We start from the raw sequence: 72089 nt of genomic DNA, 5'->3' as shown, positions 1-72089 counted from the left end.
TAACAAGCAATAGTCTATGAATAGAAATTCAACTGTTCCATCTATATGCTAGTCTTGCCATTAGATGTCCTCTGTGAAATACTTCCTGAATGATCTGCCTGATAAGTACAGCTGGAGCCCTTGTCTTCTGTTGAAAGATCCTGTTATTCCTCTCAATCCATACATGGTAGAACTGAATATATGTTACATAGGTTAAGAAATAATGATCCTACAGTAGCTAGAGAAAGCAGTAGACAAGAAAGAACAAAAAACTACATATAAAGAAATCTACAAGCTTAAGCATTTCGTAAATCAAACTTAGTTTAATTAAAACTTGAATAGCTCTCTAAACTTAGTATCTAGATTTTATAACAACTAGGTTTTATTTATACTGATCCAAATGGGCATTATTTGTAGTGGTTTGCAATGCGAGAAAAGGCCCAAAATCATACAATATCTTTGGCTTTAGACCCAAATCATACACTATCTTTCACCTGGAGCACTAATAGTCCTTTTTGTTTAATAAAGTGGTGCACTTTTAGTCATAACCCTAACCACCATTACTTTTTTAACGGATGCCTCCTCACGTGCATATCACACTTCCCTCCAAACGTAGACTATTTTCCCTCCAAACGTATATGCTCTGTCTCTCTGTCTTCCTTTCTTCCAAAGAGCATAACACTCAGCCCTATTAAAGCCAAAAGTTGAAATTGGAACAACAAATGCATATCAAGTCTGAATCGTATCTACAGCAACAACCAATTATCAGGAAGTAATAATGTTCTTAAGGCGCAACAGTGATACACAATCACCTTCTTCCTATGGTGAGAATTTTTCTCTATTTTAAGATTGTAGAATTTTTTTGGTTAGAATTTGATTATTGTGTTTCTCATCTAAATTTAATGCACAACATAGCAGAACACGTTTTTGTATTATTTATTTTGATGAAATAATTTTTCGAAATTTGTTGATTTTTTTGGCATCCCTTTCTCTGGCAAAGTAGTTTAGTCTGTTAGTTTTTAATATTGTTAACATTTAGCTTTTAGTTAATTACGTTAGTTCGTTTTCAAAAAACAACCAATACGTATTATTTTTGTCTGCAACAACACCTTATGAAGTTTACTATTTGAAATTTCAGATTCAATAACTGAGTCTTCGCTTGTCACTGTGAAAATTTATCATGGGGGAATTATGAAGCGTACACCAGATAAGCATTACGTTGGAGGAAACATGGATTACATTGACTATGTAAACACGGCAGAATTGAATCTTGTTGAATTCAAGAAGATGGCAGAGATATGTGGTTACGCAAATGATTCGATAACTTTTTGGCATAGGTGTGGAAGGCCTCGTAATAGATGGAAGTTGATCTCTACAGATTTTGAAGCCTACACAGTTGGCAAAAACATCCAAAAGGACAATGTGCTTGAAATATACTTTGAACATTTGGATTCTTACTTTCAAATGGACAAAGTGGATTCAGTAAATCAATCAAATATTGGAGAAAATGACAAACAACAGACTTTGTGTGAAAATTCATCATGTGATGATTTTAGTGACTCGGAAGCTGATTTAGCTGATGATGTTCTAGTTGATACACATGGGAAGAGGAATCAAAGCATTCTGGAACAGAGGGAGCTCCTTAGTGCTGAAATAAAGAGAAAGATGGTTGATATAGAGGGGGATTCTGATTGTGTTGATTCTGAAGACACGGAGAGTTTGGATAGTGATTCTGAAACTGAAAGTTTCAACTTTCCTCAGTACAATCCAAAGACCGATGGAGATAACCCAGTATTAGGTCTAGAATATGTCTTTGAGACAAAGAAGGACTTTAAAAATGCTGTAGAAACTCATGAGATTAAGAATGGAAAGTATATCCGATGGGACAGGAATGATAGTATAAGAATGGAGGCAATTTGCAAACACCATCCAGAGTGCAAATGGAAAATCAAGGCTTCTAGAATGCAAAGAGATAAGGCTTTCCAGATTAGAACTTACGATCCTACACATACTTGTAAGGAGTGGCATCATGAAAATAGAATGATCACTTCATCTTTCATTGCAAGAAAGTACCTCAAAGAAGTTGGATAAAACAGGAAATGGAGAGTGGCGGAATTCAGGGATAGGGTAAGTGTTGAACTAAGAGCTCATGTGACGTTATATCAAGCTAAACGAGCTAAGATGAAAGCGATTGCATTAATTGACGGTGATATTAAAGATCAATATAAAATGATGTGGGACTATTGCAATGAAATTGATAGAACAAATCCAGGCAGCACGATTTACATGAAGCTCACTGATAATGAGGTCCCCAATGAGCCACAGAGATTTCAGAGAATATATATCTATTTTGCTGCTTGTAAGCTTGGCTTTAGAGCGGGTTGTAGAAAAATTGTAGGTGTGGGTGGATGTTGGTTGAAGGGTCCAGTGTATGGGACTCAGTTGTTATCTACAGTTGGCATCGATGGTAACAACAATATATTTCATATTGCCTACACAATTGTAGAAAAGGAAAGCAAAGAGACATGGGCCTGGTTTTTGAATCATTTAGCTGCTGATTTGCATATACATGAGATTGGTTGGACCTTTATGTCAGACAAACAAAAAGGTCTTATTGAAGCTTTTAATGATGTTTTGCCTCATGTGAGCCATAGGTTTTGTGTGAGACACCTTCATAACAATTTTAAAAAGGCTGGCTTTGGCGGTTCCACATTAAAAAAGACACTTTGGGCTGCTGCAAAGTCTTGTACTGTGAGAAAATTTGATGATTGCATGAAAAATATTTCAAAGTTAGATCTTGATGCTGCTACTTGGTTAAATGACAAAGAACCTAGCGAATCGTCTAGGTCGTATTTCTCTTCAGATGCTAAGTGTGACATCTTACTAAATAATGTGTGTGAAGTGTTTAATAGCATGATACTTGATGCTCGAGACAAGCCAATTGTGACACTGTTGGAGAAAGTGCGCTATCTACTCATGGCTAGAATGCAATCTAATAGGGAAAAAGCACATAAATGGAAATCGGGTGATGTTTGTCCTAGGATCAAGGATATATTACACAACAATCAAATTGCAGCTGCTGAATATATCCCTAGAAAATCTAATCACTGGAGCTATGAAATTTTAGGAGCTACAATTACGGACAATTGGGCAGTTGACTTGGAGAATAAATCTTGCAGTTGTAGAAAATGGAGTCTCACTGGGATCCCTTGCAAGCATGATATTGCAGCAATTTGGGCTAAAAAGGATAACATTCTTGACTATGTTCATGATTGTTACAAGGTGGTAACATATAGAAGAATTTATGAAAATTCAGTTCTTCCAATGAATGGACCACAAATGTGGCCTAAGTCAAGTAAAGTTCCTCCTCTGCCTCCAAGGATTATAAAAGATAATAAGAGAGGAAGAAAACAAAAAGTGCGAAGAAAGGAACAAGATGAAGTTGGAGCTAGTCGAACAAAGATGAAACGGAAGCAAAAATCTCTAGATTGTAGTACATGTCACAAACCTGGCCACAATACAAGGACTTGCAAATATAATGTTGTGCCACCAGAAACTACCTCTTCATTTCGCCTGAAACTACATGTAATATCGATTGTTATAATAGCATTTGGTTTTTATTTAATAATCCTAAACTAGCATAAAAATTATGTGTTATTCTTTTTCAGGTTAGAAGAGGACAGGATGAAGTTGTACAAGGAGTAGTAGAACAGGAACAAATGGGATATGCCGAAGTAGAAATTGGACCAGATTTTGTTTGGGAAAATTCTCAATGTACACAACAAAGTGGACCTACTTTTTGAAGCTATAACAGTTTTTTGGGTAAAAACGGCTCATTCTTTATGTATATTTTTGTGCCATTATGATGATTTTCTAGCGACTATATGGTGTTTTTCTGGTGTATTGCAGGTGATGAAAGTTTGCTGTTGTTTTTGCTAATTTATTAAGTTGGTGCAGGAATTGCTTGTTGCTGGTGCGGGAATTGTTTAGCAGCTGTGTTTATTTAGATGTTGTTTTTCCCGGAGCTTGGCTGCTATTTTTTACTGGAATTTACATGCTGTTTTTGCCGAAAATGACAACAATTTGGATGCTGTTTTTGCTGGATTTTGGCTGCTATTTTTGCTGGAATTTACCTGCTGTTTTTGCTGAAAATAACAGCAATTTGCATGCTGTTTAAGCTGGAATTTGGCGGTTGTTTATGACTGCAATTAGAATGTTGTTTTGGTGGTTTTTCGCAGCTATTTTGCTGGTTTTTCGCTGCTGTTTTTGCTGAAAAATGACTGATGTTCTTTGCTGATTTTTGTGAATGGTGCTGAAATTTGACATTAGCTGTTGTTTTACTATTTTTTGGGGGTTGTAAACTGCTTTTGAAATGAAACAAAATGTTGCTGAATCCTCTTATTTCAGTATCAATTTTTTTATGTCAATGCTTAACTGTATATGACCAGTATTCACATTACAAGAAGCTATAATTCACACAAGAATTGTGATTACAATGATCATGACAAAAATAATAATACTAACCATTACTCTAATTGAATTCTTAAGATTAAGACTAATGTAGGGGCAAAACTGAAGCTCTACAAAAGGGACATGATTTTTTTTCCTCTGTAACCACTTCTTGATGCATCCAGAATGAAATTTATGGCCACATTGGAGTGCGCCAATGGTGTTTTCATCTTTATATTCAAGTAAACAAATGGCACATATTTCTTGTTCCTCATTATCAACATTTGGATCACCTTCATTAACATTTATATCCATAACAAGATCATAATAATATGTTCTTGTTTCCAAGTATTCAGACATGTCTTGATGATCCACCAACTCATTATAGTTCTCTTCCTCCTCCTCTTCATTTATTTCTTCATCTTCTTCATCAACTTCATCACCATAGCCATACATATCACTATCAAGAATCGATTATGGGAGTTGAATTGTGTGACGAACGTAGTTATTAATGACACGCATTCGAGGCACCCTAGCTCGTGTAGGCTACACTTCATCGATTGTTCCACTTGGAATATGAGGCGGCTGTTGCGGATCAATATCCATACTAGGAGCAAACTCCGTTCTTGGTCTTGTTTCCAAATTCTCAGATATGTCAACTTCAAACTCTTCTTCTTCTGTAATTTCTTCATCATCAAGAATCGACTCGGATACGTCATTCACAAATTCCTTTTCCTTTTCTTCTATAAATTCTTCATCCCCAAACGAAAAGCGAGTCATGAAATAATCAACGCTCAGTGAAGGCTTAGCCAATGTGGGCACTTCACTTGGCTACTGCAGGTGAAGTGCAGTAGCAACTAAAAAACTACTGCAGGTGGTAATGTCCCATTAGCAAAACAATGATTTTCAAACATGGGAATATAATCATACTGTTGTTGGGGTCTTTATTTAGATCACTTACCCATGACCTTGGGGTCTTTCTCATCCATGTAGAATGAATTCAAATGCTTTCTTCAAAACTCCATTGCTAAAATTTCATGTACAAGATCGCATTTTATTGTCATTCTTCAACAAAACAAACTTGACCCACCTGATTTTCTAGTTGGTCTCACGCATATGTGAATGAAGTTATGCAAATCGGGATGGACGAAGAGAAACAAGAGAACATCGATTCGTTTGTAGAAAAATATTTTAGCAGGGAAGTGTAATATGCACATGAGGAGGCATCCCTTAAAAAAAGTAACGGTGGTTAGGGTTCGCACTAAGAGTGCACCACTTTATTAAACAAAAAGGACTATTAGTGCTCCAGGTGAGAGATAGTGTATGATTTGGGTCTAAAGTCAAAGATATTGTATGATTTTGGGCCTTTTCTCTTTGCAATGCTTTAGTACTCATCAACGCGATTAGTTCATGAAACATGGCCAGCTAAGTACGAAAGGTCTTCTTGCAGTACCAAAATACATCATTTTGCTACTACATAAAATCCTTCTTTCGGTGTCCTTGTGAGAATTCTCCATCAAATGAGTAGGAGAATTATTACCTTGAGTTTGTTCTTTTGGGTTCGTCTCACTATTGTTACCCCTGTTCTTGTCAGTTTATCAGCTACTGCAAAAGCCAATGGGGTCGCTGGTTTTGATGGGTTTTTATGAGTTTTGGGTCATGGATAGTTGGTCAGGGTGGGTCAAATAAAGAGGATAAATCTGGGTGGGGATGGGGTTATAATTTCATCCAATAAAAACAAGCCACGTAATACATTGTAATAAAAGAAATTAATTAAAGAGGGGTCTGTGAGTTTTAAGGATATAAATGAGCTAGAAACATGAGTGGATTTGTATATTTAGCAAAATAGATAGCTGAAGGGTATTTTTAGACATTTCTGTTAGTTCAAGGGCATTCTTGGCCCTTTTCCGTTTAAAATATTATATTACACACCTATTTAATCTGTGACAAAAGGAATGTTACCTTTTCATAAAGAGAAACATTTAACTATTGGGAGGGTCAATGAGACTTTGGATACACGTTGATTTTCATACTCATACTACATTTGTTGCACTCTTTGACAGATACGGATTTCGGTACCAATACAGTTCAAGATTGGTTTCAGATTTGAGGATCTAGCTTTATGGTGAGCCACTTGCCTTCTATCGCAGTGGCCACTTCCTTCATGTCATTTCTTTTATATTATCAGACTCTGTAGTAGAAAAACTCTTGTACTTTTCTTCCTAATTTGCTTATGGCAATGAAACACCAAATCTTGGGGAGCTGGTTGTATTTTCGACATTCGGCTTCCACACTCTATCTTGGACTTGATGTACATTTATGATACTAATAAACTCATTCGCGCTTCGCGCGGTTGATAATAAGACTGTTAAACTTCAATTTATTACATATAAATTTTCGTATCATTTTATTAAATCTTAATAAAATATAGGTATTTTACAAAAATATTAGTAGCCTTCATATTTTCCTGAAAGTATTTTAATAGATCGTAATTTAAAGTACTCGTTTCCGATACATCTCAAGCACAATGCCTTTAGAATCATCAAATATACTGTAAGTAGCATGTTTATATCAATAAGTGTTATCTAAGTTAATAAAAATAAAGTAGTAATAAATTCGTTTATAATTAATGACTCACCTTGATACACCTTATCAATGAGTCTAAATATTTGAATTCCATAATAATACCTCTCTTTATAGAAAGAAATTAGGCGATTATATAAGAAAAATAATAATGTTTCAGTAAAGAAAATGTACTTGATGATAATCTTTTCCATTTACCTAAATACGGATGATATCTAATATCATATTTTATCATAAAAAATATCATTCAATTTAGAAAATGAAAAACCTGTGTATTAAAAATAATGGAGCATTTTTTTTAACTTCTATTATTGGTATCTCCTTTTCATTTCCTTTTCACTTCTACCAGTAATTGTAGAGCCATATATGAGGAAGGCTCTAATTTGAGTTAAAAAAAAAAAGAGTAATTACGTGTATCAAAATGACATAATAGTAAGAAAATATACATACAGGTGAAGAAAGTTGACACGATACCTTTTGTAAGACCATCTCTATTACTCTTACATAATCATCATTAAGTTTGACCGGTCATCTCCAAAGACACTTGGCTTCCTTATATTTCTCGAATTTTCAACTCAAATTTTGAAAAAAGTTATGATTCTTAAGATGACACAAAATAATAATCTAATATTTTGAATTTTGAAATTTAATCGTTTGGTAACATATTGACAAAGAATTTGAAATTTTGTAACTTTCTTAACGATAATGGTTAATTTACATTCTAAAAGAAATACGAAAAACATCTACCCATTCTAAGAGACACATGGTTAATATGAATGCGAGAATGTAGAATATAACATCTTCCAAATAGTCGTATAGCTATAATTTATTTTGGGCATTGTTGTCCATGCTCAACAACGAATATGAACTCTTTAATCACTTAAGTGTCATTATCATGTTCAGCCAATAGTTTTCACCTCCATCTTCCTTCAATAATGCCTTAACTCCACCTCCCATTATCCTTCAATTAGAAACGAAATGAACCCAAACAATTTTTTTCCTCTTCATATAGATGCAACTACTTATGATGATAAGACCCATCTCCTCGAGGATATAATCCCCTATTCCATACCACATTCCTGATCATGTTGTTGCTTGCAATAAAAGATGTGAAATATTAATTATTTATTTTCCACACCACAAGCACATATAGCTATAATTTATTTTGCTGGTGGCGTTGTAAAATGTGAATATTCAAAAAAATATGCAAAGCTTCAATTTTTTAATCATGAACGAATATGAAAGGGAGAGGAGAATAGAAGTAACCTCTTATGACACTACATAAGCATTAAATTTTTTAAAGTAGCCCCGATGTCACTTTGAAACCTTAGGGAAAAATAGTGAAGGAAAAGGGCATAAATACAAGAAAATCGAAAAGACCGGACCGATGAGAACCGAATTAATTCGATTTTTCGGTGTTCGGTTTTTCGGGTTTTCGGTTCGGGTTCGGTTTCGGTTTTCAGAAATTTCGGTGTTCGGTTCGGTGTTCGGGGTTTAGTGTTCGGTTTTTCGGTTTAAACGAAATTTTATAAATTAGCCAAAAAATATTAAATAGTCCGAGGCAAGTTTTATGTTGTTGGTGCTACTTTTCAAAAACTCTTCAAGAGTTTCAATAGTTTTGCACTAACGGTTTGGTGCTACCAAACATAAAAATGGCTACTTGATTTATGTAATTTTGAGCATGCTCGAGCCCAATTTCATATAAATTTTGTCAAGGATTATTGCTTCTAATATTATCATTAGTGCTAAAGAATATTACATGTGGTACGACAACGAATAGACGTAGAATTTAGATTCTTTCATTTACATAGCTCGAGCATCGTATGTCATATATTATTTTATGCACCTATGCAACTCTCGGTAGGTTTCAAAGGATTTACAAAAATGCATACAATGAATGTAGCTTTGCCGATGAAAGTAGCACCTTCGTTTGACAATGAATGATTAGCCTCCAGCAGGGTCAACAACACCAAAGACACATTGTTTCTACAACTTCCGATTTTCGCAGTCGTTTGTATTTTTGGTGCAAGGGGAAAGTACCATGTTATCTTAAATCCGATAGTTGGTCTACCTTGGTGGAAGATAATGTTGTGACTCATATCGAGTCACGTGCATATAAAAAAAAATCGAATTGAAAAAACCGATGAATTATCTGAACACTTCAAAAAACCGAAATCGAAAGAACACAACCGAACTAGTTTGGTTCGGTGTTCGGTGTCCACCTTTAAAACACCGAAACCGAAATAGCCGAACCGAAGTTTGAAAAAACCGAACCGAAAAACCGAACGCCCACCCCTACTTTGAAGCACACAGTAACGGTTATTTTGGAAGATCAATAAACTTTGCACGTTTGGAGAATAGAAACTTTTTACATACATATGGTAACTTTAAATTTTTGTTCTTTCTTAAATGAAAAATTACGATTTAAAAGTAAAAAAAAAAAAATGAGAAAAGGGATAAAAAAGTTTACTTGCATATGAGATTGTCAATTTTCAATTTCATATAGATATATGAATATAAATTTCTTTGCTAAGTACACATGGTTGCTTGTCGTAAAATTGGCCGATTATTTATAAAGAGATTTTGAAAGTGTTCAACCAATAAAAATTACCAAGAAAATAGAAGAGGAAGAAACATGAAAAATATTTAACTACCTTCTTATTAATTATCCAATTCAATTAGAAAACGAAATGAACCCAAACAATTAGGATATAAATAATAAGCAAATTGATTATAGAATAAACTGTTAAGAATATGAAAAGAACCAACAGAAACAAATCACAATTACAATATTATCAACATATATAACTTGTACCACTAAATACTAAACAATTAATAAGAGAAGGGGAAAGAAAGAAAGAATAATGCATTATTCTATAATGTAAAGAACACGAATTGAAGAGCTACAAAAGGATGTTGGATTCACATTCTGGGACCTAATCGAATCAAACATGAAAATACAAAATTAATAGCTCATTACGACAAACAAAGACTTTAAATTCAAGTATTACGATGCAAAAATTGAAAATTGCGACGATAAACAAAAATGAAAAAGCAAAATCGTGTTTCAATTGATTCAAATTAACCTTTCATGGTCTATAGTAAATCCAGCTTACTCATCGCATAATATGCTAGAATTCATCTTAGAATCAACTTTAAATTGATATTATATACAATATTTTATTTTTTTTTTAAAATGAGCACTATGAAGTAGAAGACGAACCTGAATATTATCAATGATGCCGATTGTCGCCTTTGTACCCTGTCATCCATAAATGTGAAGAGATGTGGGTTTTATAAAGTAAGATTTCAATTTTTAATATAATTAGTAGACAACTTTGATATTCTCACGAGATCTTGAACAAGCACGTGAATGAATAATTTAATCACCATTTACCTCAAAGGAAAAATGAAAACCATCTTCCCAAAAAATATGCAAAGCCTTAATATTGTGCTTGTAAGAATTGAATTTAAAATAATCAAGCAATGAAGTGTGTAATTACCACTACAAATCAAAAGCATATAGAGGAAGAAAAAGGAGGTGCAAGAGGCAAAGTTTAGTGCATTGGTTGCCGAAGAAACCACATTCTTAGAGTCACAATATTTCTACGTTTTATGTTATTTCATTGCATAAATGATCATTAAATTAATGACACTGTCTCTTTGGCTTTCTAAACTAATAAAGAGGTGGGTTACGTTATTAAGAAAATGTAATTAAGACTTTTGCATATTCTAATATAGTAACATATAAATAGGGAGGAAAATAGGAAAATGTCAAAAAAAAAAAAAAAAAAAAAAGATAAATAGGATTCTAGGCCATGCAGGTGTCACATCAGCCTTTATATTATATATAATTTTATATTATATATAGATTTCAGTATGTTTGACTTATATGTTATGCTTCCGCATTTCTAACAATGATAACGAATGTTTGATTTGCCTGACTTGGGAATAATTGGGTTGCATCACGGCTAAGGGGGTATTTGTGTCGTGACATCTTTCTTTTGATAGGAAGAAAATGACTCCAAGAGAAATAAATTACAACCAGACCTCTCTATAACAACACCTCACTGTAACAGCTAGTTTTTTTTTTTAACCGATTTTTTATGTTATATTTCACCCCTCTATAACAAATTTTTAACTATAACAGCAACAACCATCTTTATGACAGTACACTCTTTGTGAAATTACCCCCTTATAACAACTATTTTCTTTTTTTGGTAATATAATAATTAACCATCTTTATAGATATAAAATCTCTAGGATTATCAATAATAGGTCTAGAGATTTTGACCAAATATTTTAAAATATTAATACCCTCTCTATGGCCAATATTGTATTTATATTTTTCCTCCTAATTTTGGCCTTTTTTCTACCTTTTTATTTTTTTTCATTTATGGGCTATCTTAAAAAAACTCAAAAGACACTAGCAATTCTAGAAAAAAACTTGTGAGACAAAAAAGTTAATGAGGCTCTTTTTTGTGAAAATTTATGGATACAAAAGTGTAAGACGTGGATCCACTTTTTTTTATCTAAAAAAAAAAAAACAACTAATGTGATAAAACTAACCCCCTTCCTTTTACTTTCTAAACTGTTTCACACAAAACTTTTGATACTATTTTAAAACAGTTGAATGTGTTTAAATGCATTAAAGAGGCAGACCTTAATAACGTAACTGTTTTGGCAGCCTTTCATATTCTGAAAAAAAAAAAAAAAAAAACATTTCATTTTTAAGAAACCTTAATTTGTTTCCTTGGCTCCAAAAAAAAACATACAGATCCAGTTTCATGAACGTGGAAGAGAATGAGAAAATAAATAGTTGCTGACTTATCTTCGCATACTATCTTTTTTTTTGTTTATTGTGCTTTCTCCTTCTTGATTCTCATAATTCCCTTGTGGGAGCATTTTTTTTTAAACAAAAGTATTTGGAACTGGTAACGATACCTTAAATACACATGTACTTTCTATTTGGGACTACACTAGGTATGTTGTTGTTGTGCTTTCTGTTTGACTTATCTTCTCCATTTTTATTTTTTTTCCTAACGATATATTTTGCATGTTTTTACGGATTTCTTACTTCTTTTACTAAGTTTTCTGAACTTTTCGAATGGACCGGGGGTTCTTTCTTACAAAGGCAGGGGCCAGCAGTGAAAAGTAGAAGAATGATTTTATAATATTTGAGTTTGGAATAGAGGGAAGAGTTATGAGAATCGATGTAAAGAAAAAAATGCTGCTATATATAATCTTTTCCTTTCTGAGAGGGAAGATCAATTCACTATAGAAAGAAGGTCTGTTGTTGGTATGTAATGAAAAAAAAATGTTGCTTTATATAGTCTTTTTCTTTCTGAGAGGGAAGATCAATTCAATATAGAAGGGAGCTTAGTTTTTGGTATGTCAAATTCTTCAAACTAATGAATAAGTTAAGTATCAAGAGATTTTATCAACTTCTACAAAAAGTTTGGCCTTTTGTGATTATCATTTATGGTACAAAGAGTTCACATATCTAAAAGTTCTCTTGACCACTTTTACAGCAGCATTGATAAATTCTGTTTATTTTCTTGTAGTTACTGTTAAAAGAAAGAATTTTGCACTAAGAGATTTAGTATTTATGCTAAATCAATTTTTATCCATTTGAACATTATATTCGTTTGTGTATAAGCGTCTATGTATAGATATAATTCACATCATAGAACAAAGCGATGACTTGATCTCTCCTTACGTCCAAGAAACCGTTTCATCTTTTTTCTCATGTTGTTTAGCCCTCATTAGTTTTTCTCTAATAAATTTAAAAGAGAAAACACAACAAAACTAAGTATTTTAAAATCTTGAATTCATTCTGTAGCTAATTTCAGTATTTTTTGTCGTGACGAGAGAGAGGTTGATAGAAGTTGTAAAAAAAAATAGTGAAGCAACAAAGTACTAGAAGTACAATATCTCTCCCTTCCCCTGTCATCAACCAGACATAGTCGCTTAATTAAGTTTAGGTTCCTTCCCTGAAAGATTAAAATTTGAACAAAACAAACTGAGTAGGGATTTTGAGACGTTATGATTCAGTTAGGTTCCTTTCTACATTTATATAAACTCCTTTCTTTTGTACATGTATATTCTCAAAATGAAGTATTTACTTTTCTCGAGTATTTTTAAGATTGTGATTAAGATATGTCTTAATATGTTTCAATAAATAAATCTAAAATTTGTTTTAATTAATAAAATTTGGTATGTTAGAAGTGCATTTTAAACTTTCATTTGATTGTGTTTAGTTGTAATTTTCTATTATTAGTATAATACTAATTAATAAATTCACTTAATTTCTCATGTCCGTGCGAAACGCGGTTGATTCACTAGTATTGTATGAATATATATTTTCATCATTAAAAGATTTCCCTTCTTTATACAAAACATGAGTAATCTTAGGATTTGACATTAAACTTTTCACGTCTAAAAATTAGATTTTATGTATCTTTTTTTGCCCATAACAATCAATTATTATTTAAATGTTAAATGTTGTTATAGGCGTATAATAACCATTGCTATAGCAGCCCAAAACTCTCGAAACCAACGATGCTGTTATAGAGAGGTTTGATTGTACTAACAAATACCGAAACATGTCAAAGCTTTGGGAATCAAGTTAAGAAAAACAACACAATTATAATCAAAGAATCCTTAATTTCTATTTCCATAGCCCAGTGGAAATCAAGTTGCGACTAGCCATACAAATGTTCAGATTCAGTAGACTTCAAAGTTTGAACTAACTAAAGACGTTTCATCTGTGTTGGTTTGTCAAGTGCTATAGGAGAAAAACCCATCACATGCATGTTGAATTTGAACCATCAATGATTAGCAGCTAGAGATAACTTTATATATACTAGCAAACTGTTCCGTGCGAGTTAGTTAATTTGATTTTTATAATTTGTATATTTTGCAAAGGATAATGTGATTTTCCGTAGTGAGTCTCCACATTCTTTTTTCTTTTTCTCTTATTTGTTGTTGTTGTGTTCGCCCCTCTTGGACACTTATATATATTAGAAATTTTTAGTAATGTGGCCAAGTAATATGGGACGGAGGGAGTACTACATTTATTAATTTTTAAAGAACGTGAAAAGTCAAAAGTGAACAAGTAAAAGTGCACTGAGAAAATAAATGTGTCGGAGAATTAAAATTGAAGTGCATACGTGTATATATTAGAAGAGAATAAATATTCACTACTATCACATATATGTCCACTGAGATAAAAAAAAATAGTTGGTTAAAGTGTACAACCAAGTAATATGGGACAAAGGGAATACTTCATTTATTAATTCTTAAAGAACGTGAAAAGTCAAGTATAGTAATATGGCCAAGTAATATGAGACGAAAGGAGTACTTCATTTATTAATTCTTAAAGAATGTGAAAAGTCAAGTAATGTAGCCAAGTAATATGGGACGGAGGGAGTACTTTATTTATTAATTCTTAAAGAACATGAAAAGTCAAAAGTGAACAAGTAAAAGTGCACGGAGGAAATAATTATGTGTCGGAGAATTAAATTTGAAGTGCATAAATGAGAAGAGAATAAATATTCGGCAAGAACGTGAAAAGTCAAAAGTGAACAAGTAAAAGTGCATGGAGAAAATAAATATGTGTTGGAGAATTAAAAGTGAAGTGCATACGTGTATACATGGAACAAGTAAAAGTGCACAGACGAAATAAATGTGTCGAAAAATTAAAATTAAAGTGCATGCGTGTATACATGAGAAGAGAATAAATATTTAGTATTATGACATATGTCCACGTGGGATTTATTAATTCTTAAAGAACGTGAAAAGTCAAAAGTGAACAAGTAAAAGTGCACTGAAGAAATAAATTTGTGTAGGAGAATTAAAATTGAACTGCATACGTTTGTCTATACATGAGAAAAGAATAAATATTTAGTAAGAATGTGAAAAGTCAAAAGTGAACAAGTAAAAGTGCACGGAGGAAATAAATGTGTCGGAGAATTAAAATTGAAGTGCACGCGTCTATACATGAGAAGGGAATAAATATTAAGTACTATGACATATGTAAATATTCAGCAAGAACGTGAAAAGTCAAAAGTGAACAAGTAAAAGTGCACGGAAGAAATAAATATGTGTCGGAGAATTAAAATTGAAGTGCATATGTGTATATATGAAAAGAGAATAAATATTTAGTACTATGACATATGTCCACGTGGGATTTATTAATTCTTAAAGAATGTGAAAAATAAAAAGTGAACAAGTAAAAGTGCACGGAGGAAATAAATTTATGTGTTAAAATTGGAGTCTATATATAAAATAAATATTCGGCAAGAACGTGAAAAGTCAAAAGTGAACAAGTAAAAGCTATATATGTGTATTAAGGGAATAAATATTCAGCAAGAACGTGAAAAGTCAAAAGTGAACAAGTAAAAGTGCACGGAGAAAATAAATGTGTCGGAGAATTAAAATTGAAGTGCATACGTTTATATATGTGAAGGGAATAAATATTAAGCACTATGACATATGTCCACGTGAGATAAAAAAGCAGTTGGTTAAAGTGTACAAGTTATATAGCTTTTGGTACAAGTATTCATTGCGTGTACAATTTATAAAGCTTTGGGTACAAGTAGGTATTGCGGTGTTGGTCCCTCTTAGCCACTTATATATAATACTAGCAACACATGCCCGTGCGATGCACGGGCCGAACATGTCTATTCCCTTTAATTAGTCAATCTTTGAGGTTTGTATTTTGAAAATAACTTTTAAAAACATTGTAATTGTTATTATATGTACAAAATGTATTTTATGTACTATCACTTTAGTTGTAATTAAAAGTCTTTGAGATGGAAAGAGTCGAACCTTTTTATCATTATCATGACAATGAAAGTTGTTCATTGATGTAAAGAAAATTAGTAAGAATATGAGGGAAAATAAATATTTTGGTTCTAAATTTTTTCTTTTAAATTCTTCAATATTTTATATGTATACCGACAGGTTGATATTCATTTCAATTAAGTAACTGTTCAGATCCAAACATAAGAATCATTTTGTTGTATATATTGGATTAAAATATTTTTATTAAATTAATATTAATTGTTACAAAGAAATCAAAATTAGAAAGATATATGTTATATCATTAATCACCAAATTTTAATTCTGAAATGAAAATATAAAGTAATACATTTTATAAATGTAAAGAAATAATAATCGAGATCATAAAGGAGAGTAAATAAGTAAAGTATTGACAATGAAGGAAAACGGGGATAAATGTCACTCCTCCCTTTACTTTTACTTGTCTACATTAACATATCAAGGAAAAAAATCACGGAAAAAAAAAATCTTCTTCTTATTTTACCTCTCACATTAATTATTCATTTTAATCGTTTTAAAATTTATTGAGACTATATACCAATAAATATGGATATTATGATAAAATATATACTTTATTTATTAATTTTCAAAGAACGTGAAAAGTCAAAAGTGAAAAAGTTATGTGTAGGAGCATTAAAATAACTTTTGGTATAAATTTGCATTGCTATTGTTCGTTCTCTCTTCACATTTAAAGTGTTGACAAAGAACAAAATCGGGGATAATAAAAATAGAAAAGAAGATAAATATAGAATAGAAAAATAGACATATATTTTTAGTAATGTGGCCAAGTAATATGGACGAAGGGAGTACTTCATTTTTATTAATTTTTAAAGAACGTGAAAAGTCAAGTATAGTAATGTGGCCAAGTAACATGGGACGGAAGAAGTATTTTATTTATTAATTCTTAAAGAACGTGAAAAGTCAGGTATAGTAATGTGACTAAGTAATATGAAACGGAAGGAGTACTTCATTTATTAATTCTTAAATAACGTGAAAAGTCAAAATGAACAAGTAAAAGTGCACGGAGGAAATAAATATGTGTCGGAGAATTAAAATAGAAGTGCACACGTGTGTACATGAGAAGAGAATAAATATTCAGCACTGTGACATATATCCACGTGAGATTTATTACTTCTCAAAGAATGTAAAAAGTCAAAAGTGAACAAATTAAAGTGCATGGAGGAAATAAATTTGTGTAGGAGAATTAAAATTGAACTGCATATGTCTATACACGAGAAGAGAATAAATATTCAGTTAGAACACGAAAAGTCAAAAGTGAACAAGTAAAAGTGCACGGAGGAAATAAATGTGTCGGAGAATTAAATTTAAAGTGCATACGTACATACATGAGAAGGAATAAATATTAAGTATTATGACACGTATGTCTACATGGGATATAAAAATAGTTGAATAAAGTGTACAAATTATATAGGCTCATGATATAAGAATTTAATGCGGGTACAATTCGTGAAGGTTGTTGTACAAGCTTGGGGAGTCGTGTTCGTCCCCCCAAGCCGCTTATATATAATAGAAATATAATAGAAATGTAAAGAGCCAAAAATGAACAAGTAAAAGTGCATAGAGGAAATAAATTTGCGTAGGAGAATTAAAATTGAACTGCATATGTCTATACATGAGAAGAATAAATATTCGGTAGAACATGAAAAGTTAAAAGTGAACAAGTAAAAGTGCACGGAGGAAATAAATATGTCGGAGAATTAAATTTGAAGTGCATACGTACTATACATGAGAAGGAATAAATATTAAGTATTATGACATATGTCTACGTGAGACATAAAAATAATTGGATAAAGTGTGCAAGTTATATAGCTTTTGGTACATTTTCTATACGAATGTAAAAAGTCAAAGTGAACATGTAAAAGTGCATGGAGGAAATAGATTTGTGTAGGAGAATTAAAATTGATTCTGCATATACATAGATGAGAAGAGAATAAATATTCAGTTAGAACACGAAAAGTCAAAAGTGAACAAGTAAAAGTGCACGGAGGAAATAAATATGTCGGAGAATTAAATTTAAAGTGCATACGTCTATACATGAGAAGGGAAATAATATTAAGTACTATGACATATGTCTACATGGGATATAAAAATAGTTGAATAAGTGTACAAATTATATAACTCATGGTACAAGAATTTAATGAGGGTACAATTTTTAAAGCCCATGGTACAACCATGGGCTGCTGTGTTCGTCCCCTTACGGGGCTTCTATATAATAGAAAACAAGAAATATACACTTAAAGGATATAAATATAGATCTAGTAGTTCTCAACTGATTAACAACTACACTGATAAAAGACTTTGAGCAAACCACACACCACATCCATAAATTGTTAGCTATAAAATTTCAATTTATCTAGCTGTTAATTCAAAATTCCGACACCAATAAACAAATACACTTTTTTGTTGGATTATCGATTACAGTTCAATTTCGAATATCCCTATTACTGTATTTATATTATTATTTACTAGTGATTATTATGTTAGCTTGTGGGTCAAAGATTCGACGAGGAGTCTTCTTCAAGAGAATGAGTATGATGTGGGCTCAGGAGGGTGACTTCAGGTCAACTCATACGCAGTATCGAAGAAAATGAGAGGAAATTAATTAATTGTGGAAGAAGAATAGAAGATGCTTCTCAAGTTTGATATTGTAAAAGAAAACGAGGAACAAAACATACTTGGAGGAAGATATAAACAAACCAAAAAATAAAAGAAAATGGTAGGCCCAAGGAGAATTTTATTTTAACCTCTCCACCTTAATTCCTCTTTGGCAAAATGATACATAAATAGTTGAAATATTTGTAGATATTTTTAACGGTTGGTTATGATTCCAAAGTAGAGGGTAAATCGGAGCCCTAAAAAATAAAACACCCTAAAGTTTCCAAACAAAACTTTTTTTAAATTTATCAACCCCTAAAACCAATAAAATTCTAATTTTTTTTGGAATAATCTTGATACAAAAACATATAACTTTTACGTATAAAATTTCTTTAGTCTTAAGACACACCACTAATAATTAAAGGTGTTTCATAAAAAATAACACAAAATGTGAGAACCAAAATGACATTGTATTAAAATATTCAACAAAAGATAATAAAATCGGTTAAAATAAATATTGCTAATTAATAAGCCATAAAGAAAATGACCATAATTTAAAAATACTAAGTCATGCTAAAATAAGTACGGCTCATAAGTATTAATTACATGACAACAAAAATTGAAAAAACTTAAGTTTTTGCAACACTTAGTGTTATTTTTACTTTCCAATGAATTATGTAAAACCCAAAATAGATATAGAACATTATTGTCATTTCTATGGGTAAATTGAAATTCTTTTGTTAGTATTAGTGTTGAGTTGGTTTTGATTTGTTTTATGATTCTACATGCATAGGATATAAAAACATTGTTCAAAATCCTAAGTTCAAGCGTTAATATGATAATAGATGAAAAACTATGAAAAAAATTAAGAAATATTTAAAATTACATTACAAATAAATATTTTTATGTATAAAATATTTTAAAAATTGAATACGAAACTGTCGGGTTGGTTTGGTTCGGTTTGACTTTTTTTAGCTAAAACCAAACCAAACCCTCCGTTATGAATCGGGTTTTTTTCAACTATTGTAACCAAGTCAAACCAAACCATTAGTCGGGTTTTTTCGGTTTGACTCGGTTTATCGGTTTGGTGCGGTTTATCGGTTTAATTCCTCTTTTGGCAAAATGACATAATGGCGATCTAAACACGCATTCGTTTGTCATCCCGGTATACAAACTTACAATTTTTTCATTTAAACACTCAAATTTAAAAGAATGTATACTATAAACATTTTTAAGAAGCCGTTTGGACATGATTTGAAATTATGGTTTGAAACCATGAGATAAAACCATGATTTGAAATCATGTCTGAGCATGCAATTTGAATTTCTTAAGTTGTATTTTTTCTTATAGACATAAAAACCACACAAGTTGTGAAAATTATCAAAATATTTTCAATTCTTATACAATCTTACCAAATGAGCAAGTCATAGTTCATAACAAAATTAATACGCTACTAAAAAGTTTTTCTAAAAAATACAACACCAATTGATTAAACTTTAGTTCAATAAAAAAGAAACTTTAACATGAATAGCAATGTAACTACTCTTTAATATAATCCTCCCACATGCTAGACTTAAATATAGGTTGGTAAATGGTTGGTGGGAGTAATTGTTAAAAATATCTACTTGGTAAATGGTTGGTGGGAGTAATTGTTAAAAATATCTACCAACTTATGAGTCTTTTTTTTTTTTTTTTACAAAATATAAACTTATGAGTCAAGTTTTATATTTAATTTTGTTGAAACCATGAGATGAAATGCATGTCCAAATACTGATTTCTTCTCATGGTTTCAAAACAGGATTTAAAATCGAAAAAGGGTCAAAAATACCCCTAAACTATTGAAAATGGTACAAATATACCCTCCGTTAGATTTTGGGGTCAAAGATACCCTTACTGTCGATTAAATGGACCACATATACCCCTCCTCGTTAACAGACTTCCAACTCATATAAAAACCTTTTAAAAATTATTATATTTGCTGACATGGAGTTTCCAACTCAAAGTCTTATCATCATTAACAAATTAAAGGTCAGCCTATGCACCAGAACACACTGTACTCGGCTACACACATCATATTCATTTCTTCAACATAGTCATCGTTTGCCAGCTCCAGCTTCATCAATCCAAAAAATAAAAAGTCTATCTCAATCATTCCACCACCACAAAATAGCCAAAAAAGTTCCACTCTATATCCTTCCACCACCAAACCCAGATCTCCCTCAATGATAGACTAGCTCGATTTCCTCTTCAACCACAAAAGCATAAAAAGTTTTCACAATGTTTATTATAAAGCCCCAAAAAGATCGAGCAAAATTCACCAGATTGTTACAAAGATTGCAGAATATATATATATATATATATATATATATATATATATATATATTAAAATAATCACAAATTTAGAATTAGATTGCACAAAGAAAATGGAAGTATTTTTTTTGTGTGTGAGAACGAGGAAGAGAGGTGAAGCAACATTCGAATCATATACTCGAGGATGAATCTTGTTCATCATCTGTGTATCTGTTCTAGTTTAAGTTGGGTTCTTTTTCTTTATCTGGCAGGTGCTTGTAGTTGGCGGCGCAACAACAGGAGATAGAGTCCCCTTTATTTTTTTTACGGCGAGAAAATTGTTGGGTTTACTGGTGAGTGAAGGTAGAGGAACACGAACGAAAGAAGAAATTAAAAGAATTTGAGGAAATGGTGGAGAGCGTATATTATATTACTTGAGAATAGTCATTGAGTTAATCTGATGAAATTGAACTAATTAATTTGTGTGAGGTAATAGCAGTAGATTATGAAGCTGGGTTGTGCAAGATTTGAACAATGTGTTGAATTGAGTTTGGTTTCTTGATGAATTTTGTGCAAGTACCTTAATAATGATGAGGAGGATGATAAATGAAATCTAATCCCAAAAAGGTGAAAAAAATGGAAAGAAATAGGGATGAAGAAGACACGTTGGTGGAGATCAACTAATGTTGCCCAAGTTGGAAACTCCATGTCAGCAAAAATAATAATTTTTAACAGGTTTTTATATGAGTTGGAAGTCTATTAACGGGGAGGGGTATATGTGGTCCATTTAATTAACGACAAGGGTATTTTTGACCCTTTTCCAATTTAAAATCGCATGTCTAAATGCCTACTAAGTGTTTGACCTTATCAATGTGGCAAAAACGTAAATAATGTGGCAATAGTACGTGTTAAAAATGATGATAAGGCATGTGATTACAATATTTTTGAAAAAAGAAAAAGAAAATCCTAATTTCCTCTTCCCAATTGTCTTCTCCCGCTCCTCTTTACCATTCCGATCCTACCTCCCTCTTCTCTTCATCTTCCTTCCCTCCCCCATTATTGTCGTAATTTCCTTAACTTTGAGATGTACTCGTTGAGATTTTTTTTATTTTTTTTAAAGAATAACAGATTTAGAGCGAAGAAAAAGGTGTTGTGGTTATTGATTTTATTGAATGAGAATTAATTTTTTTCTGGATATTAATTGATTTTTTGGGTGTTCACTGGTGGTGCAAATGAGGGTGAAGGTGGCAGGTTGTTTTCCAATGTGGTTGAACGTGGAGAGTGGCATTTGTTAGGCGAGAATAACCTCGTCCTCGAAATGAGTTGCAATGAAGATAAAATGGAAACATAAGGAGAAGGCTTCGCCAGTGAAAGCATCAGCCTTTTTTTTTGGGAAAATGGTTAAATTTACTCTCCAAGTATGGTTTATAGTTTAAATTTGCTCTTCGTCAAAGTTTGGGATCAAATTTTTCCTCTCCGTTAGAATACCTGAAAGTCTGACTTAGACTCCACAACACAAAAATATTAGCCACATCGGATCCACATAGGCTCCACGTAGACTCTCTAACCAAATTCTCTTTTTAACCCATTTCCCAATTCTAATGCTTTTGACCCGTCTCCACAACCTTACTGGTGTTATGGTGTTTCTATGCCAACGGTGCTATGATAAATGGGACTACTCATTAGACAAGGAACTCTTCTTGTGTAATATAAATGAACAATTCGACATTTTTTATTGCTTTTACCTTTTGATTTCACAGACGGCAAAATATCTTGGCAGCATGTATATATGATGGATTTATCTTCCCATTTCTTCTCTAACATACCCTGCCCAGAGATGCATGGCTTCATCAACCGTTTTGTAATACTTGCTAATGATAGCTGCTCTATTTGGTCCTATAAAACATTATCCCAAAAGCTCAACAAACATTTAACTGTTTTGCCACATTTCAATTGAAAATATTCAGAAATCTATGTTATAATAAAGGCATAGGTAAATAGATGTCTTGGTCAATCTAAATATTCCATATTCACTACATTTTCATGTTCATGCTAGTTAGCAAAATGAAAAAAAGATGTTCCAAGCCTGCAAATTGACAACAATTTATAAATCAACTGATAACCCTTTTCGATGGAGAACAATATCGTTGATTGCCCTTTTTTTCTCTCTTGAGTTTCCTCTCTTTCTAAAATAAAATGAACTAGGGTTGTGGAAACGGTTTAAGAGAATTGAGATTAGGAAAATGGGTTACTAGTTAAAAAGAGAATTGGGTTTGAGCAGTGGCGGGGCCAGGATTTTCATTAAGGGGGTTCAAAATATGTAAAAGTGAACACACGAAAAAGTCGAAGGGGGTTCAACGTCTACTAAATACACATAAAAAATAATTTTGACCATGTATAAATAGTATAATTTTTTGCCTATGCCTAGCTCCGCCCCTGGGTTTGAGAGTCTACGTGGCTAATTTTTTTGTTTTGTGAAGTCCAAGTCAGACTTCCATCCAAATAAGGGCAAATTTATCAAGTATCGTAGAATCGGCAGGAGGGCAAATTTGATCCCAAACTTTAACGGAGGACAAATTTAAACTATAACCATACTTGCAGGGTAAATTTGACCCTTTCCCCTTTTTCTTTACATGGGAATTTTCAAAGTGAACTTTGAAAATAGAAAAAGAGAAAGAAATTTGAAATTTTATTTAATTGGTAAAAGAAATTATAGGACCCATAAATTGCACATGCCAATTAAAAAATTTGACGTTTGACTTGTTATCTCTCACAGCGCAAGTGAAGATTATACTCCGACGAAGGTGTTTATTAATACACATTTTTATAAAGTAGAGATGTTAAAATAGGAAACTCATAGATTTATATACCGATATGACAAACAGGTGCAAGTAGTCGACGTTAGCCCATTTCACCTTCCTCTTTCCTATCTCAAACCAAGTAAGTAAAGTAAAACATCTCACTTTATAAACAACACCAACAACAATTACAATGACGACAATATACCTAGTGAAATCTCACACAATGGAGTCTGAAGATGATTGAATGTAGGGAAAAGGGTCAAAATTACCCCTCTACTTTGGGGAAGAGGCTAAAAATATCATCCGTTACGAATTTAAGTAAAAAATACCCCTCGCGTCATTACAGTTTTCAAATATACCCTGTCTTAACGGAATTCCCCAAATTTCCCAAAAAACCCAATTTCATTTTTTAAACCTACTCCATTTAAACCCGACCCAATTAAATAAAAAAATCCATACAATCATAAAGCCAGCAATTTGATTTTTCATTCTGATTGGCTTGACATGAATCAAGAAACGGAAATCACAATTTAAATATCTCGAATTATTCATTGATTTGATGCACGAAGTTGTACTTATGTCTTATTTTCTAGTATGAATTTAGCGATCCAAGTATATTCTAGACATGTTTAAAAAATGAAATCGGGTTATTTTTTGAAATTTCTGTTAAGACGGGAGTGTATTTGAAAATTTTAATGACGCGAGGGGTATTTTTTACCCTTTTTCCTATTATGCAGACCTTACCTCTACCCTTGAGAGGTAGATTAGTCGTTTCTGATAGACCCTCGGTACAAAGACAAAGATATAATATGACACAAAAGATTCTTTTTCACTTTTCAAGGACAACTGGACAAGCAGGTAACATGACCAAAGAAAATAAGATTTCTTTTTCACTTTCCAACGTTTTACCCTCTCTTTCCAAAAGAAGGTTTAAATCAAAATTCCAAACTTCAAGCCAGTTTAAGCAAAACTCAAAAGGGTAAAAATCATTTTAGTCCCTCAACTATGCTTTAGAAATCAAGTACCTCCTCCAACTTTGAACAATTGACATTTTCCTCCTCTTATTCAATTTTCGGGCATTGACCGATAACTTTAAATTAGTTGACCGATCATTAAAGGGCTAAAATGAAATTTCACATATATAATTAATTAGTGAGTACCCTATTTAATAATATATACTATTTCCACAGTTTCTCCGTTAAGTTTTTGTAAACGTCTTTGCCGTTCTTCATATCCCAGAGAACGTTCAAACCTGGTAAACAATTATTCACGAATTAAGCACCCAATAACGCTGAGCTTCAATTTCACTGTTCGGAGAACTAAGTCACAGTAAGAAAAACTCTACATAGTTTTTACTTTCACTACAATTATGTGTTATTCACTACAATTATGTGTTACTTCTCATGGACACATGATGTACTTTGTTCTACTTATATATTGAAAAAGTTTGACAGTTAGAGATGAAATATGATTACCTAATCAAGAAATTGATTGCGTAAACAAGAAAAACTCAAGAAACAAATTAACAAAATATAGATCAACGTAGTAGTAATGGCATGCTGCTGTTCGGCAATTTTGTGTGTTTTTGGTGCATTGGCACCTTATTTGTCTAGATTGTTATAACATTTATTGTAAATTATATCCAGATTTACTTGATTGTATGTAATGTAATTAGTTTATCATACTAGGGAGTCGATAGTCTTTGACCAACCGATACAAAGATGATGCTCAATCTTAAGTCCCATTAATTACATTAAACTTTTTTCTCTCTTTTTGGTGAACTCTCAGTTGCTGTAAAGAATATTTGGTAAATTTTTCTATAGATTTGGCAAGCATTACAGTTTTGCATGAAGTTATAATGAAATCCCAAAGCGAAGCTTTTATTAGTATACATGCGCGAAGCTTTTATTAGTCCTAGACATTCTTTTTTCTGTTTCTGAAAAGATTAAATATATTTAACGTATTTGATATTTTTGTCATTCTCAGGGATGTTATTCAGCTTATCAAAGGCATTGTCTTGGAGAATGTTATCGTATTTTCAATGTTGATGATAACCAGTATGGAATATCAAATCTATTGGAAGATGCTCATAGTGTTATAGTAGGAGGTTCCTCTACTTGGGTGGCAAAAACAATTTCTTTAGAAGCTATTCATCCAGAAACTGGCGTCACAATGAGATTGGTTGATGATACTGATTTAAAAAGGTTATTTGATATGTATAAGGATTTGGAAGACAGAGAAATTTATATGCATTTAAGCATAATGGATGAAAAAAATGATGAAATTGAGGGAGAAAGTTTCCCCGTGATCGACGAGAAGACCATGTGGTTGAGAATGTGGAGGTTCAATTAGTGAAGACGGTTTATCAGATTATGAATCTGATGAAAATGGTCTATTTGAGGGGATTAGTGATGATAATTCAATGGAGCACCCAATGAAAAGGTATGTGACAAAATGCAAGGTTAGATTTTCAAATATACATACAATGAGAAATTGAAGAAGGAGATTGTTGTGCTTACGGAGGAGCAAATATTTAATGATGTGAAGCATTTTAGACAAGTTATGCAAGAATTTGTCTGACAAGAAGATTTTCCTATTAAGAAGCTTAAAAATGATAAGAAGAGGTTCGATGCTGTTTGTAAACATAAGGGATATGGACGGAATAACATTCAAGATCAAACGGTTAAGTGGATCGCACACATGTATTAAAAGCATGAAAGGTTGTGGAGCAAGTTCGAGATGGATTGCTAAACAATTTGAGTCAGATTTTAGAGCTGACTATGACATGTCTATTGATAAACTTTATGTTTCATTAAAGGAGAAGCATGGCCTTGATGTTAACCCACAAAAATTGATCAGGGCTGTCAAAATTGCTAAAGAATTAGTTGCTGGAGATCATGCAAAAAGTTATGCCAAAATACCACAATATATAGCTATCCTGAAAGAGACTAATACAGGTGTTTTTATAAAGTTGAAGTGAATTAATTTAGATCTCTCAAATCCTAGATGCAGCCCAATCAGAGAATTTTTACATTAGCTTTGATGCTCGAGTTACGTTTATTAATGGTTGCGGACCCTTTATTGGTGTCGATGCTTGTTTCTTGAAGGGTCCGTTTAAGGGTCACCGTTTGTTGCCGTTTTCACTTGATGCAAACTCGGTATTTTTCCCCTAGCGGTCATGATCGCTAAGAACGGGGTCAGAGGATGACGGGAGTATTTTTCTTGATTGCTTGTCTACTTCCATAGGAGATATTGGAGGCGTTACATTTATGAGTGATAGACAGAAAGGGCTCAAGAATGCTATGAAAAAAGTTTTTCCAATGGCCAACCACAGGTTTTGTGCAAGACACTTGTATAACAACTTTAAGGTTAAACATCCTGGTCCAAAACTAAAACAACTTTTTTGGGCGGCAACTAAAGCTTATAATGAGCATGATTTTTTGAAAATTATGAATGAGATGAAAGAAATAAGCAAACCTGCTTATAACTGGTTGTTGTATGACTGCAAAGAATCACTTGGGAGTTGGGCAAGGCATAAGTTTGATGAATATGGAAAAACTGATCATGTTACAAATAACATGACTGAGTCTTTCAATGCTTTTGTGGTAAAAGCTAGAGAGAAACCAATTCTTACTTTATTGGAGTGGATTAGAAGAAAAACTATGACTAGATTTCAACAGAGGTACGAAAAAGCTTTTGCTTTGGACACTCTGATTCCACAGGAGAAAGAGTTACTCGAAATCGAAGGAGGGAGGAAGTTGATTTGCTTCGGTGGCTAATGAACACTTGTTTGAAGTGCACGACCTGAAAAATTATGTGGTCGATTTGAAGAAAATGTCATGTCAATGCAGAGAATGGCAAATAAGTGGAGTGCCGTGCCGACATGCTCTATGCTGCATGACTCATATTAGAGAGGATCCTATCAAATTTGTTCATCCTCTACTCACAAAAGAATTCTATGTGAAGATTTACTCTAGAAAGATCAATCCAGTACCGGACGAAAGCAAATGGCCAGTTGTAGATCACCCTGTTGTGCACCCTAATAAGGAAATGGAGAAGCAGAGAGGTCGAAAACCAACTAAAAGGAGAAGAGAAGTAGATGAACAACCAGCCAAAAAGAGATCAATTCATTGCACTTGCACAATATGCCATCAAATTGGGCATAATAGTAGATCGTGTGGAAAGAAAACATCAAGTCCAAATACTGGAGAACTTCACTAGTAAGTTTATTGCTTCTTCTTTTTTTACGTTGAGTTCTTGAATGTTACATTTATTTAGTCTAGCTGAATCTTTACTGCTCCATTATGCTGATGCGATTCTGTGGAAGTTATTTTTTTTTCTTTTTCCTAATGCAGGTTTTGTTAAGCTATCTGCTCGTGCATTCTAATATATTTTGATGCGATTTTGGCGTTGTTGGTCGTTTTTGGTGTGTTCGCACTGATGTTGGTCGTCTCGCTGTTGCTGGTTTTTTTTTGCTCTAGTATACTGTTGTTTCTTTTTTAAAATTGGCAAGAATTTTGCTGCTAGTTTGTTTTCCTTTTCAAACCTGTAAGAATTTGCTGCTATTAAGTTGTGCACTAAACTCTTCTAATGCGTGAAGAGCTACTGGATTTTGTTAAACTCTGCTAGTAGGTTGTTTTACTTCTATGCTATGTTCGATATGAATTGTTTGTGTGTGTTCGTATATAGCCAATGCATATAGTTTTCATATCACGCATTCTCTGCCACTTCTTATTTCCAACTAAAGTGAGAGCAGTTCTTTTGTTTGGTCAAATAGTAGGTGGATATTTGTTATTTACAAGGTTGGAGTCTTAATTTTTAGAAAACAATGTCGTACAAGCCCCCAGGTTAAGAGCCCAGCACATAGTGTGTAGTGTGATCCCTGCCGTAGACAAAAACCTTATATTTAAGTGGAGAAGGGTAGAGGAGAAGGTCCATTATCTACCAAGTTTCAAACCGTGCACCACTTGCAGTTACAATGTTACGAAATCATTTCAAGGAAGAGCATTATTTTTAGAAAACAATTCAAGCTTGCATTTCGGATCCCATGGAGAAATTACCTAATGTGGAGCTAATAATGTGCCTCTTACTGTTTACACCTTAACCAGAGGCTACAATTCTTATGTAAACTCCACCTTTATAATTTATGCCAATGTCCGCATCATTTGGCAGGAAACCTAAGACTACAATATTTGACTCGCTTCAGGTCCTTAAACATTGTAAAACATGAAGTTAGCATGTTGTGGAGTAAATGACTTTTTGGTTCCATAATGGAGATGCAATCTAACAGTTTCTTAGTATTTTAACAGATTGATGGCGATCATTGAAGTTAAAAGACACTAAAATCCCTGTGCATTATTCACTTTGGAAACCAAAAAAATGAAGCATCTTTGTGAAACTATGATCTCGCTATTTACTCTTTATAAGAATCCGCAGAAATAAAAAGAATATGAATATAATAACAAACAAAAGCAGATAAATGGAAAAACACAGCTATTTTTTGGTCAAATAAAAGGAAGTTTTATTGCCGAAGTGTTAGTTGTACATCACAAATACAGCAGCAACTGAAACACAATAAAACTAATACAGCAGATCAACAATGACTAATGAACCAACAGTCAGGGGTAAAAGTTTATCTCTTCAAGCTTCTTCCCTAAACTCTTCTTCATGGATCCTCTAAAGGATATGTCCTGGACAATTCTCCTGATAACAACTTGTGGATCAGTCCTCTGGGATTCTCTACATTCTCGTGCACCTCCAATTTGTCTTCAAACTCGGTAATTTTCTTAGTAATTTTCTCTAATAATTTGCGAACCACAAACATCAATCGTGGATCCTTCTCTCATCAATTCATCTGCAAGAGTTGCACAGCCTTGCTTTCTACAAGAGGAAAAGTACATATTCAGCAAACAAATGTAGCATTCATAGTATTGCCAATCAAATATTATGTCGTTTCTTTCCATGAAACTTCATAATTTGAAGTAATCAAGTCACTCCGCTCCTATCAATGCATATATTATGTGTACATACAAACACAATATCTAAATGTATCATTGTATATGTGTATCATAATTAACAGAAAAAGTTCCAGTAGGTGGTTCTTGAAGGGTTTAAGAGCTTTATTATGTAAAAAGTGTTGTAACCAAAAAAGTACTAGCTATTTGTGCAATTCAATCATTCCAGATGTTTAAGGATCAAGATATTTTCTTTCTGTTTATTCCTTCCACAACTTACTGATATGAGATTTATATGAGCGCATACATCTACGTTTAACTTCATAAAAAATGTTCATAAAGATTTTTTTTTTTTTTGAAAAAAAAAAACTGTACAGAAAATCCTATCTAGTTGAGTTCTTACCTTCTTCTGGGGATTTTTTGGTCCATGGCATCCTCAACTGCAAAAAAGGTTTAGGGAAGAAGCTTGAAGAGTTTGGAATTTTCGTCATCGCGCAATAAACTCCAACTTGCTGAAGGCCTGAGAAGCTTTCTTCGTCATTCCATTGTTAAGATTAGAAGGGTTATACTGTGTTTCCTCCTCCTTTCTTATTTAATCACACTAAAATTTGTCAATTTGTGAATTAGGGTTAAGAACAATTGTTTAGCGGAGAAAATTTATTGAGAGGCAGAGACGTTTAAAAAAATTTAACGGAGAAACTGTGAAAATAGTATATATTATTAAATAGGGTATTCACTAATTAATTATATAAGTGAAATTCCATTTTAGCCCTTTAATAATCGGTCAACTAATTTAAAATTATCGGTCAATCCCCGAAAATTGAATAAAAGGAGGAAAATGTCAATTGTTCAAAGTTGGAGGAGGTACTTGATTTCTAAAGTATAGTTGAGGGACTAAAATGATTTTTACCCAACTCAAAAACATTATTTACTTGAAAAACTCCGTTTTTGTTTTTCTATTGGCTATTCCGTTGTCGAAGTGATATAATAATTATAATAAACGTAAAACCCCCTTTTCCACCAAAAAGTCACCGCAGCACAGCTCGATCAATCAAACCAAACCCCTCTTTTTATTTATTTAAAAAACCCTTCAATTTCCCCCAAATTCTTCTCTCTCTCTTTCCCAAATTTGGAAACCCTTATTGTAATCAAATCAATGCTACATTAACCCCCCCAATTTCTACAAACCCTAGTTTCATCCTCCTTAAATTATTTGTAAATGAACGATTCTACTGAAGCTATGGATGTTTTTGAGTTCAAAGCAGAAGAACAACCTCCAGAAATCGAAGCTAATAAGTTTTGCAGCACTCAAAATGGTAAAATTTGAAATAGTTTTTTCCTTTCTTTTGGGTTTTGCAGCATTTTCTATGAAAGCTTAAATTGTAAATCTTGAAGAGTGTAGGTTGTAGTTGCAAAATGTTTTTCTTGTAGTTTCTCAACTGTTTATGTTTTATTTTGTACTTTTTGGTTAATGGGTGTGTAGTAACCTTTAGTTTGTGAATTGTGTCTTTTTATTTTTTTATCTTGTTGTTTTTAGCTCATTTTTGAACGTTTAGGTTGTGTGATATACTCCGTCGTCCCGATTTATGTGACTTGGCACAGAGTTTAAGAATGAAAGAAAGACTTTTGAAATTTGTTGTCTAAAACAATGCCATAGATATTTGTGTGTTTGTATTTACATTTCAGTTAGGGTAAAAGGGGAAGTTTAAAAGCAAATTGTTACTTACTAAATATATATAAAGGTGTCATTCTTTTCGGGATTGACTGAAAAGGAAACAGTGTCACATAAATTGTGACGGAGGGAGTAGTGTTTAACAACAACTACCTCAATCACAAGCTAGTTGGGGTCATTTGTATGAATTTCCAATATTCATTTCCTTTCATTTAGATCTGTTTCACTCCATTATTGAATACTTTCGTTCCAATACACAATAATTTGGGTTCCCCGAACATTAGACGTTCTTTAAATTTTCTATTGACATGCAAATCTTAAAAAAGATTCTGTTAGCCAGTGCCTGAGCTTAGTTGGGTTCAGTTTATGTTTGAGAATATATTAAACTCATGATCTTTGGTACATGGAATGTAGTAGCACACTTTTTCAGATCAGGAGTTGGCTTGATAGAATGTTAGAGTTCATGTAGAGCATTAGAGTAAAATCAGCCCCTAATTGGTCAAAGCCTTTACACTCTACACTCTTGGTGGCGACATAAGTAGTTTATGCTTAGCAGCGGACGACCTTAATCTGCCTATCCATCCAAAATTCTTTCTTCTTCTCAGCGTTCAATATTCTTGCCTCTTTGCGGTGATTGTACAAGCAGCACCACTTTTATTTCTTGTGACCATTTTGACGGCATTACATATATGAAAGTGGTGGAAGCACCTCCTTCTTCATGACTGTTGTGGCAGTTCTTGCTTCCCATGTGACCATTTTGGCGGTGGCCAGCTCTTTTCCCAGTGCCCCTTCTGGTGGCATCCACCAGTTTTCGGTGACTGTTATGGTGGCATCCATATCTTTCCAATGACAGTTTGTACCATGCCTTCTTTCCAATGACGCGTTGTTGGGACCATGCCTTTTCTAGTGACTGCTCTGATGTTATTGCACCTTCTTTTGTGATCTTTTCGGCTACGTCGCGTCCTTGTTTTCTGGTGACCGTTTTGGCAGCATCGTTCTTTCTTGCATCTTCTGAGCATTGGTGCAGCAACACATTTTTCGACAAGATTTTGGCGACCAGAACTTTTTTACCAACTTTCTAGCAGGATTTTTATTTTTTTATTTTGGCATTTCAAAGGGATTTTCTATTGGATGATTCAAGTCGGGAGAGGAAGTTTCATTTGGTAAATTAGGAGATCGTCACTTTGTAACTACTTTGCATCTTTTGGATGCCTTGAATAGAATCAATTACTTCATCAAAAAAAAAAAAAAAAAAAAAAAAAATTAGGAGACCGTCACCACACTGAAGTGTTGGGGTGGACTTAGGGTCAAAGCCGTAAGGATTTTTTATAAGACACTAATGGGAAAGTGGTTATGGAGATTTTAGGTAGAGCAGAATGCTTTTTGAAAGGGGTGACTGAGAAGAAGTATGGGGCCTTTGAAGGGGGATGAAGGTCCAAAAATGTCACTTTCCTATGGCTGTGGGCTATGAAGGAATATCTTGAAGGGGTGGGAAGAGTTTAACTGGAACATATCATTTAGGGTGGGTGATGCGAGTATGTAAGTTTTTGGAGATATAGGCGGTGTGGAATAGCTTTTTGAGAATCACTTTTTAAATATGTGTAGGATCTCATGTCTAAAGGAGATGCCAGTTTTGACATATATGGAGTCTACAAGGGGAGAAATACACTGGTATTTGAGGTTTAGGAGGACTTGTAAGATTGGGTGGTTTTAGAATTTCAAAGTTTGAATTGCTTCACAAACAAAGAACTGCACGTCATGGCCATGGTGTACGGAGATGGAGCCAGGGGATAACAACGTCTTTTTAGTTATGTCTTATGAGAACTTTATGATTAGGGAGGAGTCAACTTTTTTGTATCTTTCGGTATGGATACCTAGGGTCCAAGAAAGGTGTGTTGGGGTGATCTCGACGGCGGAGAATAGTGGTCTTCAAAGTTAATTGCAAAATAAATCCAAACTGAAAATCAAACCAAATTGATTAAATAAATAGATGCCTTTTTTGGTTTGGTTTAAATTTGTAAAAATCGATAACCTTTTATTTTATTTAAAAATTAAAAATGAACCAAACCGATAAATTATAGATACGAACTCTATAATTATTTATGTATAAAATATTAGTTTTGTTTAAAGAGTTTAAATAATTGAATATTTTAGATAGGCCAAATAGCTATACGACCCCTTAAACTTGGCTCCGAATGTCATTTTAACACCTCGACTAAGGCCATTACCTATTGAACGCTCCAACCTCAACAAAAATGTACGTATTGAACCCCTTATAGCTGACCATTAAAACAAATATAGCACGTGCACTTCAAGTGCTATGCGTGGCAAAAATAATGAACGGAGAAAAGCCTTATGGAATTTTAGTCTAGCTAATTAAAAAAAAAAAAAGGGAAATAAACTTTTGAGGAAAAAAGAAAAAATGAAAAATCCTATGTATTTAAGAACTCCCTCCCAGGCGGGTCATCTTCTTCCCCGACCTCCCCCTGCTTTTTCAATTTCTTGGAATCTCATAACACGCTTTTTTCTAGAAACCCACCCCTGTCTCCCCTTCCTCCTTGGCTATTTAAAGTACGTATTTAGGAGATTGTTTGGTAAAATAAATTTTGGTCTTTTGGAGGGAAAAAAATAACCCTCCAATGATAGAATCCCACCTGCTCCTTTTTGATTTTTTTGCTCTTTTTTTGGGTGAGTTTTGGAGAGAAAAAAGAAGAAGAACATAACTACTTGCACAAGTTCGGAAAGTAAACGAGCAATTTTCAAGGTGACTGCTTAGGCAACGATGCTGGCTGCGAGAGTTGAAATAGAAAAAGAGAGGTAGATGAGGGAGAGTTCATTAGAAATGGTGGTTGTACATTTCCAATGATATGTCCAAGGTGATGATGTAGAGGTGGCGCCATGGTGGCGACAGTCAAGATCGAACATATAAGGAAAAAGGAAAAAAGTGAAAAAGAAAAAGGAAATGAGACAGAAGAAGAAAGAAAAAAGTATTTGCAAAAAAAAAAAAAAAAAGAGAAGAAAAAGGTCGCATAATTGATTCACGTGCTCAAAATGTAAGTAAAAGTCCTTTTTTGTGTCACGTCTTATGAGGGGATAGGTACACTTTTGTTGGGGTTGGAGTGTTCAATAAGTAATGGAGTTAGCTAAGTTGTTACAATGACACTCGTAGCCAAGTTTAAGGGGTTGTATGTGTATTTGGCTTTTTAAATACTTTCTCATAATTTTTTTTTTAGTTTAACTGCTAATAGGCTAATGACGTTTAGGTTTTAAGCCAAGAACACTCGATCCAAACTTAGCCCATTCCTATAAAGAAAACAATTGTTCAACTATAACCATATCACATAGAATTGTAGAGCTTGAAGCACTCAAGGGTGTGGCCTAGTGGTCAATGGAATGGGTTGAGAACCATGAGGTCTCAGGCTCAAATTCCAGCGGAGGTAAAAACACTAGGTGATTTGTTCCCGCCCAGTCCATGCTCGGTGGATCGAGTTACTTGGTAACTGTGTCAGTGGGAAGTAGCAGATACCACGTTAAATTAGTCCAGGTGCGCGCTAGCTGACTCGGACACCGTGATTTTTCAAAAAATGAATTATAGAGATTGAAGTAGCTTGATAGCTAAGATTAGTGCTTTTCCAATTTAAGAAATGGGGTTAAGGCCTAGCTTGGATCGATTGTTTCATACGACTCCTTTTAGCAGCGTTTGTTTTCTTTAAAAGATAACAAAAACTCCCTTCTCCACTTTGAATAATTATTCAGCATAAAAAAGTTAACTCCATATGATGTTGGTCATATTTTTTAGTAAAATCTAAACCGAACAAAATTGAAAAATCAACAAAACCGACAAAGCCAAATCAATGAATTCATATAATGCTTGGTTTGATATGGTTTTAAAGTTGAGAAACCGACTAATTGGTTTGGTTTTAGTTTTAGATTTGATAAAAAAAAATAGACCAAACTAAATCGTGAACATCTCTAGCAGAGAATTTGAGAAAGAGGAAAGAGGAAGTTTACTTGTGTCAATTGCTGTTTCGTGTGTAAAAACTCAGTAGAATGTGAATCATCTTCTTTTACATGGTCCGGTAGCATCTTGTATGTGATGGAAAATATTGAAATGGTTTGGACTTTAGTTCCCCACTTGTGAGATTACACTTGGTATGTTGTTGTTCGTTCGGACTTCAGTTGGTGTCTTGGTGATGCCAAGTAGTGTGAAAGAAACAATGTTTAGCCGGACTTTTAGAAGACGGAGAAAAGATGAAACATGAGATGTTGCTCCTTTATCACATATGTAGACAAAGAGTATTTGATGGAGTAGACAAGGATTTTGCACACTTGAGGAATAGTCTCTTATCCCTTATTTCTTTTTGGTGCACCCACAAGGTTCTTATATGTATAGAAGACTGGATTTCCTTCGTAAAAAACATATTTCTGTAAGGTTCTCAACTTTTGATATACTTCTTGTAAATGGGTGTTTTATTGCCCTTCTTTTACTTTGTCCAAAAATGTGTAGGCACAACCTTTATTCTAAGTTGAGCTTGTTTATGTTTTGGTGTTATTGTGCACTTCTCATTTACAAAAAATGGTAGATGCAAGTCTAATAACTATTAACAACATGACATTTTATCGAATTCGGGAGAATGGGATTGATGACTAAAGTTGGTTGTTTAAAGACTTGACTGGTGTCTTTCTCTGACCTAAGCTGACAAAGAAGTGGAAAACTATGTTGGACCCTCCAAATTATCGCACCCATGTCGGATTCTCCAAAAATGCACTACTTTTGGAGAATCCCACACGCACCCGTCGACATTTTTAAAGTGTCCGAGCAACGTAGGTGGAAAATATGGGGTTTCCTCGTTGCGAGAAGTGAATTACGAAGTATGTTTGGATAGGAGCATATTTATCAAATGGATAGTAACATTTACTGCACATTTTGAATTTTATGTACTCATTGTTACAGAGTTTTGTTACTCTTTAGCCTCATTCGTACTTTGGTCAAATGAATTGATGGGCGTATTTGGTAGGTTGTTCAACATATTCATTGCATTGGCTATCCATTTATCCTTTCTTGCACCTCTATTTGTTTATGGGTTATCGTTCATTAGTCAATTAATTAATACTCACTCCGCCCCAATTTATGTGGCACAGTTGGAATTTCTCGAGTCAACCAAGTTTTTCTTTGACCGGAATTTCTTTATATGCCTTTTAAATATTTTAAGTTGTTAATTATTGTGATTTATAGTACTTTTTATGTAGTTTTCAAATATATAAATTTTTATTTCAAAAAACTTAAATGTTCTATGTCCAAATATACGGTCCAAGTTTAGAAGTTTGAATCTCGAAATTCCAACAGTGCCACATAAATTGGGATTTGGGATAGAGGGAGTAGTTAGATTATTCCGTAAACCCCTGATTGTTATAGCCTAAATACCACGCCCCATTGTGGAGAACTTGAGATTCTGTTGGTCTATTTACCTAATTTGTGATGAAATAAGCAGGTTCCTTGGTGTATCAATAAGTGATGTCTTACTGGTTGGTTCTGCCTTAAAAATAAATAGAAGATCAGTGCGTTGTATTTGTGAATTCATTTTGTATTAATTTTGGTTTGACATTTTTATATTATTTTGTTTGTCTATATTCATTTAAGGTGCACCAGGAACCAATGTAAACTCGAAGGAGACTGGTGATGAACTATCTGTAGACACTGAAGCAGCTGACAGTGATTTCAATGGTAATCGTGCTCTCTCAAGTCTGGATGTGGAAGGTTGCAGTGATGAGAGAATGCTGAGATTGGGTAGCATGCCAAAGATTACCTCAACAAACAAAAGTCGGTATCCTGCTAGAGAGCCTAACAATCGTATAGGTGCAAGTTTCTTGGAAGGCAGTTCATATAGTGGGACAGCTTCTCAAGAGATTTTCTCTGGATCTCCTTCCAATGTATAATGACAATCGATGTTTTTCTTTGTACCTTATCATTTCGATAGACTATTCTCTTGAAACTGCCATTTGAACGGTGGAATACGTGCAGGATGAATCAGTTGGTGCGGTTTCTGATGTTGAAGAAAGCATAAGTGAGGAATCGGCATCATACTCATCTGCCACTCCAGAAAACCATGGTCTATTCTTATTGCCTGTCATTCTCGTACATTAATATCACAACAATTCAATATTGCTTGGTCTTCTTACCTAGCTTGTTATATTTATTTCAGACATCTTTGATGGACCATTATCAAATCACCGCTTTGACCACTGGGAAATGGTAATGATATCTACTCAGTTTATGAAATCATTCTTCATATTGTATGTAAATAATGTATAGCAATGAACACTTACTAATCTTGCTCAATTAGTGAGTGAATGATTGAAGGATCTACAGTTGTTGGATCAAAGTGTTGTCTCCTTTGTGTATGCTCTATTTCTATTGTTATTACATTTCGGAACAAACTGTATTTGCATTGATTATATGTAAATATAAATGTCGAAAGCGATAATGATATAAAACCAAGTGAAGTTTTGCAAAAAATTATGAGCGACTTCTGTACTCTTGGAAATATTAACAACAGATTCCCATACACTTTTTCTCCCGTGCTATACTTCTCACAGTAGCGATTGTTCTTTGTTCTCTCTTTTATCATTTAACTTTGAAAAGGAAAAATGATACTGTTTATGAGCAATAGAACTACATGAATAAGTAAAAGCTAGTAACACTGCAGTTGAAAAGCTGTCCTGTTGAATTTGTCCTAGTGGAAGGTTTTGGAATCAGCAGGCTGGCTATTTATCTATTTGAAAAATTCATACTGTAGGACTTCTACATTCAAGGATTTCTGCTATTCTTGGCCTGAAGTCTTTTAAAATTAGTTGTTGGCTAACGGTAGTGGAACTCATTTGGAATTAAAGTTATTTAATGACTTGTGCAGTTTAGTATCTTCCATTTTATCCTTTATTTACCAGTGTTTTCTGTTTTGCAGTTTGAAAACAAGCCAATTGTTTTCTATCCCGATTATCTCTATTATCAAGGAACATCCTATGCAGTGACAGATGCTACAGTAACCTTTACCAGTAATTTTGTTGAGGTCAAAGGCTCAACAATGAATGAGAATTCAGGAGCTTTTTGCATTCGCTTTGAAGTTGAGGACATATTCCAAATTCAACCTCATTTGTCAGGAAGGGTGAGTTTCATTGTTACACATTTTGGAGTGAGTGTTATGTGATGCGTGTAGATGTCACGGGGCTGAAAAGTCTCATTGCTTTGTTTTCAGTTTGATGTGGCTGTGTTTAAGATCCATGTATATAAAAGATCAACAACACAAGGTGAAAATGCTCACGAGACGTCTGGTATGCTGTACTGCTGTTCATGCTCTTTCTCCGGATGTATTCATTTTCTGTTGAACTCCAGTTATATCTATAATTTTATGCTCTTCCTGTTTTGAACTTTTTATTATTATGCATAAGTGTGAATCAGTAATGAGCTGTTTGATATGATTTTTGAATCCAATCCACCCTTCTCTCTTTCACTATATTTTTTCGAATAATGAACATAACCATAAGAAACAAGTTGACTTTGAAAATGAAATGGAAATGTGTGTATTTTTAGAGTTTCTTGTATGGGGATCTCTTCATTTTTGGAGGTCTTAGGACCATGAGATGCTTATAACCTGCAAAGGCAATTTTTGTGTAAATAATAAAGGGCCCTTCTAACCTTTCTGCCTTAGTGAACCGTCTTAAGATACTGAGACTTTGACTTGCTATAGCTTTTTATTGTGTTAAAGTTTTACTTTGTGCTGCTTCTACTTTTCTTGCTAAAATGTCACCAATACTGTGGGGACCACTAGATTTTTTTTGTTTAGAGCATGGTAAACGTGCTATCAAAGTGAGCACTCTTTGTTGAACATGCCTAACGTTTATTACGAATTGTATATAGTGCTTTTCTTCCTTAGTCTGCTATAATCTTTAGATGCGACATGTCACTGATCACAAAAAAATTGCAGCATGCCGAAGTGGTGGTTTAATGTTTGCTGCTTGTTTCCTTGAAATCCCTATGTTGCTCTCTCCTCTGATAAATACGTCTCGCTTCTGATAATGACTGCTGAAGTTCTTAATGTCAAAGGTATTGAGGAGATGGAGTTTGCTGTTAATGATTTTGACTTGTCTGAGAAATGTGAAGCAATTCAATCTTTGGATGGCTACAAGGCAGTGTGGAACTACCAGTGAGTGCTTTCAATCACCATTTCTCACTTGTGCTATTGCTTTTGGTTGTAGAATTAATGTGGATATTTAAATCCTCTTTGTTTTTGCTAGTTTTTGTTGAATGAAGGGCGGTCTTTTTCTTTTAAAATGTATTTTGATTTGTTATCAGTTCTAATTTGTGGGGAGTTGCCAGTTTAAAAAAAAATCAGTTCTAATTAGTGGGGCTAATTTTCCTTGGAGTAACATTTTCTCATTCTTCTGTAGTTAGAGGGAAAATTACTGCTACAGATATACTCGATAATATTTTTTTTACGACTAGAGGTATATGAATAGGGTTCAAAGCATGGCTGCTTACTATGTTCTAGAGTTTCTTCTAGACTGAAATGCCTGGTTTCATATTCCACTTTCAGTCATTTCTAAGCAGGCTTCGTGAAGTAACATTTTGATAATTTAAGGAGTTTCAGAAATGCTCACTATTGCTTATTATCAGACATGATGAGGTGCCTCGTCCAAATGCACGAACTGAAAGATTGTGTTAAGTTTCATCAAGATACTACTTGCAATTAGTGGCCAAGAACTTAGTCTGTCTCTGATCTATAATCTGAAGTTGATTGATTCAGCTACACTCTTTTTCTGTTCTTATTCCATATATGGACCTTGGACTTGAGCTCTTCTTGTATTATATTATGTTGTAGTTGTGTTATTATGCTCTTATCTCTGATCACCTGGTCTTGTAGCAATGAGAATGAAGAATGGAGGGAGAATTCACATGGGGTAACATCAAATCAGCAACCTAAGAAATATTTTCCAAGGTTAGTGAAGCTGTTTGTTAGACTCTCTGCAGGTGGAGATTTAGGTTCTGCTACAGCAAAGTTCTCTCCTTTCTAATGTGTGTTAATAGGTGTCTTTGTGTCCAAAGTTTTATGAAATTTTGGTGATCACTTTTCGCGGATGCTTATAACTTGGTAAAACCACTGTCTTTTCTCTCTGCTTGTGCGGTATGCAGAACCATGACTTTGGCACATGATTTCCATTTTAGGGAAGTTTTCTATTCTCATTCCATCTTTTACTTAGTAAATTATATTTTGGGGTGTGGGATTTTTTTTTTTTTTTGGATTCCTTCTCCCCGAAACTCTAGGTAGATTAGCTATAATGGCCAAACGTCTGTCCATTAACTGGCTTTTGCCATATTCCTTGCGCAATAGGTGATCCATGTCTTTGGCACCTCCATGTTTTTTTTTCTTTCTTTTTCCTCTTATTTGGTGTCTATTCATTGAGTTCTTATCTTTCATCTGGTAACTTAGTCCTGTAGCAGTTGGCAATGGGGATTTGCATGTTCAAAATCTATGCTGCCATAAAGATATTATCCTAGATCATTGAAACAGTTTTTTCTGTTTCGGAAAAAATAAATCATTGAAACAGTTTTTCACCCTCTGTAGGTGGAGATTTGAGAGCTGTTTTGCTGTTTTATTCAGGATTTCTTGTTTCTTATGTGTCAGTGTCTTTTCTTAGGCTGAGTTTAACACATGGGGTTCATTGCTAATATCTACGCTGTTTTGGATTTAAAAAAATTAATGCAGCAAATGTGAAGATCTTCAAAATGTGGTACTACTAACTTCATCAAAGAAAGAATCACCCAACAAGGTGACCCCATGTTGCTGAAAATCAGATTGGCAACAATGTTACTGTATGATCAACCAATAAAAGAAAAACCAATATAGACATAGTAAACCTCCTTTTGTGAGTTGCAAGCTTAAAGGGCTCTGGTAACAAAATTAACTTGACAAGGAAACTTGGTTTTGGCACTGTTTACGTAGTGGAAATGAACTAAACATGGCAAGTGGGCGTTACCACTTAACCCCACGAACTGGCCCAAGGTTCAAGGCTCAGATTCACTGCACTGTAGTGGGACGAGTCTGGCCTGACTCTGCTCCCAGGGGGATGAGTCCTTGTTTACCACCTCGTCCACTTTATTTGCTTCACTTCATTTTTCTTCATTGTCTTGTCTGGCCCTTTTTTTTCCAGTCTCGCCTTTTTTGTAAAATTAAACTAGTGTGTTAGAAGTAAGATAATATTTGTCAAAATAGAACTTAACGAATGCCAAGATAGACATACCGATACAAGGGAGGAATTGCAAGAGAGGGATAATGAATATATCAAGACTAGGAAGGGTCAGAAGGAATTGAGAGAACAAAACTTTAAGCCATTCCCGAGCTGGATTTGACTAGAATTTAAAGAAAAAGAGAGTTTTGAACGATAATTGTTGTTCCGCGGAAATTACTTAGGTTCAAATAAAGAAGATGGTGTATAATGGACTGTGAGTTCTACCTCGATGGAGTTATATCATTGTCATAGTAGGTCATTAGTGAAGATGACATGTGTTGGTGCATGATTTGGCGTTGACAACATATAAGAGGCATGTGAACATCCTCCAAGGTTTTGGTTCAGTGGTAAGAGCACAGCGCATGATATGTGAGTTAGGTGCACTTACAAGTTTGGACCCTGCCGCAGACAAAGGCTTAGAGCGGTGGACCCGTTGGAACCTTGCGCTAAAGCATTCCTCAGCTTAAGGGCACGTATTTTCACACATGTTGATACTGGTGCTGGAGTTGGTGGGGGTGGGATTATGTGGTGTTTATATGGACAGAGTGATACAAAGATCTTCGACTAGAGATGAATTAAAGATTTGGTTCTAGTATGTTCATCAGAGTGCTTTATTTTGGATTCTTCTTTTATTTCTGGTGAATGGAAGAAAATGTTATAGAGAAGGGACTATGTTTTATGATAAGGATACAGAGAAGGCATTTAAAAGGCTCTGATACCATGTGGTAAAGGAAGAGATGTGGAGAAAGAAGAGAAGATTTTGGGAATTTCTAGATTGATCATTCCCTCAAGCCGTTGGGGTTCAAATAGTGTATACAGATGCTCTAAATTAGGAAATTATACATAATGATAGTAATTAAATATCCCTAATTGTTTCCCTAATTATTTGTAGTTGATGTGCATGATTTTTTTTTTGATGAGGTAAGGGAGTTGATGTGCATGATCTTTATTAATCTAGTTACAAAATTTCAGAATATTTGAAACCTATGACATCGCACTGCATTTATTTGCAAGGATTAAGGAATAGATTTGTCGGCTCTGCTCCTTGACATGTTATCCCAGTTTGCAAACTTAGATAATTTTAAGTTCTGGTTGTAGTGTGTGGTAAAATTTAGGAAGTCATGCCATTTTAACCCTTTTCAGTGTATTTTTAGCTGGCATCACTAGGAAGTGGTTTGAGAGCAAGTGACTTCTTGGTGCAAAAAGAAGGGACTTTTGGCCTGTAGAATTTGGTTTTTCTGATTTTAAGTGTTAGTGGTAGCTAGTTATATAAAACAAACAAAGATTTCTCTTTCAAGCGTCTGATGCTGAAGAAATTTAAAATTTACAGTTATGGTGAGTCGCTTGAAGAAGTTATTTATCCTAAAGGAGATCCTGATGCTGTTTGCATTAGTAAGAGGGACTTTGATCTTCTGGCACCAGATACATTTGTCAATGATACAGTTATTGATTTCTACATAAAGTAAGTTCTTCGTTACTATTTCTTATTGTCATAGTAGCGTATACTTTGTGGCCCAAAATGGAGAAACATAGAATATTCTGAAGCTTGTCACCATGTTTAGTGCATGCTTCATGCATTTTCTTTCTTTTTCCTCACAGAATTGAACTTTTTGTGAATAATATCTGAGGACTGTTGATTTCCATATTGTCTCGAGACTTTTAACTTATCTTGGTTCGCCTTATGCTACCGTTCTCATTTAGTATGAATTGAATCTCAAAATACTGACAGGTATTTAAAGAACGGAATTCCACCAGAGAAGAGGCAACAATACCATTTCTTTAACTGTTTCTTCTTTCGAAAGTTGGCTGATATGGATAAAGATCCTAGCAGCGCATTTGATGGCCGTGCTGCTTTTTTGCGTGTCCGTAAGTGGACAAGGAAAGTGGACTTATTTGATAAGGACTTTGTATTCATTCCAGTAAATTACAAGTAAGTTATTAAACTTCTGTTTTCTGTAGAGGTGATCTTTTGTCATTAGTCGTAAGTAACTTATCTTGTAAAATGACAGTTATCACTGGAGTCTGATCGTCATATGCCATCCTGGTGAAGTGGCTAACTTTACGGGCAAGTTCATTCTATATCACCTGACTTCTGCAGTTGCCTTACTGCTTTCCTAAGAAATTGTTTCGTGTTTTTCAGATGATGACACTGCAGTGAGCTCAGCCAAAGTACCATGTATATTACACATGGATTCTTTTAGAGGAAGTCATGTGGGTCTCAAAGATCTTCTGCGAAGGTAGCAGTTTTTCCATTAACCAGATACTAATATTCAGGAGAGTTCTTTATACTAATGTGTGCCTGGTAACATGCAAGAATAATTATTTAACAAGCGGGGGTAACAGGCCGTGATGCTTGAATTGTCACTGGTCGTATCACGACCAAGCTGTATGGATGAGTTTATAAACTAAACTTGTCTTTCCAGACAGTAGATGATGCAATATTTCTATATCGTCTTTAAAGAAGCAGTGAGTGGATGTGGGGTTGAGAACAGTTACATATGTTGCAATTCTTTTCTTTTGTCGCTTCAAAAGGGGCAGGGACAATGGGGTACATGTGTCAGGTATCTCCTTTTTTGATGTTTGATCATTGAAGTCACAGCAATACAAATGCTTTTTCCGTAAAATAAAATAGAAGGATTTTTTATTGGAGGTTTTAGTAATGAAATCTTCTAAGGTGTCAGCATAACCCAAAATATTGTGATCTTTCATCGATTAATGTTTCAAATCACCTTCTTATACATGTTAATCATTTTTGTTGCGAAAATAAACTTTGGACCTGACTCAATTGCGAAACTAGCTCATGGGATTAGGATTGTCCAATATCAAATAAGGAGACTCGGCCCATTCCCTAAACCAATGTGTGATATTTCGCATCCCTTCACACCAGGTTGAACATTTTGAGTATGAACAACATAACACAGGGCCACAACATTGAGTCAATCAAGAATAGGGATGTGTTTGGCTTTGATGCCATGTTAATCCCCACATTACCCAAGCAGGTAGGAATTCTCTACCTGGCAGGTGTTTTATTAGACCTCCATACATCGTGTGCTCCGCCTAAGCCGACTCATTAAATGCGCTGTCATAATTTTTTTATCATCTTGCAAGATAAATAGTTTTTCCAATCTTATTTTCCTCTTTTAGTCTTCCTTGAAAACCTTTCAGAATGGAACTCTCATCTTGATAGCTCCACACTTTTGAAATTGATGAATGCTTTGCACCCTTAAAATTTCCCTTTCTGCTGACCCTCTTTGGAGAAGGAAAGCTCTCACTTTTTCAGCTTCTTCGGTTTTCTCTTCATTGTCGTTAAGTTCAAGGGGTGGTGTTCCGTTAAAGAGAAACCTTTTCTTTGGGAATGAAGAAGCAGAAATAATCCCATTTCTGCCAAGAGAAGCATAACCTTCCAAAAAAGAAGGGCATAAGTGAATAGCCAAAAAGAAAGAACCTAAGAAAAGTGATGAGAACTTCATTCTGGAAAGGACATGGACCACTGAAAGATCTCTAGACACTTTGTGTTTGAGTCAGCAGCCTAATGCATCTGTTTCTGAAGTCTGGGACCAACATGGATTTAATCTTAACCTCAGGAGATTTTTGAATGATTGGGAAGTGAGTAGAGAAGCTGATTTTCTCGAATATTTGGGACTTTCTTAGGAACTCTATCTACTCAAGACAGGTTATTCTGGAAGAGGCACAGCAAGGGTGTGTTGATAGTAAAGTCAGCATATTCAACACTGAATCACAGGCAACAGGGATTCAAGTGGCCTTGGAAGCATATATGGGGATGGCATGCTTTTCTTGGCTTATAGTAAAGGAAGTATGCTGGACTCATGATAATTTGACTAGAAAAGGGCTGCAACTGTGTTTTAAATGTAATTTGTGTGATAAAGATTCGGAAAGCATAAATCATCTTTTTCTGCATTGCGAAATTACTGATCAGCTTTGGAAGCTTTATCTCAACATGAAAGGAATCAAGTGGGATATGCCAAAGAGTACAAATAGAGATGTTGGAATGCTGGAGCAAAGCTGGTGACGCTGCTAGACAGAAGAATTGGTGGCAAATGGTACCTACTTGTGTATGCTGGAGAGTGGTAGGAAAGAAACACTAGATGCTTCGAAGGAACCTTCTCTTCTATGGAGAAAGTCAAGATGAACTGCCTGTTGTTACTTATTTTTGGTGTAAAGAAGAATTCTTAGATGATACTGAATCTTTGATAGATTTCGTAGGAACCTTGTAAGAAGAATAAGGAGAATTTTTGCCTTTTTGTTCTGTAAATATGGTTTATGCACACACTTGTGCTGATGATATAAAATTATAGTTTCCTTTCTAAAAAAAATTAAAAAAAAGGGTTATTCATGAAACTGGAGAAAGAGAGAGCGAGTCCCGTTGGGAGACAGGCAGTGAAGCTTCACCTGAGAAAGGTTGCATTATAATGAAACACCCTTGAACTTGACGAAGATGAAGAGAAAACTGAAGAAGCTGAGAAATTGAGGGGGTTTCTTCTCCTACTCTTTACGTGTGCCTCGATGTCAATTATTCACTTTTATAAACCATTATGTATCCCACAGAATCATCTGCTTCTCACTTCAATCTTCATTCCATCCACCCTGAACCAAAGGGGAGTTAGGGGGACATAGACTTGATGATCAAAAAGATGAATTAAAGATGTTTTTTTTTTTTTTTTTTTTTTTTAAATGTAAATAATCCATTCTTTCCACCGAAAAGGTGTGTTGGTCGGGTTTACTTCCTCAGAGGCTGAATGTTACAAGTTAATGAGCCTTTAGCTGATAGAGAGCCACTTGAAGGTTGTATTGAACGGCCTCAATTTCTATGCTGCAGAATCTAATGAGTTTTGTCATTTCCCTCTTACTTTGCAGTTTCTTGCCTTGCAGTAGCATTAATTGATTGAATTTGACTTCGATGATGTCTTTATTTTCATCTTTTCATAACAGCTACCTCTGCGAGGAATGGACAGAGAGGACAAAGGAAACATCTGATGTTGTCTCCTCAAAATTTCGAAATTTGAGATATATCGGTCTTGAGGTACAATCTGAAGTTTTGTTGTCCATTCCAGCTGTTATACAAAAAACTGTCTCATATGAAGAATTTGAATGTTCAGTAGGAGAAACTAAATTTCAAGTTTATGAGATAATGTATTTTACCTTCCTTGATATTGCCTTTCTGTGTTCGAGACATGTTCTGTAGTTGGTTGTTAAACTTGAGGTTGTCATCACCCTCAAGGACTTCTTAATATAAACGTTTTGATATACTGCTAGTAACGTCTATAGTCTCTTAAAGATGAAGGTTGTGAAAGACAAGCTAGGTAGAACGGATAAAAGTCACGGAGGGAGAAATGATATAGAAGTAGAGAAATGGTATAGAAGTAAGTGCATGGGATGTATGACAGTTTATTGGAAAAGAATCACTATGAAGTTGAATTTTGGTTCTAAAGTTCTGTTGTCGGTAATATCATTACAATCAGTTCAATTGTTCATTGTCCAAACCCCAACCATGTCAAAGGTGGTTGTTTGGAAGAATTTGCACTTCCAAATTACGTAGGCTCCACATGTTACCTTCTCAAAAACAAAAACAAAAATTACGTAGGCTCCAAATTTTTTATTTGTGTATCTATGGTCTTTAACATAATTTGGGATAATAGTTTACTTATAAAAATTTAATGGAAGGTGATGCACTGAATTTTGGTACAGATGTTCTGTTTTCGGTAGGATTACTACTATCTGTCCAAGTCCATGACCATGTCTAACCATGTCAAAGGCTGTGGTTTGAAAGAATTTGTACGTCGAAAATTACAGTGAAGTCTAATTTTGTGTCTTAAGATCTTTAAGATAACTTCGGGTAAGAGTGTTACATATTCTAAAGAAAAAGTCACTAATGTTTAAGCTATTAATTTCAAGCAACTTCTTTTAGGTGTTGTCATTTGTCAAATTAGATTAAGTTGGGCTGGTGTCCATAAAGGTTCAACCAAGTTGATGATTTGGTAATCATTCTTGCTGTTCCGTGTTTGGTACTTAGGTTTCCTCCATTAATATTTTAGTAGGATCCTTTTACATGATCTTTTTGATGAATGAAGAGCATATTTCTATCATCTTTATTGCAAAGGAGAAATGTAATCTACGAGTCTGGACAAAAACGCATATACCTTTTGTCCCAGATTATCTAAAGATATCTTGATTGCTTCTTCTGGTTATTTGAGAAGTGTATCCCTTTTTCTTCAGAACTTTTTTGGTATCATATTACCATATAAAAAAGATCAGACACACTTCTAAATGAAGCAGAAGTTCAAATAATTATAGGAGCTGATTTTATGCAGAAAGAAGTTTCTCGTTGCCCTGAAGTCTGTGCCGCATCGGATGGCCGGAATAGCTCGCAACCCTCAGTCGTGCGGTAGGTGGGGGTCGCAATGGACTGGTAAGGGTCAGAGCCATCAGTTCGACTACATGCTTGGTCAGTTTTCCAGTGAGAGCGGTGGTGATGAAGGTCATCTTCCTTCTGGGCATGCAGCTTCGGCTCAGGCAGCTCTAAAAACAAATGGGAGGGAGCAGGGTAAGGCCCCTAATGGTGTGGGTATGGACAATTCCTTAGTTTCTGAAGCTGCTGCTGTCCCGAGACACTTCTCCGGGCGCCGGAGAAGGACAGTAATCAATCCAGGATGATTGTTTTACTTCCTGTGTGCTTAAGAAGGTTCTGGGGAAGGGGATGTAGGGGGTGGTTGCAACAAGGACAGTGTTATTCAGTCACTGGGAGTTACAGGAATGGAGGAGTCATTGAACAAGGACCAAGAGGTGTTACAGAGAGAGCTTGTAGTGACATGACAGGTACGGGAGGGGCAACCGACGATGACTCAAAATGGGAGACAAAATATTGGTGTATGAAAGAAGAAATAAAGAGACAGGAAAGGGGAGTAAAGGGGCGAAAGATTGAGAAGTTGCTGCTGGATAGTATGATCATTAGTTGGAACTAAGGGGGATGGATGACCCAAACAAAACGGCCATTATCAAGGTAGGGAGTAGAGCCCGGGGGGGGGGGGGGGGAGTTGTGTTATGACTATATACCGAGCACGGGGAAATCATGTTACTTTGGGATGAAAGGAAGACGGAGAGTATGGAGGTGAAGAAAGGTGAGTTTATGTTAGCACCAGGATTTAGGAACATTGGGGATGTGGATTTGGGGTTGTGTATGGTCCTGTCGGGGGAGGAGTCAGAGGTGGATTTTTGGGAAGTTGATTTTGTCCCCATTTTTAGACATAATTGCATTTAGATAGTTATTCTTGTATAACTACTTCTATGTAATAAATTTGCTGTTTTAGTTAGTGCTTTGAACACCAAGTGATTTAATAGATGATAATCTAGAGCAAAAATAACCTGTAGAATTTGTTAAGAAAATAATTTACTCATCGTTTTCCAAATTATAAAATTACAATCTTCCAGATGACTTCCCAAACTTTGTAGAATGCACCTAATGTGACTGCTTCTTAAATCAGAATTTCCCCCCTTACCCACCTTAATCTATGCTTTCTGGAAATGGGTTAATACTAGACTCCTTCGGACTAAAATTATAACTCATTATAAACTTAACTCAATTTGGACATACTTCAATTCGAGTACAGTGACCTCTTAGTTTCTATTATTCATTCGTTTAGTCTTCTAATTGGGGACATAGGACTACAGTTTACAAAACCTGTGCTAAGCAATATTTTGGGATTGTGGTGTTGTAGACTCTTAGAGAGGTGAGCAATACTTGCTTTTTCACATAGGATGTGGGTCATGCTACCTGTATTTGGGCATGTTTAGTGTGAACTGTGAAGAGAAATTTGAGGGTGATGCAGGGGTTCTTGAAACCCCAGTTACTGGTTCAGCTGTCAATTAACTGATAAAAGTTAAGGTTTTGTAATGTTTCTAATGTTGGGGTGAGCACCACCTTACTTACATTTTCTCTTCATCAATGGTAGCTACCTCAACAACAAAATCTATCGGACTGTGGTCTTTTCTTGCTACACTATGTGGAGAAGTTTTTGGAGGAAGATCCTGCTGGTATCAGTCCATATAGGATAAAAGACTACCACAATGAATTTGTAAGTGCAGTGCTTGATTTGCATTTCAGTGTTATGTCTTCGAAGTTCTCAACTTGTGCCATCTTTTATGATTTTGAATCATTTGCATATGAATGGATGGAGATGGCATTAATATTTTGATTTCCTCTACTCTGATTTGAAGCCTATCATTGTTGAATCCTTTAATCAGTATCAGAAATGTGGAGTCAGAAATAGAAACCTTCTTTAGTGGGGCATAGTTTCAAACCACTTGGAAGAATTTTATGTCTGATCTGCAGTAATGTCCGAAGAAAATGTTGAGCTGCTTTTACATCTCTGCTACAGTGCTTCCTTATTGGTATTCGATACATGTTCACAGGCGTTACCAACTGTTTTTTATTCGTGTACGTGCACTTGATGCACAATTTGGCATTAACCAGTAACCTGTTCATGCAATTAATATTTGTTTTCTAGTGATAAAAAATTTGGCTTAGCTGCGTTAGCGAGTAAGTAATGTTACTATTCCCTCTTATGGCTTGTTCGGAGTCTGCTCATTACCTTTTGTCAGGGAATAGGTGCATTACCACCCTATGTTTTTGAACGGCCATTTACCCCTTCTGTAATTCCTGTGACAAAACACGCTCGGAAATTCAATGAGACCTGTTTCTTAGTGGTTTTGAAGGACGGGATACCTATTTATCAAAACCCAAAGGAGAGTAACTCCCCTCCAATTTCCTTCTCAAGATGGGGTGATTCACTTGACAAAACAAAAAGAAGTAATTAGTGCGATGTTGCATCGAGCATGCTGCAGCTTCAGATTGCTTCTTCCTACTTTTGCTTTCACGAGCAATTGATCCTGAAAAGAGATTGTACATTCTTATAACAGTACCATGGTTATTTAAATAACATTTTTTTTTTTTTGGAAAATCAATTCACCAGTGCACTTCTTATTTTCTTTCTTAATCGGAGTATACCATTTTTGTTAGTCAGCTGAGCATTAAAAAAACATACTGGACTTAATTATTCTACTGGTTTCACCATCGATGACCACATATTCTCCCAAATTATAGGGAAGGAAGAGCTAAAGAGAAAAGATAAATGAGGCAAATTTTATGGATGGAGGCTTTTTATATATCAGCCATTTTGAAGTATTTGTGTCGTGGCAATTAAACAACTTCCAGGGTGAAGGAAGGGGAATCTAGAAAAGATTTCGTTTCCCTGCTGAGAAAATGAAGCACAATCATCTTTTCCAAATTGAGGGGTCTTGTCTAAACAGAGCTATCTGCTACCTCCATATAGCTGACATTGAGTAGGGGTTACCTTGTTTAATCTAGAAGTCATCCCGGTTATGGAAGTCCATATTCTTAGATCTCTGATTGGTATACTAAGTGACAGACGAAAAGAGATGAAGAAAAACGACACTTGACGCGATTTGTTGACCCTTGAGTATGCATGTTGGGACGATCTGCAAAATTTTACTTCAAATCCTCATGAAATTTTTCTTGCTGCTCTATATATTCCTTTCTTCTTCCCTTCTGCTAGCATCATTCTTCTCAGTTCTCTTTGATTATTTTTTTTCATATGCCGTTTGTGTTAGTTTCTTGCATTCTTTTTTCTTCCTGTTTTTCAGATTCTTGTTTGCGTGATTTAGTGGTCTTGTTTCTTTGAGAAAAACTTAAGGTAAATGATGAGTTTTATACCTAAAAGTTACTTTCTTTTGAATTCAGCTCAGCATAAACTGGTTTCAACCTCATGAGCCTTCTATAAAGCGCAGTGCAATCCAAAGACTGATCAGTAACCTACTCCAGAACCTTTCCCTAGAAAATTCTCCCTCTTGTGTGAGTAATAGTTTCTTTCCTGAAGGTGGTCTCAAGATAAGCAATGATGATGAAAATGCTGTAGAATTAGTATCTGAGCAGCTTGGTTCATCAAAGAGTTCAGACAATTTACCACATTCTCAAGCTAATGAGATAGACCCATTTCCTACTTCCTCTCTCACGGGTGTTTGCGCTAGTGATTCAGGCTTTGGTTTAAATGGATCTTTCGAGTCTGAATCTGATGAAACATTGCTTGACATGCGCTTTGGTCATTCAGCATCTTTTAACGAGTTCAGGAGTTCATTGCCACCAATACAGGTATGTTGTTATATATCCGCAACTAGTTTAATAGTTCTCAAAATGGTAGACATAAACATGAAGATAAGTATTTATGGACAGTTATGGTAATATCATAGTCTTCAGATCACGAAGATCATCATTTCCCTACTTCCTTTCATTTTTCCCTTTCGTTTTGGTTCCAAAGGAGAAAGAGGGAGGGAAGAAGGGGTGCTGTCTTCTAGCAGCACTATATTGAAAATTGATGTCATAATAAAGTTTCTCGCTACTCAATTAAAACGTAATTTCCTTTTGGCCAATTGGGAAGTTTGAAACTTTTTATGTACTAATGCTTCGTAAAAATCCTTCCTAGATGTACTTGTATCCATTGATCAAATTTTTTTGTGTGTGTCAGAGAGGGAGGGAGAGAGAGAGAGGAACGGTTGGGATTTCTGCAGGGAGGTGATGGGAGGTGAAGGAGAAACTCTGTTATGCATACGGACTTGGAGGATGAAAACAGCAAATTATTTTTGAACACTCCAACCTGGCCACTTTTCTTATGTGGCATAGTAGGAAGAATTGGCGTAGTTTGGGAATTAGGTTTGAACAAGTGCTGGGGTGAGATTTATATTTGAAGCAGGTGTTGTAGAACTTCCGAGAAAAATAGTAGTTAGAGAGAAAACCCAATTTCTACTATACCACTTCCTTTCTGCATCTATTGGAATATAAGGTTCCCTTTTCTGAGAATTCATTAAAATGGAGTTGTTCTGGTATCCTGGTCATTTATGATACCTTAACTAGTTCATCTTTTGGATGGATTAATCTGGGTTGCTTCTCGTTGACCTCTCCTGCTAGCTTTAATCGTGCATGGATGTTAGCCGGTTCTCTTGGTTGGATCTCGGATTAACTGATTTTGGTTGTACCAGTTCACATTGCCAAAGGGTCTGATTCTGTTTATATGCATTTATTTGCCATAAATCAAATTGGTTCTATTGTGTTTTAACTCTGCTACAAGTCACTGAGTTGTTGATGACCTTAAAACAGGAAGAGGTAGAAGATGGAGATCATCTTTTGTACACGGCAACTGAGACTGGCCTCCAGCATCTGGGTGGGAATGGGTCTGAACCCTGTGCCCTTTCCTATTCATCTGGGTCTCTTGCTGCGGAAACTTCCTGGATCCCAGGTGTGTCAGTTGTCCAAGATGTGGACGGGGAGGAGTTGGACTCATCACCAACTACTTCAGTCCATGACACTGAGAATCCATTGGAAGTTGAGGTCGTAGAACCATGCAAAGTGGATCGAGATATGAGTTCAGATGAGAAAATAGATCATCTAAGCTCGACGGCTGCCGATAATATTGACTGTTTGGTTGATGGACATGCCACTTCTGGCGAGCTGCTGGATATCACTTTGGCACAATGCTCTGTCGAGACACATGATAACAGTGGTACTGGTCCTTTCACCTCTGGCCAGGAGAACCTTCGTGATGATATCCATGGAAATGGCGACCTCGCCTGTAAAAGCTTGCTGCTCATTGGTCGTGGTTCTGGTTCAGAGGCAGATCCTCAACAGAATGTGAAAAGGAGGCGGCTTACACCCTTGGACGAAGGGGAAGTAGCATTTAGAAATAGCGTGTCACATGATCTGCATTTGTAGATTGACCTATGGGAGTTTTATCAAGCATTCTTTGCTCTCATGGCACTAGGAATACAAGATTATTTGTTAGCTGACCTTATCCTGTGAATAGCTTTTAGTGGGTTGTCTGTACACCCAACATCTAAATTTTTGTAAATGCTAATAGCTGCCTGATATACAGAGCTATTTGGACGGATCATAACGGTACTCTTGTTTTAGTTTCTTATCTATGTGAAACTAACGTATTGCTCGGTTGCTTTCGATAATGCTTTGGATGTATATAATTTGGATACACATACTAATTCTAAAAGTGATTTTTTAAAATCTTTTTTATACTGATACGCAAAGAAATGCAAAACTGTTCGAGCCTCTAATTACCTGCCATTTACTCAGCGGAAAAGGGCCAAATATACCCTTGTACTAGTATTCGTTGTACTTTTGGTCTAAATATAACTCAACAGTTATACTTTGGGCACATTTTTGGAAAATGTGTTAGCATCTTACTCCATTTGAGGCCAATAAATCTGCTGCGTGATTCCCACAAACTCCTTGAATGAACTTCTCTCATTACGTAATTTGTTTCCCCCGTGTCCTAAACATCTTGCCGACGGATCATAAAATGACCTTCGATATAATTGACCATTATACATATAGTATCGAGTCGCCTTTGTTCGCAAAGACTTGCCGTCGCGTAGATAGTCTATGTACTTGTTGCGCTAATCCCAAGTTAAACTCATTGAATTCTCTTCATCACGATTGGCATCCAGCGCCGAATTCAACAACTGAACCACCTTACCAGAATTAATTCCCTTGCATCAATAGAAGATCCCAGGTTTGCCAAAGCATCCGCTTTCACATTCTGCTCCCGTGACACATGCTCTAACGTCCATTCCTTGAAACAGCGCATTAGTGCCTGGACTTTATCCAGATACCTCTGCATCCTGTCATCCTTTATATCAAAAACCCCATTAACTTGGTTAACCACCAAGGGCGAATCGCTTTTGGCTTCAATGATCTCGACTCCCAAGCGGCGAGATAATTCCAAAACCTGCAATTATTGCCTCATACTCGACTTCATTGTTAGTTAATTGCACTATTTTAATTGCCTGTCTTATGACATCCCCAGAAGGAGATTTAAGCACTATGCCCAATTCGGACCCTTTCATGTTGGTTGCCCATCCGTAAATAAGGTCTAGATCCTGGGTGATGCTCTAGAAGAAATTATAAACTCCTTTTCCATTTCAGGCAACATCCCTCGGCTGAAACGACAATGAAATTAGCTAGTACTTGGGATTTAATAGCCGTCCGAGGCTTGTATTCTATATCGTATCCACTAATTTCAGCCGCCCACTTAGCTAACCTACCCGAAAGTTCTGGTTTATGCAATATGTTTCTCAACGGGTAAGTTGTCACGACGCAAATGGGGTAACACTGAAAATAAGGCCTCAATTTTCGAGCAGTCGTTATTAGTGTCAAAGCTAATTTCTCTAAATGAGTATACCTGGTTTCGGCACTTGCCAAGGTCCTACTAACATAATAAATAGGAAATTGCTTACCTTTTTCTTCACGGACCAACACCGCACATACAACCAGTTCGGATAGAACCAAATATAAGAGTAGCTGCTCATCTGCTACCTGTTTAGATAGTAATGGAGCACTTGAAAAATACATTTTTAAATCCCTCAAAGCTTGCTAGCATTCTGGGGTCCACTCAAAATCCTTCTTCTTTTTTCAAAAGCGAAAAGAACCTGTTTCTTTTTTCCGACGACCAAGAGATAAAGCGACTTAACGTGGCCAGCCTCCCCATTAGCCGCTGAACAACTTTTACATCTTCTAACACCTCCGGGATTTCCTCCATGGCCTTTTTTTTGTCGGGATTGACTTCAATACTTCTGTTTGACACTGGAAATCCTAAAAACTTGCCGGAGCAACCCCAAAAGTGCATTTTTCCATATTTAACTTCATGTTAAACTTTCTGAGTATCTCCAAAGTTTCTTGCAATTGATTCAAGTGGTCCTTCGAATACAGAGATTTAACAAGCATGTCATCAATATAAACTTCCATGGTTTTACCAACTTGATTTTTAAACATGCGATTAACTAGACGCTGATAGGTTGCCCCAGCATAGATCCCGTATTTAGTAATAAACAAAGTTTTTTCTTGATCATCAAGGTTCATCATTATTTGATTATACTCGGAGTAAGCGTCAAGAGACTTAGCATATCATGCAGCGTCAAGAGACTTAGCATATCATGCCTTGCCATGGCATCAATCATGCTATCAATGTGCGGTAAAGGAAATGAATCCTTCAGGCATGCTTTATTTAAATCTTTGAAGTCTATGCACATTCTCATTTTATTCCCTTTTTTAGGTACCACAACTACATTCGCTAGCCATTCGAGATAATCTACCTCCCTAATCGATCCTATTTTTAATAATTTGGTTACCTCATCCTTAACAAACTTGTTCTTGTACCCTGCAACAGGTCTCCTTTTTTTCTTCACCGGAGTAAATCTTGAGTCCAAACTGAGTTTGCTAGTTGTTACTTCCGGCCGGATACCTTTCTTGTCTAAATGGGAACAAGCAAAGTAATCAATATTATCTTTAAGAAAATTAATCAATTAAGAACTCTTGATGTTGAATTAATTGGCAACGCGATTTCCCCTTTCATCGTCTCGTTCGCCATGTTGAATCCATTAAGAGCTCTTGTAGACGGTGTCAAGTTGTCCAAAGATAGATAATTGATCAATGATTTTCTATCAGATTATGTTGGCCGAACTGCTTGGATCTATTAAAATACGCTTAACTTGAAAATCAACAATCATTACAGACATCACTAACGCATCATTATGAGGCAGAGTGTCGCCATCAACATCTTACTCAGTGAACACAATTGCTTCCTATGGAATGAAGTTCCGGGATCTTTTCTCCCTAGTTATTGAAAATTTGGTCCTTTTCGTGATAAAAGCGTTCCTACAACCTCTGTTCCCCCCCATTATCATATTAATAACATGACTTGGCTCAATCAGATCTGAATGCCTGTTCGAACCCCTATTCTTGCCATAGTTATCTTTGGCCCTATCTTCAAGAATCCCTTAAGTGGTCATTCTTAAACAGCTGTGCAACTTCATCCCTGAGGTGACGACAATCAGCAGTCTGATGCCCGTGGGTCCCATGAAAATAAAAAATTAGATACGGGTTCCTCTGGATAGGATCTAATCGGATGGGTTGAGGCCATCTTGTATCATCGATCTGCTCAAGATCCGCAACCAACTCGGCCACATCGATATTGAAGCAATATTCTGATAGCCTCGGATTCTCAGCACCGTTGATTGTCCTGATCTTTTGTTGTAATCTCGTGCCATCCAGACCATCTTTATCAAAACTTGTCCTCTCGTACTGGCGACTGCGACCCCGTACTTACCCTGAATGAAATCTTTCATATCATCTATAAAGTTGATACCTTTCCTTCCACGATCTGGAATCAGAATCAACACTTCTTTTAGGCTTTCAAATTCAGAGTAGTTGATCCAATCGGCAACCCGAACTGATCATCTTCCACTCGTATTTTTGATTCGTACCTATTGTGAACATCCGCCCATGTTGTGGCGTGGAATTCTAATGAGTTCTCCTTTAATTTTAATAAATCGCTTGAACTTTTCGGATTCAATCCCTTAGTGAATGCCTCTGCTGCCCATTCATCCGGTACAGATAGTAGCAGCATCCGCTCCTTCTGGAATCTTATAACAAATTTCCATAGCAGTTCTGTATCATCTTGAGCTATCTTGAAGATATCTGCCTTTCTCGCAGACACCTTCTTCGCACTAGCATGTGCTTTAATAAAAGCATCCGCAAGCATCTCGAAGGAATGAATCGAATGCTCTGGAAGCAGTGACTGCTATGTCATTGCTCCTTTGGACAATGTTTTATCGAACTTCTTAAGTAAAACTGACTCAATTTTGTCCGGTTGCATGTCATTGCCTTTAACAGCACAAGTATATCAAGTCACATGCTTTAGAGGATATGTGGTGCCATCATACTTAGGTAGATCCGGCATCTTGAATTTTTAGGGATTAAATTAGGCGTTGCACTTGGTGGAAATGGTAATCGAATATATCGCTTTGAATCTGGCCCCTTCAGTACCGGTGGTGCCCTTGGAATTTGGTCTATCCTGGAATTAAATGCTTTGAATTCCTTTTCATTTCGATCAGATCGGCTATTCAACTCTTTTTCATTCTTTTCTAGCTGACTGGAAAGAGCCTTCAGACATTGCATGACTTTGGGTGCTGCACCGCAACCATGACCACTGCTGCTGCCTTCTCCGTGCTACACAACCACATTTGTCATTTTTGCATCAGCACCACCTTTCCTTGCTTGTAAATCTGCAATCACCTTTTGTTGCTTCTTCAGCAAGTCGAAGATCTTCGCCAACCCTGGATCAGCAGCTCTCGCTTTTTACTCCACGTCATCATTATCATTAGGGGGTCAAATCATTCCTTGTGTGTTCTGATCCCATAGGGGAAATCATAGGCTGATCATTTGCCGGATCTATCTCCTATGCATTATTATTGTTCAACAGACCATCGACTTGGTCTCCATTGTTCGACATGATCTCGTTTTACTTGATTTCACAGAATTGTGAGTGATTAGTAATGTAATTAGAGCAACAAAATAATAACACAATTATCCTTTGCCCCCATGGTGGGCGCCAAACTCTTTACCCCCAAAAAATTTCAATTAAATTTGTTAGTGGATTAACGGATACGTGAATTAATTTATTATAAGTGGGTAACAAATAAAAGCAATTAGTGATGAAATCAAGTAAATATAAAGCAAGAAAACGATAAAGTAATCACGCCATATGAGCTTCCGAGAAGATCCTTTATTGAGTATCTCTCTGGTAGAACACTTGGCCTTGAAGAACTTATATTAACTCGAACTAAAAAGATTTGTAAGAGAACAATTTTGCTTATAATTAGAATGGAATTGTATAACTGTGCATAAGATGTATATTTTTCAGATGTCTATTACACTGAGCTTAAGCTCCTTTTACAGTTGATAAAGGTCAACTTTGAGCTGTAAATCCAGCATAATAATGGGCAATAATAACCAATAAATGCTACTTTTAATACAAAAATGTAATGTTCAGCTCCGAATTCGGACCGGTTATGTAACGTTAGTTGCTCATAAATGACCTGCATCAGTTGATCCGGGCTCACATGAAATTACTCCTTCCGGATTAATCAAACTTCACTCCGTCTGCCACGTATCCTTCTTTCTTCACGCCACGTGTCAAGCTATATTTTCGATGTATACAATCAAGGAAAATAAAGATGGTTAGGGTTTGGAAGGAAAGTGTAGCTACTAGTTGGGAGCAGGGGTGGTATGCCCTGTACAAGGTGACAATTAAGCTTATGTTTTCGTATAGATCCTGGCATGGCTTTGATATCTCTCTTTTTGATCTCTTTCTATATTTAAGCTTGTTTGGGAGTATTTCTTTCTTACCTTTTGAGTTTGATAAACCACTTTGTGATCGAATCTGGTATATATATACTCCTTCCGTCCTAATTTAAGTGTCTTAGTTTGACTGAGCACAAAGTTTAGGGGATAAAATGAGATTTTTGAATCTTATGATTCTAGATTAAAGATGTGTGTAATGTACTAATATTTTCTTTGAATCTTGTGGTTTTAAACTTGTTATGTAGGACGTTTGAAATGTCAACTTACTAAATATAGAAAGGGACAACCATTTTCGAACAGACCAAAAAAGAAAATAAGACACTTATATTTGGAATGGAGGAAGTAGTATATATCTCATTTTCTTTCATTAAAGAGCCGGCTTCAGTATCTCTGTCTTTTGTCCTTAAAACTGAAAATGAGGGTAATTTAGTCATTCAAAATATAGGCTTTCTGGTTCTATATATTTCTTCATATATGCTTGAAAAAAATGGAGGTATGTATTTACAAGGTTAAAGTGGGAGCTTTTAGTTGGAGATGTATTCTTGAAAAACTGGAGAAATGATATTGGCTGCAAGCGACGAGAAGTGCTACCTAGAGCACAATAGTTAACCTTACGATTTCTCCCGTTATGAGGAAATGTTTTTAATGCGTACATGTATGGTTTGCACCATACTTTTTTTCTAGTGTGTTTCACATTTGCTCAACTCTTTATTGTCCTTTGCTTGACCGTTCCTCCCGCATAATTGGCAACACGATTTCCCCCTTCATCGTCTCGCTCGCCTTGTTGAATCCATTAAGAACTCTTGCGGACGGTGTCAACTTGTCCAACATAGACAATTGATCAACGATTTTCCAGCAAGTTATGTTGGCCGAACTACCTGGATCTATTATAACTTGAAAATCAACAATCATTACAAAAGTCACTAACGCGTCATTACGAGGCAGAGTGTCGCAATCAACATCTTCCTCAGTGAACACAATTTCTTCCTCTGGAATGAAGTTCCGGGATCTTTTCTTGCGAGTTATTGATAACTTGGTCCTCTTCGTGATAAAAGTGTTCCTGCAAATTCTGTATTCCACTCCCCCCCCCCCAATTATCATATTAATAACATGACTTGGCTCAATCTGATCCGAATGCATGTTCGAACCCCCTGTTCTTGCCATAGTTGTCTTTGGTCCTATAACTCAAGGATTCCTTTAAGTGTTCATTTTTTGTCCTAAATATCACAAATTAGGTTCGGGTTCCTCTGGCTAGGATCTGATCGGATAGGTTGAGGCCATCTTGTATCATAGATCTTCTCAAGAGTCGCAACCAACCCGACCACATCGATATTGAAGTAATATTCCAATAGCCTCGGATTCTCAACACCGTTGATTGTCCCGATCTTTTGTTGTAATCTCGTGCCATCCAGACCATCTTTATCAAAACCTGTCCTCTCGTACTAAAGACTGCGACACCACTCCTACCCTGAACGTAATGTTTCAGATCGTCTATAAGGCTGATACCTTTGCTTTCACGATTTGGAATCAGAATCAACACTTCTTTTAGGCCTATTATGGTTCTGATTTCGACCAGTTGATCGGGCTGGCAACCCAAACTGTCATTTTCCACTCATATCTTTGAGTTGTACCTACTGTGAACATCCGCCCATGTTGTGGGGGAATTCTAATAAGTTTGCTTTCAATTTTAATGAAGCGCTCGAACTTTTCGGATTCAATCCCTTGGTGAATGCCTCTGCTCCCTATTCATCCGGTACAGATGGTAGCAGCATTCGCTCCTTTTGGAATCTTCTAACAAATTCCAATAGCAGTTCTGTATCATCTTGAGCTATCTTGAAGATATCTGCCTTTCTCGCAGACACCTACTTCGCACCAGCATTTGCTTTGATAAAAGTATCTACAAGCATCTTGAAGGAATGAATCGAATGCTCTAGAAGTAGTGAATACCATGCCATTGCTCCTTTGGATAATGTTTCATCGAACTTCTTAAGTAAAACTGACTCAATTTCGGATGGTTGCATGTCATTACCTTTAACAAGGCAAGTATATGAAGTCATATGCTCTTGAGGATCATTGGTGCCATCATACTTGGGTAGATTTGACATCTTTAATTTTTTGGGATTAAATTAGGCGTTGCACTTGGTGGAAATGGTAATTGAACATATCTCATCGAATCTGGCCCCTTAAGTACCGATGGTGTCCTCGGGATTTGGTTTACCCTGGAATTAAATGCTTTATATTCCTTTTTGTTTCGATCCAATCGGCTATTCAATTTTTTTTTAATTCTTTTCAAGCCGACTGGAAAGCGCCTTCAGATATTGCATGACTTCGGGTGATTCACCACTAATATGACCACTGCTGCTGCCTTCTCCGTGCTCCACAACCGCATTTGTCATTTTTGCATGAGCACCACCTTTCCTCGCTTGTAAATCTGCAATCACCTTTTGTTGCTTCTCCAGCAAGTCGAAGATCTTTGCCAACCCTGGATCAGCAGCTCTCGTTTTTTCCTCCATGTCATTATTATCATTGGGGGTCGAATCATTCCCTGTGTGTTTCGATCCCTGAGGGAAATCATAGGCTGATCATTTCTTGCCCTAACTTCTCCTATAGCCGGATCTATCTCCTGTGCATTGTTATTGTTCAGCACACTATAGACTCGGTCTCCATTGTTCGACATGATCACGTTTTACTTGATTTCACGGAATTGCGAGTGATTAGTAATGTAATTAGAGCAACAAAACAATAACACAATTATCCTTTGCCCCCACGGTGGGCGCCAAACTGTTTACCCCAAAAAAGGTTCAATTAAATTTGTTAGTGGTTTAACGAATACGTGAATTGATTTTTTATAAGTGAGTAACAGATAAAAGCAATTAGTGATGAAATCAAGTAAATATAAAGCAATAAAACAATAAAGTAAGCTTAGGTCGTATGAGCTTCGGAGGAGATCCTTTATTGAGTATAGTATCTCTCTGGTAGAGCACTTGGCCTTGAAGATCTTATATTAACTCGAACTAAAAAGAATTGTAAGAGAACAATTTTGCTTATAATAAGAATGAAATTGTATAACTGTGTGTAAGATGTATATTTTTCAGATGTCTATTACACTGAGCTGAAGCTTCTTTTACAGTTTATAAAGGTCAACTTTGAGTTATAAATCCAGCCTAATAATGGGCAATAATAACCAATAAATTCTACTTTTAATACAGAAATGTAACGTTCATCTCCGAATCCGGACCGGTTACATAACGTTAGTTGCTCGTAAATGACCCGTATCAGTTGATCCGGGCTCACATGAAATTACTCCTTCTGAATTAATCAAACTTCACTCCATCGTTTGACTCCATCTACCACGTATCCTTCTTTCTTCACGCCACATGTCAAGCTATATTTTCGATGTATACAATCAAGTAAAATAAAGGTGGTTAGGCTTTAGAAGGAAAGTGTAGCTGCTAGTTCGGAGCAGGGGTGGTATGTCCTGTTCAAGGTGACTATTGAGTTTATGTTTTCGTATAGATCCGAGCATGACTTTGGTATCTCTCTCTTTGATCACTTTCTATATTTAAGCCAGTTTGGGAGTATTTCTTTCTTACCTTTTGAGTTTGAGAAACCACTTTGTGACCGAATCCGGTATATATGTATGTATGTATGTATACACACACACACACACACACACACACATATCTCCATCCGTCCCACTTTAAGTGTCTTAGTTTGATTGGGCACAAAGTTTAAAGGATAAAATGAGATTTTGAATCTTATGATCTTAAATTAAAGATGTGTGTAATGTACTAATATGTTCTTTGAATCTTGTGGTTTTAAAGTTGTTTTGTAGGACGTTTGAAATGTCAACGTACTAAATATAGAAAGGAGCAATCATTTTCGGATAGACCAAAAAAGAAAATATGACACTTAAATTTGGGATGGAGGAAGTAGTATATATCTCGTTTTCTTTCATTAAAGAGCCGGCTTCAATATGTTTGTCTTTTGTCCTTAAAATTGAAAATGAGGGTAATTTAGTTATTCAAAATATCAGGCTTTCTGGTTCTATATATTTCTTCATATATGCTTGAACAAATGAAGGTATGTGTTTACAAAGTTAAAGTGGGAGCTTTTAGTTGGAGATGTATTCTTGAAAAAGTGGAGAAATAATATTAGCTGCAAACAATGAGGAGTGCTACCTAGAGTACAATAGGTAACCTTATTTTATGAGTACCCTCTTACAATTTGAATAAAAGAAAATGGTTTTTTCAGATCTCTAATGTATTTTTTCAAGATATCTTATGTGTGAAAAATGAAGATCACTTGTAAAAAAGTCATAAAACTAAAAAAAAGTTTGTAAAGGAGTAAAAAAATGATTTCTTTCATTATGAGGAAATGTTTTTAACCCGTTCATGTATTGTAACGACCATTTTGGTCGTTATTGCACTTTTGATCCATTTACACCCATTGACCCTTCCTAGAGCCCTATTAGTACGATCTTGTCTCGTGGGTATGCATGGTACGGTTTCTGAGGTGATCGGACAAGATTTATGATGTCTTTTGTGAAATAGAGCCTTAAAGTGAGAAACGTTTGATCAATAGTTTACTTTTGAGTACACGCACCTTTTTCAAAAATCGGTCAATTTCGTAAGGCCCGGATGGTCGAGTGTGATTCAGTAGGTTAGTCGGTTCGATTCCTAAAGCAGTTGAGGGTTTCGAGTTATTAGTTGGAAAGTTAGTATTTGGCCATTGGGTGTTGACCCTGTCAAATAGACCTCTGCTAGGAATTCCGAGACCGCGAGTGAGTTCGTAGCATGTTTTAATGTGTGAATGCATGTCTGGTTTGTATCTGTGAGGTCTCGGGTGATGGTCAGGTTTATAGATCGAGTTAGTGAAAAACGGGGAAAATTCGGTGTGCGGTGTCGTGTCCGCCGGCACCGGATGCGGCAGATTCGCACACAACGGGGACGGTGGGAAGGAGATTGTGATGAGTCCCCATAGCGGTTGGTAGTCCGTTGTAGCAGACTCGAGATAGCAAAGGAGGACCACTGTGGTGGGCCCGGCGCGGACGGCTTACCGCTGCAGCGAACGTCGGGGACCAAAATCCTATTTATTACCTAGTTAAAACCCTTAATTTCCTATCACTTCATTTATTATTCCTAAGCTTCTTTGAGGCGATTTGAAAGAGTTCTTGGCTAATTTCTTTTGTGGATAAGTTCCCTAACCTAGGCTTCATTCCTTTACCTTTCCTAAGTTTCAATCCATGCTAGAATTTCTATAGAACTTAAGAGGAAAGATGGGTTTTGATGTATATTTCATTATTTGAGTTTTATCCTTTCTAAATGAGAATTGTTGGTGGATTTGACTAATCTAAGTATGGAATTTGATGATTTAGTAACTAATACACTTGAATCTTCCATTATTGTTGATGAAATTGAAGATTGAAAGTTAGGGTTTATACCCAAATTGGGTGTTTTGACTTGAATGATGAAATTGACCGACTTTTGAGTTAATATAGCAATTGAATAGTAGAATTGAACTTCTAGAACGCTGGGTTATTGATTTCACTTTCGTAATACCCATTTTACCCTTGTGGGCCCGTTTCTCCCCTTTTCCATAGTTGATTTTGATTCGAAAGATAGCCTAGCAATATGGGTATTGTTCTTCCCATTTTCTGACTTAGAATTCGATTATAGATAGACTTTGAGTATTTGGAGGCTCTCCGAAGAGGCAAGGTAAAGGTTTGATTGTTCGTGGCTCATGCTCGACTACCAGGTAGGTTATAGCTTGCCTTATGGTTAGACTTCGGTTAGCGAAGCATATGTAGAGATAATGACTATTGGAGAAAGCATGTTGCGCCTTCGAGTATGAAGTTGGGATAAATTACCTAGGTTGGTACTGTTGTTTGATTGTAGGCTTGTTGCCTTGTTGTGATCTATTGGCTTGTTGCCACGTGTGTCATATTAGACTTTATGCTTAGTTGTCTTATCATGATTGTGAAACTTCTATCTCTCACTTATTGGGTATTATCTTGTATAGAGGAAAGAACTTGACTTATTACTGATATTGAGAGATGTGTCTATGTCTGGCACGATTGATCTGATATGTTATCATTATTCAATGATATTATGCTTTGTACTCATTCTCATCTTTCATGATACTCTGATGTGAGCTGAGCTTGGTATTGTTGCCTGATTGTGGCTTGTTGCCTTACTGTGATCTTGTCATGACCCAACCCGTCGTGATGGCACTCACACTAATCCCCCGGTAGGCAAACCATCCCCTAGCCAAATTCTCATTTATTTAACCAACTATAAATCAATAACAATGGAAATAATTATAAAATGGTCTAGTCATGCCATCATAAAATAAAAGTGCGGAATTCTAAACTATTACAACCTCAACGATCTGAAAGTCATCGTACAAGGACTCTAAAACATAAAGCTGTCTAAAGAATAAATAACTGTTTGAAATAGCATAAGTGTCTAGAAATGAAATAGACATCAATCAGGAAAGATCTTCAGGCGACATGGCATGGGTAGGAGCTCACCCTCACGTCCGAATGGGATGGCCTCGAGGCTAAAGGTGTATGCACGAAGTCCACCGGCACACATCTCTACTCAAAAAGTGCGATAAAGTAGTATCAGTACAAACACTATGTACGGGTAGATATCATAAGCCGAATAAGATTAGTATCATACATACATTCATAAAATAAACAGAATAGGCAAATAGGCACAACAACCAAAATAATCAACAACAATCATAAACCCATCACAAGAATAAAATAAGTCCAATGCAATGCAATGCAATGCAATCAACGATAGTATCTCGACCAAACACACATGCTACAGGCAATTTTTGCACAATAGTCATGACCTGCAGGGGACCCATGGTGTCCATGTACCACTCAGTCCGGAGTTCAAAACACTATGCCACAAGTCACAACAAGACTCAGATAAATCAACTCAACAACAACATACATGCATACGGAGTGTATAGATGTCAACTCCTTCCTCCCCACATCACAACAAATACATCTCAGGTTTCAGTACGTAAAGTAATGTCGACAGGACCATATAATCAGCAATCATACCAACCTAAGTAATATCCAATGTCACGACCCAACCGGAGGGCCATGACGGGCACCCGGAGCTAACACACCGAGCACCTCTAAACATACATCTCATAGTCATTTATGGGTGGACCATAAAGATAGCTCATGGATATCATAATCTGTGAAGACGTATATCACAATATAATGGCACATCTCTATATAATCTTCAACAATTATGCCTATTGTCACCAGTCGACAAGGCTACTAAAATATTGTACAACAATATGAACCGGTAGGGTGATGAAACGTCCAATCGACACATATGTCTACGAGCCTCTACATAGAATACTTGTGACCATCGGGACTAATATCAAATAAACGCGACTCAAAGTAAGTGGAGTGCTCACGAGAACTGGCTGATAAAGCACCTACGGATCAGTCCGCCTACTTGTCTACACACGGGGCATGAACGCGTCCACAAGAAGAGACATCGACGAATAATGTACTGAGTATGTAAAGCATGAATAATAACATGATTAAAGCACGAAGAATAGCATAAGATAAAAGAACCATTTATATCTCATAATACCTTTTAAAACATTCGTCATACTTATTTACCCTTTTTCTAGAAGAAACACTTATTCCATCCACATGCTTACATATGCAATAACTTACAGTACAATACAACGTCGTACCCGGCCATATAGGCTTGGTATTATCCGTACCCGGTTCTTTCGGGACTCGGCGGTATCCGTACCCGACCCTTTCGGGACTCGGTAGTATTCGTACCCGGCCCTTACGGGACTCAGTATCACACATGACTACATATATACATATACAAGAGTACCTAAATAAGGCATATCATCATCATCATTATCATTACCACCATATCTTTTCGTAGGGTATCAACTATCAAAAGATGAGATCAATATTGTCGTGAGAGTATCAAGAATGATGAACTTGGATTGCATTAGAAATGAAATTATCGTCATCGCTATATCTGTCACACCCCAATCCTGATGGGGCATGATGGGAACCCGACCCCTTACTCAGAGCCGAGCGAACCCGCTGGTTCTCGTTATGTTCATAATTTCACCGGACTCTTAGATCACAAAATGAGATACATAATGAAACCTTTTCAAAAACATTCTTTTCGTTATTCTCAAATCAAGTAAAATATGTAGTCATATGAAATTTGTAACATAATGCATAATGGTACATCGGCTTGCAGAGCCGCTTACAAGACTGACATGCTATACACGTGACTGCGTAACGCAAAGTCTCTAGCATCAATCGGATACCATAACATAGATACTTCCGACTCGGCAACACTCCGAAAGGAAACGGAGCTCGCCAATCCGGCTGGAACATCTTCTAGCAATATCCTCTACTCATCCGTATACACTGCGTGGCATGAAACGCGAGCGTCCACAGAAAGGGACGTCAGTACGAGCAATGTACTGAGTATGTAAGGTATGAATGATAACATGATCATACATACAGAACATGAACAATAACATACCAAGGAAATATGGAAAATATAAGAAAAGGCATGATCAGAATTGCCTCTTAAGGCGGAATCATGCATGCTCACTTTTACCTTCAAAACATATCACCCATACATACATAAACCAAGCCGAATCAAATCACATCATTAGCCCGCGTCCGGGGTAATCATCTCATGCCGCCCACTAGTAGTGCTGCCCGTGCCATATAGACACGGTGTAATCATCCATAAGCCGCCCACTACGCCCAGCGTAGTGGTGCTGCCCGGCCGTATAGGCGCGGTGTAATCATCCATAAGCCGCCCACTACGCCCTCCGTAGTGGTGCTGCCCGGCCGTATAGGCGCGGTGTAATCATCACAACATAAGCATGCATAAGAGCCCAATCAGAAGCTATAACCCTTATCGGAGTGACGTAAGGTCGGTAACCTCCGATTGTATTATGGATTAATCATGGTCGCTTCGTCTCACCTTGAAGGAACGATTATTATAAGGTGAGACTATCAATGAAAAATAGCGTTAAGAGACCATAGACTAAGATCATAAATCTCATAAGGCGTCAATTCATATACTTTGGAATCTTTTAAAAATAGTCATCATCCATGAATAAAGTTGAGAGATCAAGAAATAGCTCAACATTCTCCTATCGTCATTGAAATCATAAGCTTGGAAACCTTTAAACATGAAATGATCATCATCATATTCATCGTAAGAAAATATTCTCATCTTTGACATCATCGTTGTCATTGTAAAACATATCCATCATTGTTGTCATGAGAGCTTACAAAGTCATAAACCTCCGTTTTGGAAAGAATACGGACATTTTGGAAAGCATTTATGGGTTATCGGGAAAAGGAATTATGCCTTGGAATCATAAACTTCTAACTTTTGATAACAAGGAAGATATGGAAACATTTATGAAATCATAACATAGGAATCATGCCTTTGAAAGAAAGGGACGAGCCTTAACATACCTGTTCAATCTCCTATTAGCTACGCTTATTCGTCCGAGCTCGTAAGTCTACATTTAAGAGGATTTACACTAACGTTAGCCTCTTCATCGGACACTTGTTCCAAGTTTCAAATCAGACTATTCTATATTCTGCCGAAAATCGGAACGCATTTCCGTTTATATGCCTAGCACGAATTCTCAATTCAACAACCAACAACAATAATAATAATACCAACATCAAAAATATCATTTCCCATATCAAAGTATTCCATAGAACAGCCCATATGGTGTTCGCCCCATATTTTCTCCATAGAATCGTTTCATAACAATTTTACAGCTCCTTTTCCGTAAATAAACCGATATTAACACAAATAGAAAGAGATTCATACCTTTCCCTCGATAATAATGCTATATCTTCACTCCTCCACCTTGAACTTAATCCACAAAGCCTTAATACACGGTTTTGTAGTCGTAACTATACGCTGCTGGACCGGGATTTGGGAATTATACCTAGTTTGGGCTAAATTTGGTTCGGAGAGTTGGGGAGAACTCTCCAGAATTTTGGAGAGCTTTTTGAGGTGTTTGGTGCAGAAAATGGGGGCTTGTCCCCTTTAAATAAAGCTCCAGAATCTGCCTGCACCGCCTCTAAAAACGTTCAGCGCCATCGCGCCACCTTTGGGCGCGTTCGTGTAGACCAGTTTTTTCTGACTGCGCATTCGTTCAGTAAAAAGGTCATAACTCTTGATCCCGATATCGTGTGAGAGCCCACGACCTATGGTTGGAAATCTCTTTCAATTATCTACAACTTTCGTTCTTTGCATTTTTTCAAATTCCAAACTAATAATATCGTTTTGGCCCCGCAAAGTCAGATCATCCGAAAATGGACTTGCTCAACTCTCTATGTATTACTCAAATGTCTCTTCATATGTCCTTTATAAAACTCCAACGTGTGGGCCCCACTTAGCGTGCAGCTACGAGGATTTCTCATTAAGCAACGTACGACTTGATTTACACCATATGGTCTCCGAATGTCATATATAGGTTATTATTACCTTCTTATAATATAACCTTCATCCTGAACCCGAGCCCTCTAATTTTGTTCAGCGCGTTCGCGCCCCGTAGTGGCTCGTTCGCGCTGTATTGGCCCTTGGCCTTCTGCGCGTTCGCGCCACTCCCGAGCGCGTTCGCGCGAGCATTTCTCCGTCTACCAGGCCCGACTTGTAACGTCCATATCTTCTTACCCCGATGTTTGATTGAGGAGCGGTTTGTTGCGTTGGAAACTAGACTTCCCGAACTTCACTTTAAACTTTTGTTTCACTTCAAAACTCTTAATACTAAAACATATTCTTCTTCCAGTTAGACCAAAATTTTCTTACCAAACCTTGCCCAACTTTCCTTCAAAGCCTCGGAAGCTTAATCCCTTAGTTCACTGGTCTTCCAATCCTCCTATAACCCGTTACGCGAACTCGGGCTCTTATAATCATAACACGAACTCCTATGATCTTGCATTTTCTTGACAATAACTCTGATGTCTGCACTTGAATAACTAATGCCTAACGAATTTCAACGTACAGAAACTACGGGGTGTATCAATATCTCACCTCGAAGGAACAAGTATTATGAGGTGAGATCAACAACAATGAATAAAATCGAGAAAATCATGAAATAAGCTCAATAATCTCATAATAGCATTAAAATCATAAGCTTTGGAATTTGTAGAATTAAAATCATCATCATCATGTTCATCATAGAAAACATCTCGTCTTTAGCATCATAAGAAGCTTTTAAGAATCATGAACTTCTAACTTTTGGAAGTAAGAAAGTCATGAAAAATATGTATGAAATCATAACATAGGAATCATGCCTTTTGAAAGAAAAGGACCAGCCTTAACATACCTTTTCGGTTGCCTTAACCTTAACTATTTAACGCTTATCCTCCAAAGCTCGTAAATCTTATACTTGAAGAACTTTAGCCACACCAACTTTCTTTAAGACCAAACTTACCACAACATCAAGTAGAAGCAAGAACAATCACTTTTCATGGACTAGTTTGGTGTAATCTTGTTAAATTCTTGATTTAATGGGCTATAAATGTTTGGGGGATGTGTTAGGAGATTTCTAGAACTCATGCAAGTGTAAAATGCCAAAAAAATGGGATTGATGGGGTTTTTATACCCCTTGAAAGTCGGTGGAACCGACTTTCCCAAGTAGGACCGGCGGAAGCCATTTGGCAGTTTGGAGGGTCATCTTAAAATGGCCATAACTCCTTACTCCGATATCGTTTTGACTAGCGGTATGTTGCGTTGGAAACTAGACTTGACGAACTTCATTTTAGGCTTTTGAAATATCTTAAAACTCCTAATATACATGTAGATATACCCCTCCAAATTTGACCCAAAATCATCCAAAATTACGCAACTTTTTTTTCAAATTTTCGACAAATTATTTTCTTTGATTTGCTTGGTCTCGGAATCTTTCAAAACTCTCCATACATGATATTTATCAATAATCATACTTGATAATGGTCATGTCCTTTTATTCCAAGGTTTTCCTCTCCGGTTACAACTTACGAGATCGTAATTCATCCTGTGCTTCATTGTTACGTACATCCCATGGCTTGTACCTCCCAAAACTTCATGGGGCGTCTTTGATACTCATTAATACGGTGAAATACATGGCATGCTCATGCTCTGAAAGTGCGAGGTGTAACATCCAACCAGATGTCATGTCTGAAGACCTAATTATGCTTTCTCCCGTCAATTCTACTACATATACAATCAACTAATCAAAGTCTAACTCAAGCAAACCATAACCAACCTCAGATGCAAAACTGAAACAATTGCAAGCTACTCCGCTAGAGTCTTCCCCTTTTGTAATGCCTCGGAACGCTCAAAGTCTAGCAATATAACGCTAAGTACGCAACAGACCATCTAATCAAAATGAGAATCAACATTTTGGGGAAAAAGATCCAAAATACTCATAACTTTTTCGAATATGAGAAACCAAATTTTAAGGATGAATTTATCCTACCCTCAATCTCAACAATCATAATCTTCCAATTTATGGGTTTTCTAACCACTTTACCCCCTTCCAATTAGATTGGCAAAACCCCCATTTTGAGTGGAACCCTAAGTGTCAACATATAATTCTCATAATAACTAGGCAATTTCCATCCTAAAAAGTGATAACCTACACTTGTAGATGATATAAGTAGTGATTTAAACAATACTCCACAATTTTCAATAAGGGTTTCATGCAATTAGGGTTCTAGAACTTTCGTCCATCATTAATGAACCTTAAAACTATTCATAAGAACTTAAAGGAGAAAGGTAAAGGAATGAAATGGTAGTTTAGAATTTACCCTTAAGGATGATTCCACCAAGCTATTGAATAATCGCCTTTTTCTCTCTTGGAAACTGTTTTTGGAGTTATGTGACTAATGATTCGAAATCAGAAATATAAAAGTGGGTTTTTGCTTCCCGTCGATCACTGTAGCAGCCTGACACACCGTTATGGCGGACCTCATTAAACGTTCCGACTCGCCATAGTGGTCAAGACTGCACTGCAGTGGTCTACCACCAGCTATGGCGTGCTCTCCCCAAGACCCAATTACCCGCGGTGACGGACCCGCTGCAGCGGCCACCAGAACTAGAATCCTCTGATTTTTCATCAAGTTTTCCCAAAATTCCGACTTCAATCCGAGACCTCACCTACACAAACTAGATATGCACACATATGTAAAAACACGCTACGCACTCGCTCGCGACCTCAGAATTCCCAATGGAGGTCTAATTTGCTAAATCATCCCCCAAATAGAATAAAACAAATCATCAAACAAGTGCACAAAATAAAATCAAATGCCTTCATTTTAAAATTATAATTCTTTA

At 35.8% G+C, this 72089-nt stretch overlaps 2 protein-coding genes across 2 annotated transcripts; both read left to right on the top strand.

Annotated features, from left to right (window-relative positions):
* Positions 1-2160: 2160 nt before the first annotated feature.
* Positions 2161-3977, top strand: LOC132034099 (uncharacterized). Its single transcript, XM_059424336.1, has 2 exons — positions 2161-3564; positions 3648-3977. The coding sequence occupies exons 1-2, from the start codon at positions 2161-2163 to the stop codon at positions 3780-3782; spliced, it is 1539 nt and encodes a 512-aa protein (XP_059280319.1). The 3' UTR covers positions 3783-3977.
* Positions 3978-30476: 26499 nt separating this feature from the next.
* Positions 30477-53513, top strand: LOC132034098 (probable ubiquitin-like-specific protease 2B). The gene is made up of 16 exons (XM_059424335.1): positions 30477-30831; positions 36829-37118; positions 37210-37297; positions 37391-37440; positions 38150-38350; positions 38441-38516; positions 39289-39388; positions 40106-40180; positions 42802-42933; positions 43201-43401; positions 43481-43536; positions 43612-43708; positions 46422-46512; positions 49439-49561; positions 51247-51654; positions 52657-53513. Exons 1-16 carry the CDS (start codon positions 30735-30737, stop codon positions 53266-53268), a joined length of 2697 nt encoding a protein of 898 aa, XP_059280318.1. The 5' UTR covers positions 30477-30734; the 3' UTR covers positions 53269-53513.
* Positions 53514-72089: the final 18576 nt, after the last annotated feature.

Source organism: Lycium ferocissimum, chromosome 10 (genome assembly GCF_029784015.1).
Source record: "Lycium ferocissimum isolate CSIRO_LF1 chromosome 10, AGI_CSIRO_Lferr_CH_V1, whole genome shotgun sequence".
Taxonomy (NCBI): domain Eukaryota; kingdom Viridiplantae; phylum Streptophyta; class Magnoliopsida; order Solanales; family Solanaceae; genus Lycium; species Lycium ferocissimum.
The sequence above is the reverse complement of the archived record's forward strand: the minus strand, read 5'-3'. Positions and strand labels throughout refer to the sequence as shown.

What these genes read in the sequence shown, in the direction of transcription:
- LOC132034099 (XM_059424336.1), top strand. Translation starts at nt 2,161, where the DNA reads ATGAAAGCGATTGCATTAATTGACGGTGATATTAAAGATCAATATAAA. An exon ending in CATTTCGCCTGAAACTACAT is followed by an intron (nt 3,565 to 3,647) that starts GTAATATCGATT and finishes ATTCTTTTTCAG; the next exon opens with GTTAGAAGAGGACAGGATGA.
- LOC132034098 (XM_059424335.1), top strand. Translation starts at nt 30,735, where the DNA reads ATGAACGATTCTACTGAAGCTATGGATGTTTTTGAGTTCAAAGCAGAA. An exon ending in TCTCTGGATCTCCTTCCAAT is followed by an intron (nt 37,119 to 37,209) that starts GTATAATGACAA and finishes GAATACGTGCAG; the next exon opens with GATGAATCAGTTGGTGCGGT. An exon ending in TGCCACTCCAGAAAACCATG is followed by an intron (nt 37,298 to 37,390) that starts GTCTATTCTTAT and finishes TATTTATTTCAG; the next exon opens with ACATCTTTGATGGACCATTA.